Source organism: Mirounga angustirostris, unplaced genomic scaffold (assembly GCF_029215605.1).
Source record: "Mirounga angustirostris isolate CCGP_5_RB_7025 unplaced genomic scaffold, mMirAng1.0.hap1 SCAF_11, whole genome shotgun sequence".
Classification (NCBI taxonomy): Eukaryota; Metazoa; Chordata; class Mammalia; order Carnivora; family Phocidae; genus Mirounga; species Mirounga angustirostris.
In genome coordinates, this window is record NW_026991719.1 from 49506285 (window position 1) to 49578373 (window position 72089).

Here is a 72089-nt window from a genome sequence, read left to right on the forward strand (position 1 = left end):
TAAAACACAGGATGCTGTGTCGCCTGGCAGGTGGACAAAATGGACACAGGCAATGTGAAAGCAGGGATTTGACGGAGCCAGGGACACAGGAGGGGTGATGGTTTACTATGTTGTGAGGGCTTCCTGAATAGTGGGTGTGAGCTCACTTCTCAGGAGAAGAGTGGGATGAAGCCATTTTCCCTCCCTTCCCATCAATACTGACAAATTTCAGGGAGTAACACAGTGCCACCAAGTGGTGTCCAGAGCCATGTACACCAAGTGCTGCCATCTTGCACCATTCAGGTTCACCTCCATTAGGGCAAATCTTCCTAAGAAACAGTGCAATAGGCCTCACACCAGAAAACAAGCAAAAACCCCTCACATGTACCAAGTCTACTGATCATACACTGATGAAAAGCTTCAGCTCTAGAGGAAACAGTATCTAGATTCCCTTCATTTTTTTAATACAAAAAAGCAATTATTTATTTTTTATATTTTTAAATATTATTTTTAATATTATTTTAATTTTAATTTTATTTTTAATATGTTCAGTTAGTCAACATATAGTACAACATTAGTTTTTGATGTAGTGTTCAGCGATTCACTAGTTGTGTATAACACCCTGTGCTCATCACAACACATGCCGTCCTTAATGCCCATCACCCAGCTACCACAATCCCCCACCCCCCCACACACACTTTTGAAAACCTCAGTTTGTTTCCTAGAGTTCAGAGTCACTCATGGTTTGTCTCCCTCTCTGATGTCTTCCCCTCCCTTCCCTATGATCTTCCATGCTATTCCTTATGTTCCACGTATGAGTGAAATGATATGATAATTGTCTTTCTCTGCTTGACTTATTTCACTTAGCATAATCCCCTCCAGTTCCATTCACATTGATGCAAATGGTGGGTATTCATCCTTTCAAATGGCTGAGTAATGTTCCATTGTATATATGGACCACATCTTCTTTATCCATTTGTCTGTTGAAGGGCATCTTGCCTATTTCCACAGTTTGGCTATGGTGGACATTGCTGCTATGAACATTGGGGTGCATGTGTCTCTTTCCACTACATCTCTATCTTTGGGGTTAATACCTAGTAGTGCTAATTATGAGTCATAGGGTAGCTCTATTTTTATTGTCTTGAGGAACCCCCATACCATTTTCCAAAGTGGCTGTACCAACTTGCATTCCCACCAACAGTGTAAGAGGGTTCCCCTTTCTCCATATTCTTGCCAGCATTTGTTGTTTCCTGCCTTGTTAATTTTTGCCATTCTAACTGGTATAAGGTGATATCTCATTGTGGTTTTGATTTGACTTTCCCTGATAGCTAGTGATGTTGAACATTTTTTCATGTATCTGTTAGCCATTTGTATGTCTTCTTTGGAGAAGTGTCTGTTCATGAATTCTGCCTATTTCTTGACTGGATGAATTGGTTTTTGGGTGTTGAATTTGAGAAGTTCTTTATAGATCTTGGATACCAGCCTTTATCTGAAATGCCATTTGCAAATATCTTCTCCCATTCCGTGGGTGGACTCTGTTTTCTTGAATGTTTCCATTTCTGTGCAGGAACTTTTTGTCTTGATGAAGTCCCAAAAGTTCATTTTTGCTTTTGTTTCCATTGCCCTTGGAGATGTGTCTTGAAAGAAGTTGCTGTGGCCGATGTTGAAGAGGTTGCTTACCTATGTTCTCCTCTAGGATTTTGATGGATTCCTGTATAACATTAAGGTCATTCATCTATTTTGAGTTTGTCTTATTGTATGGCATAAGAGAATGGTCCAGCTTCATTCTTCTGCATGTGGCTGTCATATTTCCCAGCACCATTTATTGAAGAGACTGTCGTTTTTCCATTGCATATTTTTTCCTGATTTGTCGAAGATTAGTGGACCATAGAGTCGAGGGTCCATTTCTGGGGACTCTAGTCTGTTCCACTGACCTATGTGTCTGTTTTTGTACCAATACCATGCTGTCTTGATGATCACAGCTTTGTATATAACTTAAATTCAGACAACGTGATGCCCCCAGCATTGTTTTTCTTTTTCAACATTCCCCTCGCGATTCCGGGTCTTTTCTGATTCCATGCAAATTTTAGGATTGTTTCATCCAGCTCTTTGAAAAATGTCAATGCTATTTTAATAAGGATGATACTGAAAGTGTAGATTGCTCTGGGCAGCATAGACATTTTCAAAATGCTTATTCTTCCATTCCATGAGCATGGAATGTTTTTCCATCTCTCTGTGTCTTCTCCATTTTCCTTTCTAAGTGTTCTGTAGTTTGTAAGTTAGTTCATTTACCTCTTTGGCTAGGTTTATTCTTAGGTATCTTATGATTTTTGATGCTATTGTAAGTGGGATCGATTCCTTATTTTTTTTTTCTAGAGTTACATTGTTTATGTATAGAAATAAACTGATTTCTGTGCAGTGATTTTTTATCTTGCCACGTTGCTGAATTTCTGCATGAGTTCTAGAAATTTGGGGATGGAGTCCTTTGGGTTTTCCACATAAAGTATCATGTCATTTGCGAAAAGAGTTTGACTTCTATGCCAATTTGAATACGTTTTATTTCTTTTTGTTTTCTGATTGCTGTGGCTAGGACTTCTAGTAATATGTGTTTTGTTTGTTTGTTTGTTTGTTTGTTTGTTTGTTTTATATGTTATGTTAGTCACCATACAATACATCATTAGTTTTTGATGTGGTGATCCACGATTAATTGTTTTGGTGTAACACCCTGTGCTCCATGCACTACATGCCCTCCTAAATACCCATCATGGGGCTAACCTATTCCCCCACACACCTCCCCTCTAAAACCTTGCTTGTTTATCAGAGTCCGTAGTCTCTCATGGTTCATCTCTCCCTCGGATTTCCCCACCTTCATTTTTCCCTTCTTCTCCTAATGTCCTCCATGATATTCCTTATGTTCCACAAATAAGTGAAACCATATGATAATTGACTTTCTCTGCTTGACTTATTTCACTTAGCATAGTCTCCTCCAGTCCCATCCATGTTGATGTAAAAGTAGGGTATTCATCCTTTCTGATGGCAGAGTAATATTCCACTGTATATATGGACCACATCTTCTTTATCCATTCATCTGCTGAAGGGCATCTCGGCTCTTTCCACAGTTTGGCTATTGTGGACATTGCTGCTATGAACACAGGGGTGCATATGGCTCTTCTTTTCACTACATATGTGTCTTTGGGGTAAATACTCAGTAGTGCAATTGCTGGGTCATAGGGTAGCTCTATTTTTAATTTATTGAGGAACCTCCACACTGTTTTCCAAATTGGCTGTGCCAACTTGCATTCCCACCAACAGTGTAAGAGGGTTCCCCTTTCTCCACAACCTCTCCAACATTTGTTGTTTCTTGTCTTGTCCATTTTTGCCATTCTAAGTGGTGTAAGGTGGTATCTCCATGTGGTTTTGATTTGAATTTCCCTGATGGCTAATGATGATGAACATTTTTCATGTTTCTCTTAGGCATTTGTATGTCTTCTTCAGAGAAGTGTCTTTCATGTCTTCTGCCCATTTTTGACTTGATTATTTGTGGTTTTTTTTGGGGGGGGGGCGGAGTGTTGATCTTGAGAAGTTCTTTATAGATATCTTGGATACCAGCCCTTTATCTGTAGTGTCATTTGCAAATATCTTCTCCCATTCTGTGGGTTGCCTCTTTGTTTTGTTGACTGTTTCCTTTGCTGTGCAGAAGCTTTTTATCTTGATGAAGTCCCAAAAGTTCATTTTTGCTTTTGTTTCACTGGTTTTTGGAGATGTATCCTGAAAGAAGTTGCTGTGGCCGATGTCAAAGAGGTTACTGCCTATGTTCTCCTCTAGGATTTTGATGGATTCCTGTCTCACTTTGAGGTCTTTCATCCATTTGGAGTTTATCTTTGTGTATGGTGTTAGAGAATGGTCGAGTTTCATTCTTCTGCATGTGGCTATCCAATTTTCCCAGCACCATTTATTGAAGAGACTGTCTTTTTTCCATTGCATGTTTTTTCCTGCTTTGTCAAAGATTATTTGACCATAGACTTGAGGGTCCATATCTGGATTCTTTTTTCTGTTTGGTCTATATGTCTGCTTTTGTGCCAGTACCATGCTGTCTTGGTGATCACTGCTTTGTAATATAGCTTGAAATCAGGCAATGTGATGCCCCCAACTTTGTTTTTCTTTTTCAACATTTCCTTGGCGATTCAGGTTCTTTTTTGATTCCATACAAATTTTAGGATTGTTTTTCCAGCACTTTGAAAAATGTCATTGGAATTTTGATGGGGATGGCATTGAAGGTATAGATTGCTCTGGGTAGCATAGACATTTTAACAGTGTTTATTCTTCTCATCATTGAGCATGGAATGTTTTTCCATCTTTTTATGTCTTCTTCAATTTCTTTCATGAGTGTTCTGTAGATTCTAGAGTATAGATCCTTTACCTCTTTGGTTAGGTTTATTCTGAGTTATCTTATGGTTTTTGGTGCTATTGTAAATGGAATCAATTCTCTAATTTCTCTTTGTACAGTTGCGTTGTTAGTGTATAAGAAAGCAACTGATTTCTGTGCATTCATTTTGTATCCTGCCACATTACTGAATTGCTGTATGAGTTCTAGTAATTTGGGGGTGGAGTCTTTTGGGTTTTCCACATAAAGTATCATGTCATCTGTGAAGAGAGAGAGTTTGACTTCTTTGCCAGTTTGAATACTTTTCTTTCTTTTTGTTGTCTGATTGCTGTTGCTAGGACTTCTAGTACTATGTTGAACAATAGTGGCAAGAGTGGGCATCCTTGACGTGTTCCTGATCTTAAGAGAAAGGCTCTCAGCTTTTCCCCATTGAGGATGATATTTGCTGTGGGCTTTTCATAGATGGATTTTATGAACTTGAGGAATGTTCCCTCTATCCCAATACTCTGAAGAGTTTTAATCAGGAAAGAATGCTGTATTTTGTCAAATGCTTTTTCTGCATCAATTGAGAGGACTATATGTTTCTTCTCTCTCTTCTTATTAATTGATCTATCACATTGATTGATTTCCGAATGTTGAACCACCCTTGCATCCCAGGGATAAATCCCATTTAGTCGTGGTGCATGATCTTTTGATGTACTTTTGGATCTTATTGGCTAGGATCTTGAGTATTTTGGCATCCATGTTCACTAGGGAGATTGGTCAGTAATTCTCCTTTAATGGGGTCTTCGCCTGGATTTGGGATCAAGGTATTGCTGGCCTCATAGAACGTGTTTGGAAGTTTTCAATCTGTTTCTATTTTTTGAAACAGCTTCGGCAAAATAGGTATGACTTATTCTTTAAATTTTTGGTAGAATTCCCTGGGAAGCTATCTGGCCCTGGACTCTTGTTTTTTGGTAGGTTTTGATTATTGCTTCAATTTCATTACTGGTTATTTGTCTATTCAGATTATTTTTTCTTTGTATTTCAGTCTTGGTAGTTTATTAGTCTCCAGGAAAGCATCCATTTCTTTCAGGTTGCTTAATTGGTTGGCATATAGTTGCTGGTAATAATTCTTAATAATTTTTCTTTACCCTTGGTGTTAGTCATGATCTCTCTCCTTTCATTCATAATTTTATTAATTTGGTTCCTTTCCCTTTTCTTTTCAATACATCTGGCCAGAGGTTTATTGATCTTATTAATTCTTTCAACAATCCACCTTCTAGTTTTGTTGAACTGTTCTACTATTTTTCTGGTTTCTATTTCATAGAACTCAAAGAACTAATCTTTAATATTTATCTCCCTCTGCTTGGTTTATGTTTTATTTGCTGTTCTTTCTCCAGTTCCTTTAGGTGTAAGGTTAGCTTGTACATTTGGGATTTTTCCAATTTTTTGACTGAGGCGTGGATGGCTATGTATTTCCCTCTTAGGACTGTCTTGCGGTATCCCATAGGTTTGGAATGATGTGTTTTCATTCTCATTAGTTTCCATGAATTGTTTAAGTTCATCTTTAATTTAATGGTTGACCCAATCATTCTTTAGCAGGATGCTCTTTAACTTCCAAGTGTTTGAATTCCTTCCAAGTTTTTTCTTGTGATTGAGTTGCAGTTTAAAAGCTTTGTGCTCTAATAACATGCAGGGAAATATCTCAATATTTTGGTATCAGTTGAGCTCTGATTTGTGACCTAGTATGTGGTCTATTCTGCAGAAATTTCTGAGTGCACTCAAAAAAAAATGTGTTTTCTGTTGTTTAATGGTGGAATATTTTGTATATATCTACAAAGTCCATCTGGTCCAATATATCATTCAAAGCTCTTTTTTCCTTGTTGATCTTCTACTTAGATGATCTTTCCATTGTTGAGAGTGGAGTGTTGAGGTCTCCTACTATTAATGTATTATTATCGATATGATTCTTTATTTTGCTTAATAGTTGGTTTATGTAATTGCCTGCTCCTATGTTGGAGGCATAGATATTTACAATTATTAGATTTTCTTGTTTGATAGACCCTTTAAGTATGATATAGTGTAGCTCTACATCTTTTACTACAGTCATGGGATTAAAATCTAATTTGTCTGATATGAGAATTGCTACCCCAGCTTTCTTTTGTGGTCCTTTGGTGTGGTAAATTGTTCTCCATCCCCTCACTTTCAATCTGCAGGTGTTTTTAGGTCCAACATGAGTCTCTTGTAGACAGCATATAGATGGGTCCTGCTTTTTTATCCAATCTGAAACCCAGTGTCTCTTGATGGGAACAATCAGCCTATTTACATTCAGAGTAACTATTAAAAGATGAATTTAGTATCATTGTATAGCTTGTAACACCCGTTTCTGTAGATCTTCTCTGATCCTTTCTGGTCTATATTACTCTTGGGGTCTTTCTTCTTTTATACAATGCCTCTTAATATTTCTTGCAGGGCTGGCTCAGTGGTCACATATTTTTTCAGGCCCTTCCATTCCTGGAAGCTCTTTGTCTCTCTGTCCATTCTGAAAGACAGTCTTGCTGGATAAAGTATTCTTGGCTGCTTGTTCTTCTCACTTAGTACCCTGAATATGTCTTGCTAGCCCTTTCTGTCTTGCTATGTCTCTGTGGACCAGTCTGATGTTATTCTGATGTTCCTCCCTCCATACGTAGGAAATCTCTTCCACCTACCTGCTCCCAGGTTAGATTCATTGGCTGTAAGATGTGCAAGTTTTGCTATTATATGCTGGGGTGTAGTCTATTTTTATTGATCTTGGGAGGAGTCTTCTCTGCCTCTTGGACACGAATGCTTGTTTCCTTCCCCAGATTAGGGAAGTTCTCAGCTATGATTTGCTCAAATATACCTTCTAGTCCTCTCTCTCTCTCCACCCCCTCAAGGATCCCAGTAATTCTGATATTGGAACATTTCATGACATCATTGATCTCTGTAAGTCTGTTTTCATGGGCTTCTAGCTGCCTATACTAACCCTTCTTGGTTTCCTTCATTCATCTCCGCTTAATTCTACATCACTAATTTGTTCTTCTGACTCATTTACTCTGGCTGTTACAGTATTCAGTGTAGACTTCACCTCATTCATAGCATTTTTAAGTTTGGCCTGATTAGATCTCATTTTGCCCTTAGAGTTTCTATATTGTCACTAATGCTTTTCTCATTCCTAGCTATTGACTTTATAATTGCTACCCTGAAGTCTATGTCTAACATCTTGCTTATATCCATATCCATTTGACCTGTGGCAGAGAACATTATCTCTGGTTCTTTTCTTGTTGGGAGTTCCTCCTTCTAGTCATTCTTTTGAGGGATGGTTGAGGGAATGTAAAGAGTCCAAATTCTCAACCATGACCCAAGCAAGTCATACCCTAGAAAAATCTGGAGTAGTCTGAAGCCACCTCCAAAAAACCAAAGCCAAAATGAAATACAAGAATGAAATTTATAAAATTAATAAATTAAAAAAATTAAAAAGGGTGGTGAGAAGAAGGGGGGCTATAATCTCTCAGTGTGGAAAAAGTAGTCTGTTTCAGTGTTCCTGGGTGTATTTTGGTTTGTTTGTTAGAGGACACTATTTTCCAAAATTCCTGGGAAAGTAAAACATATATATATGTGTGTGTGTGTGTGTGTGTGTGTGTGTGTGTGTGTGTGTAAAATTGAACAGGGAAAAAATGACTACTATGAAGTATGCATCTATAAAAAATATAGGTGTGAAAAATGCTCCTATGAAATATTTGTTGTTATATTAAACCTCTAGCTGAAATGAGAAACAGGTAAAAAGATAAAACTGAAAGGAAGCATAAGACAATGAATAAAAAGAAAAAGATAATTGTATCTGAAAAATAAACAAGGCTTGAGGTAATGCCTCTAGCTCAATATTCTATTTTCCCTTGGTACTGGGATTTTAGAGTCTTATGGTTTCCCCAGGGTTGTTGTCCACTTGTACTTCCAGGCTGTCTTCTGGGGGTAGGGCCTGCCATGATGTTTCTCAAGCAAACCTGCTTGGGTAAAGTTGCCCTGTCTGCTGTATGGGGCTGCACTCAATGGAAACCAGTCTTTTGAGCTTTTGTTCTCTGGCATGTTTCAAAGCCTCTTCGGAGGGTCAGAGCAAAAATGGTCGAGGCCAAACCTTGACCCAGAACAGAGAAATTGCAGTCTGCTCTCTTCTCTAAAACCTCCAGTACAGTCTTTGTTTCTGCATGTACCACCCGAAAACCACAGCATGCTGAGGTGCACTCTCAGAAGTCGTCCAGGTGCCCAGGAGTGTCCCTGCTCTTTATACTTCTAAAACCATGAGCAGATGCAGGCACGCACTCCTGGATACTGGCTGGGTGCTGCTCAGAGCCCTTTCCTGCTGACTACCTCTCTGTGAGTTTTTGCCTGGTCCCTGGCCCTGGCAATGGATATTTTCAGGCTGCCTAAGAGAAGAGAGGTTCTCAACTGGCCTGGCTTGCTGTTTATGGCTATTGGAGCTGAGGGACCCTACATGGGCTCGGTGTCCATAACCAGTTCCCTAGATCCACCTCTCAGGTACTCTGATGGTCCAGAAATCCCCTTTGGCTTTGAGGTTTCTAGTATCCTGAGACCACAATGTTCTACATAGTATTCTACCTTTTCATTTCCAGAGCCCCTTTCATAAAGGGATATCGCTCCCTAGAGCAGATTTCTAAGGGTTAAGCTTTTGTGCTCTGGTGTTGTATCACTTTCCAGGAACCAGCTTATGGAGGCAACCTCCCCCTTCTTTTTATCTGCTGATATCTCCCCACAAATTCATGACTCCATCCTTCCTACCTGCTAGGGACAGTGCTTTTCTGCTTGTAGATATCCAGATATATATTCTTACATCTCAGGCTGATTTCATGGGTGTTTAGAATGGTTTGGTAGATATCCAAGATAAATTCAGGGGGCCAGTTGATACGGAGTCCCTTATTCCTTTACCATCTTGCTTCTCTCCTCCTTAGTATTAGTTTTATTTATTTTTTTAAATTTTAATTGTTTTTAATTCTGTATTTTTTTTTCCATTTTCTATTTAAACCTCCATAATTTCAAGATAGAAGAATTCACCCCATCAGAGAGGGAGACAAACCATGAGAGACTCTTGACTCTGAAAAACAAAATGAGGGTTGTGGAAAGGGAAGTAGGTGGAGGGATGGGGTAACTGGGTTATGGGCATTAAGCAGGGCACGTGATGTGATGAGCACTGAGTGTTATACACAACTAATGAATCACTGAACACTACATAAAAAACTAAAGATGTATTATACAGAGGCTAACGGAACATAATACAAAAATAAATAAATAAAAATAAAACAACAATTTTAAGGATACTAGCTAGGCTTAAAAAAATACATAGAAGACACTAAAGAATCCCTTACTGCAGAGACAAAAAGAACTAAAGATTACTTAGGCTGATATAAAAAATGCTATAACTGAGATGCAAACCCAAGTGCATGCCATGACAAGAATAGGTGAAGCAGAGGAAGTAATGGTATAGAAGATAAAATTATGGAAAACAGTGAAGCTGAAAAGAAGAGGTGAAGAAATATATCGGATCATAATTGTAGATTTAAGGAACTCAGTGACGCATTAAAGTGTAACATTCATGTCATAGGAATCCCAGAAGATGGGGAGAGAGAGAACGGGGCAGAAGATTCATTGGAAAAGTTATAGGTGAAAACGTCTCTAATTTTTGGAAGGACACAGACATTGAAATCCAAGAAAGTACAGAGAACGCCCAATAAATTAAAAAAAGCTGGCCATCACCAAGATATATCATAAACAAATTCACAAAATACACAGCAGAGTAAAGAATCCTGACACCAGCAAGGGAAAAAAAAAAAGTACATAGCCTATAATGGAAGAAAGATCAGGTTTGCAACAGATCTGACCAAGGAAACTTGGCAGGCCAGAGAAAAGTGGCAGGATATATTCAAACTGCTGGATGGGAAAAATATGAAGCAAAAATACTTTATCCAGTAAGGCTGTCATTCAGAATAGAAGGAGAGACAGTTTCCTAAACAAGCAAAAACTACAAGAGTTTGTGACCAATAAACCAGCCGTGCAAGAAATATTAAAGGGAACTCATCAAGTGGGGGAAAAAAGACCAAAAGCAACAAAGACTACAAAGGAACAGAGAACATAACCAGAAACATCAGCTTTAAAGGTAACACAATTGCACTAAACTGTTTTCTATCAATAGTGGCTGTAAATGTAAATGGACTATATGCTCCAAACAAAAGGCATAGGGCATGAGAATGGATACGAAAGCAATCCCATCTATACGCTGTCTAGAAGAGACTCATTTTAGGACTAAAGACACCTGCATATTGAATGTGAGATGATGGAGAACCATCTTTCATGCTAATGGACATCAAACAAAAGGTGGAGTAGCTATACTTACATCACACAAATGAGATTTCAAATCAAGGACTGTAAAAAGAGATGAAGCAATGAATTACATAATACTTAAAGGGTCTATTCATCAAGAAGATCTAACAATGGTAAATATTTTTGCTCCCTAACATGAGAGCACCCAAAAATATAAGTTGCTTAATAAGAAACATGAAGAAACGCATTGATAATAATATAATAATAGTAGGGGACTTGAACACCCCACTTACATCAATGGACAGATCATCAAACCAGAAAATCAACAAGGAAACAATCTCTTTGAATGACTCACTGTACCAGATGGACGTAACAGATATATTCAGAGCATTTCATGATAAAGCAGCACAAAGCACATTGTTTCGAGTGCACATGGAACCCTCTCCAGAAAAGATCACATACTGGATCACAAAGCAACCCTTAACAAGTACAAAAAGATTGATGTCAGTACCATGCATATTTTCAGACAAAAAAGTGCTATAAAACATGAAGTCAACCACAAGAAAAAAATTTGGAAAGATCACAAATACATTGAGGTTAAGGAACATCTTATTAAAGAATGAATGGGTTAACCAGGAAACTGAAGACAAAGTAAAAAATACATGGAAACAAGTGAAAATGAAAACACGACAATACAGAACCCTTGGGATGTGGCAAAGGCAGTCTTAAGAGGGGAGTATATTGCAATACAGGCCTACATCAAGAAGCAAGTCTCAAATATACAATTTAACCTTACACCTATAGCAACTAGAAAAGGAACTGCAATTAAAGCCTAAACCAAGAAGGGTAAAAATAAAGATTAGAGCAAAAATGAACAGTATAGAAACAAAAGAAAAAAAACAGTAGAAGAGGTCAACGAAACTAAGAGCTGGTTTATCCAAAGAATTAATAAAATTGATAAATCCCTAGCAGGGTTTAACTAAAATAAAAGAACACAAATAAACAAAATCACGAATGAAAGAGGAGAGATCATAAACAACACCACAGAAATACAAATAAGCATAAGGGAATGTTGAGAAAAGTATTATGCCAGCAAACTGGGCAATTTGGAAGAAATGGACAAATGCCTAGAAGCTTACAAAGTACCAAACTGAAAGAGGAAGTGGAAAATTTGAATAGACCCGTAACCAGCATAGAAATCGAATCATTAATCAAAAATCTCCCAACAAACAAAATTGCAAGGCCAAATGGCTTCCCAGAGGAATTCTAGCAGACATTTGAAGCAGAGTTAATACCTATTCTTCTCAAACTATTTCAAAAAATAGAAAAGGAAGAAAAATTTCCAAACTCCTTCTACAGGGCTAGCATTGCATTGATTACAAAACCATACAAAGACCCCACTGAAAAGGAGAATTACAGACAAAAATTCCTGCTGAACATAGATGCAAAAATTCTCCACAAGGTACTGGGAAACAGAATCAAGCAATACATGAAAAAAAAAAAATACATACACTATAATCAAGTGGGGTTTATTCCTGGGTTGCAAGGATGGTTCAACATTCACAAATCAACCAAGGTGATACATCACTTTAATACAAGAAAGAATAAGAACCATATGATTCTCTCAATAGATGCCAAAAAAGCATTTGACAAAATACAGCATCCATTCTGGATAAAAACCTACAACAAAGTATGGATAGAATATACCTTAACATCATAAAGGACATATATGAAAAACACACAGGTAATATCATCCTCAATGGGGAAAAACTGAGAGCATATCCTCTATGTTCAGGAACAAGACAAAGATATCCACTGTCACCATTACTATTTACATATTACTGGAAGTCTTAGCCTCAATAATCAGACAACAACAAGAAACAAATGGTATCCAAATGGCAAGGAAGAAGTCAAACTTTCACTATTTGCAGAAGACATGGTTCTCTAGGTAGAAAACATGAAAGATTCCTACAAAAAAAAATCGCTAGAACTAGTACATGAATTCATTAAAATTGCAGGATATAAAATCAGTGTACAGAAATCTGTTGCATTTCTATACACCAATAATGCAGCAGCAGTAAAAGAAATCAAGGAATCAGTCCCGTTTACAGTTGCACCAAAAAAACATAAGATACCTAGGAATAAACCTAACCAAAGAGGAAAAATATCTGTACTCTGAAAACTACAGAAAACTTATGAAGGACATTGAAGAGGACACAAATTAATGGAAAACTTCCCATGCTCATGGATTGGAAGAACAACTATTGTTAAAATGTCTATAGTACCAAAGGCATCTACTACACATTTAATGCAATCCCTATCAAAATACCACCAGCAGTTTTTGCAGAGCTAGAACAAACAGTCCTCAAATATGTATGGAATCACTAAACCCCAAATAGCCAAAGCAATACTGAAAAAGAAAAGCAAAGCTGGAGGCATCAAGATTCCACATTAAACTTTACAACAAAAACTGTAGTCATCAAGACAGTATGGTCCTGGCACAAAAACAGACACACAGATCAAGGGAACAGAATAGAAATCCCAGAAATGGAACCACATCTATATGGTCAACTAATCTTCCACAAAGCAGGAAAGAATATCCAATGAAAAAAGGCACTCTTCAACAAATGGTGTTCATAAAACTGGACAGCAAATTGCAGAAGAATGAAACTGAACCACTGTCTTCACCACACAAAAAATAAATTAGAAATGGATGAAATACCTAAGTGTGAGACAGGAAACCATCAAAATCCTAGAGAACACAGTCAGAAACCTCTTGGACCTTGTTCATAGCAACTTCTTACTAGACATGTCACCGGAGGCAGGGGAAACAAAAGCAAAAATGAACACGGGACTTCATTAAGATAAGAAGTTTCTACACAGTGGAAGAAACAATCAAGAAAACTGAGAGGCAGCATACAAAATGGGAGAAGATATTCACAAGTGACGTATCTAATAAAGGGTTAGTATACACAACCTATAAAGAACTTATCAAACTCAATACCCAAAAAACAAGTAATGCAGTTACAAAATGGGAGAAGGAGGACTTGAGATGGCAGAGGAGTAGGGGGACCCTAGGTTTGTCTCCTCCCTCAAATAAAACTAGATAGTTATCAAATCATTCTGAACACCTGAGAAATCAATCCGACATCTTGGAAAACAAATGCTGCAAATCTACAAGTAGAAAAGCAACCACCATTTGGAAGGTAGGAAATGACGAGACTTGAATCCAGTGTGATATAGCTGCGGATACGGCGGCAGGGAGGGAGCCTGCTTAAAGAGGCTACCACAAAGTATTATAAGCAGCAAAGCACGAAATCAGAACTTATAGAAGTCAGCTACAGTGGGGGAGGTTCCTGGCTTAAAGGTGCTCAGGTGGTGAAGTGAGGTAGAATCCCAGGTGTGACAGTGTGGCCTTAGGATCCCCGGGGTCACAAGAAGGAAGGGTGGTGCATGAGTGCAGTCATGTTCCCAGCGTACGAGTAGGGAAGCTGGCTGAGAACAGGGAGTCTAGATGCCGGCTTTCTGCTCTCTGTTGCCATAAACTACGAACCACTGCACGGTCATGCAACTGCATTCCTGTGAGGGGTCCAGCAAAAGGCAGAAGTGTGGCAAGAAACCCACCCCCCTTCCACAAGGAGGAACAGGGCGGGTCCCTGCCTCAGGAGTCCATAAATTTGGAGTTTTGAAACTTAGTCACATGCCGGAAATAAAAATGCTTGGTCACAGGCTGGGTGAACACAAAGTTCTGATGGAAACCAGGGAGACAAGAGTGACTGCTTTTCTGTGAGGGCTCACAGAAGACTGGGGACATGAATTTGCAGCCCAGGCGTCTAGAGAGTGGGGTGCCACTGTATTCATCCCACCCATTAGTGCTGATAGCATTCAGGGAGCAAAACAGTGCCACCTAGTGGAGTCTGGAGCTGCATACACCAACCCCTGCCTCTTCGTGCACTGGAGAAGCATTTCCACTAGGGCAAGTCCACCTGAGAATCAGCACAACAGGCCTCTTCCTCAGAAGACCAGAACAAACAACTCCCTGGCATCAAGTTTATTGACCATAGAGGGCTGCAAAACTTCAGCTATGGGGGAAAACAATGTATAGCACTTCTTGTAGTTTTGTTTTTTAGTCTTTTAGTATTATTTTTTCAGTTATTTTCTTATTAGCCCAATTATTCTTTAATTTTTATTTCTATATATTCGTTATACATTTTTACACATTTTTGTTTTCTTTCACTGTAATTTCTTTCTTTCTTCTTTCTTCTTTCTTTCTTTTTCTTTCAATTTGGGATCTAGTTTCTTTTAATAAGCAAACCAAAACACACCCAGAATCTAGTTTTTTTTTTTTTTTCTGTTGTTATCGTTATATTTGCATTTGTGGGTTATTTTCTCCTTCTTTCTTCTTCTCCTTTCTAGACAAAATGATGGGATGGAGAAATCCACCCCAAAAGAAAACACAGGAGGTAGTACTCACTACTACAGATGTAATCAATACAGATAAAAGTAAGCTATCTGAAATAGAATTTAAAACAACAATTATAAAGATACTAGCTGGGCTTGAGAAAAGCATAATAGACACAAGAGAATCCCTTACTGTAGAGATCAAAGAACTAAAATTCAGTTAGGCTGAAATTAAAAATGCTATTACTGAGATGGCATCCCAAGTGGAGGCCATAAAAATGAGGATGAAGATAGCAGAAGAACAAATCGGTGATAGAGAAGATAAAATGATGGAAAATAAGGAAACTGAAAAGAAGAGGTAAAGAAAACTATTAGATCATGAAGGTAAACGTAAAAACTCAGTGATTCTATAAAGGGAAATGCTAATGACTCCATATTATATGACTCCATATTATAGGAGTCACAGAATATGAGGAGTGGAAAAGAGCATCAGAAGGTTAAACTGAATAAATTATAGCTCAGAACTTCCCTAATCTGGTGAAGGAAACAGGCATTCAAGTCCAGGAGGCACAGAGAACACAGCCCTCAAAATCAACAAAAATAAGTCAACACCTTGACCTATTACAGTGAGGCCTGAAAATTACAAAGAGAAAGAGAAATTCCTGAAAGCTGTTCAGGGGGAAAAGAGGTCCTTAACCTACAAGGGTAGAAACACAAGGTGAGCAGCAGACCTGTCCACAAAGACCTGGCAGGCCAGAAAGGACTGACATGATATATTCAATGTGCTAAATGAGAAAAATATGCAGCCAGGAATATTTTAACCAGCAAGGCTGTCATTCAGAATAGAAAGAGAGTTAGAGTTTCCAGAATGAACAAAAACTAAAGGAATTTATGAACGCTAACCCAGCCTTGTAAGAAATGTTGAAGAGATCCTTTGAACAGAGAGAGAGCCCAAAATTAATAAGACCAGAAAGAAACAATCTACAGGAACAGTGACTTTACAGGTAATACAATGGCACTAAATTCATTGTTTAATAATTACTCTGAATGTAAATGGACTAAATGCTCCAATCAAGAGACACGGGGTATCAAAAGGGGGAAAAAAAAAAAAAAGACCCCATCAATATGCTGCTTAGAAGAGATGCATTTTAGGCCCAAAGTCACCACCAGATTGAAAGTGAAGGGGTGAAAAACCATTTATCATGCTAATAGACATCAAAAGAAAGCTGGAGTAGCCATCCTTACATCAGACAAACTAGATTTTAAAGCAAAGAGTGTAATAAGAGATGAAGGACACTATATCATAATAAAGCGTTCTATCCAACAAGAAGATCTAACAATTGTAAATATTTATGTCTCTAAATTCAGAGCAGCCAAATATATAAAACAATTAATAACAAAATTAATGAAACACAGTGATAATAATACAATAATAGTAGGGGAATTTAACAACCCACTCACAGCAATGGCCAGAGCATCTAAACAGAAGATCAACAAGGAAACAGGAGCTTTGAATGACACACTGGGCCAGATGGACTTCACAGATATATTCAGAGCATTTCATCCTAAAGCAGTAGCATACACATTCGTTTTGAGTGGCATGGGACATTCTCCAGAACAGATAACATATTGGGTCACAAATCAGGTCTCAACTGGTACAAAAATATTGAGATCATTATCATGCATATTTTCAGACCACAATGCTATGAAACTTGAAGTCAACCACAAGAAGAAATTTGAAAGAATCACAAATACATTGAAGTTAAAGAGCATCCTACTAAAGAAAGAATGAGTCAACCAGAAAATTAAAGAATTAAAAAATATATATGTAAGAAAGTGAAAATTAAAACACAGCAGTTCAAAACCTTAGGGATTCAGCAAAGGTGGTCCTAAGAGAGAAGTACATAGCAATACAGGCCTTCCTCATGAAGCAAGAAAATTCTCAAATACACAACCTAACTTTGCACCTAAAGGAGCTGCAGAAAGAACAACAAATAAAGCCTAAATCCAGCAGGGGAAGAGAACTAATAAAAGATTAGAGCAGAAATCAATGATATACTACTACTACTACTACTACTACTACTACTACTACTACTACTACTACTACAAAACAGTAGAACAGATCAATGAAACTAGGAGCAGGTTGTCTGAAAGCATTAATGAGATTGAAAGACCCCTAACCAGACTTATCAAAAAGAAAAGAGAAAGGATCCCAATAAATAAAATCATGAATGAAAGGAGAGACCACAACCAACACCAAAGAATTAAAATTATATGAAAATATTATGAGGAATTATATGCCAACAAATTAGGCAATCTGGAAGAAATGGATAAATTCCTAGAAACATATAAACAACCAAAACTGAAACAAGAAATAGAATACCTGAACAGACCCATAACCACCAAAGAAATTGAATCATTAATCACAAATCTCCCAGCAAACTAGAGTCTAGGGATGGATGGGTTCCCAGGGAAATTCTACCAAACGTGTATAGTATAATTAATACCTATAATTCTGAAACTGTTTCAAGAAATAGAAATGGAAGGAAAACATCCAAACTCATTCCATGAGGCCAGCATTACCTTGATCCCAAAAGCAGAAGACAGAGAAATCAAGGAATCGATCCCATTTACAATGCCCCCAAAACCATAAGATACCTAGGAATAAACCTAACCAAGAGGTAAAGGATCTGTAATCTGAATACTATAGAACACTTATGAAAGAAATTGAGAAAGACACACACACACACAAAATGGAAAAACATCCCATGCTTATATTTGGAATGTTTCAATATTTGGAAGAAAAAAATATTGTTAAAATGTCTGTGTGACACAAAGTATCTACACATTCAATGCAAACCCTGTTAAAATACTACCAGCAATTTTCACAGAGCTGGAACAAACAACTCTAAAATTTGTGTGGAGGGGCACCTGGGTGGCTCAGTTGTTAAGCGTCTGCCTTCGGCTCAGGTCATGACCTCAGGGTCCTGGGATAGAGCCTGGCATTGGGCTCCCTGCTCCACGGGAAGCCTGCTTCTCCATCTCCCACTCCCCCTGCTTATGTTCCCTCCCTCGCTGTGTCTCTCTCTGTCAAATAAATAAATAAAATCTTTTAAAAAAATAAAATAACTAAATAAAATTTGCGTGGAACCAGAAAAGACACTGAATAACCAAAAGAATGTTGAAAAAGAAAAGGAAAGCTAGAAGGATGACAATTCCAGACTTCAAGCTGTATTACAAAGCTGTAATCATCAAGAGAGTACACTACTGGTACAAAACAGACACACAGATCAATGGCACAGAATAGAGAACCCAGAAATGGACCCTTAACTCTATGGTCCACGAATCTTAGACAAAGCAGGAATGAATATCCAATGGAAAAAAAGAAAGTCTCTTCAAGAAATGGTGTTGGGAAAATTGGACAGCCACATGCACAAGAATGAAACTGGATCACTTTCTTACACCACACACAAAAATAGACTCAAAGTGAATGAAAGATGCAAATGTGACAGGAGTCCATCAGAATCCTAGAGGAAGACGCAGGCAATAACCTCTTTGACCTTGGCCACAGCAAGTTCTTGCTAGACACGTCTCCAAAGGCAAGGGACACAAAAACAAAATGAACTTTTGGGACCTCATCAAGATTAAAAGCTTCTGCACAGCAAAGGAAACAGTCAACTAAACTAAGAGGCAACCCTCAGAATGGGAGAAGTATTTGCAAATGACGTTACAGGTAAAGGGCTGGTATCCGAGATCTATAAAGAACTTCTCAAACTCAACACCCAAAAAACAAATAATCCAGTCAAAAATCGGGCAGAAAACATGAACAGGCACTTCTCCAAAGAAGACATACAAATGACTAACAGACGAATGAAATAATGTTCAACATCATTAGCCATCAGGGAAATTCAAACCAAAACCCCATTGAGATACCAACTTACACTAGTCAGAATGGCAAAATTTAACAGGACACAAAAAAAGAAATATTGGCAAGGGTGTGGGAGAAAGGGGAACCTCTTACACTTTTAGTGGGAATGCTATCTGGTACAGCCACTTCAGAAAACAGTATGGTGGTTGCTCTAAAAAGTTAAAAATAGAGCTACCCTATGACCCAGCAATGGCACTACTGGGTATTTACCCCAACGATACAAATGTAATGAAAAGAAGGGTCACATGCATGCTAATGTTCATAGCAGCTATGTCCACAATAGCCAAACTGTGGAAGGAGCTGAGATTCCCTTCAACAGATGAGTGGATAAAGAAGATGTTGTCCATATATACATTGGACTATTACTCAGCCATCAGAAAGGATGAATACCCACCATTTGCACTGACATGAATGGAAATGGAGGGTATTATGCTATGCAAAATAAGTCAAGCAGAGAAAGACAATTATCATACGGTTTCACTCATATGTGGAATATAAGGATTAGCATGGAGGACATTAGGAGAAGGAAGGGAAAGCTGAAGGGTGGGGAATCAGAGGGGGAGACCAACCATGAGAGACTATGGACTCCTGGAAACAACCTGAGGGTTTCATTGGGAATGAGTGTGGCGGGGAATGGGGTAGCCAGGTGGTGGGTATTAAGGCGGGCACGTGATGTAATGAGCACTGGGCGTTATATGCAAATAATGAATCATTGAACACTACATCAAAAATGAATGATGTACTGAATGGTGACTAACATAACATAATAAAAAATTTGTAAAAAGAGAGAGAAAGGAGAAAGGACCCAAAATAATAAAATCATGAATGAAAGTGGACATATCCTTACGAACACCAAGGAAATACAAACAATTTTAAGAACATATTATGAGCACTTATATGCCAAAATATTAGGCAATATAGAAGAAATGGATGCATTCCTAAAAACATAAAGACTACCAAAAGTGAAACAGGAAGAAATAGAAAACCTGAAGAGACCCATAACTAGCAAGGAAATTGAAGCAATAATCAAAAATATCCCAACAAACAATAGTCCAGGACCAGATGGCTTCCCAGGGGAATTCTAACAAACATTTAAAGAACTAATACCTATTGTTCTGAAGCTGTTTCAAAAAAAAATGGAAATGGAAGGAAAACTACCAAACTCGTTCTATGAGGCCAGCATTACCTTGGTCCCAAAACCAGAATACCCCACCAAAAATGAGAATTACAACCCAATATGCCTGATGAATATGACTAACAGATACAGGAAAAACTGTTCAATTTCACTCAGCATCAGGGAAGTATAAATCAAAACCATAATGAGATACTACTTCACACCAGTCAGAATGGCTAAATCTAGTAACTGAGGAAACAACAGATGTTGGCAAGGATGTAGATAAAGGGGAACCCTGTCACACTGTTGGTGGGAGTGGAAACAGGTGCAGCCACTTTGGAAAGCAGTATGGAGGTTCCTCAAAAAGTTAAAAATAGAACTACCCCATGACCCAGCAATTGCATTACTAGGTATTTATTAATAGGATACAAATATAGTGATTCAAAGAGGCACATGCACCCCAATATTTATAGCAGCAATGTCCACAGTAGCCAAAATATGGGATAAGCCCAGATGTCCTTTGGCAGAATGAATGGATAGAGAAGATGTGGAATATATACAATGGAATATTACCCAGCCATCAAAAAGAACGAGGTCTTGCTATTTGCCACTATGTGGATGGCAGTAGAGGGTATTATAAGCGAAATAAGTCAATCAGAGAACAACAAATATCTTATGATTTCACTCATATATGGAATTTATGAAACAATACAGATGAACGCATGGGAAGGGAAGTAAAAATGAAATAAGATGAAAACGGAGAGGGAAGCTAACCATAGGAGACTCTACTCTAGGAAAGAAAATGAGGGTTGTTGGAGGGGAGGTGGGTAGAGGGATGGATAACTGGGTGATGGGCATTAAGGAGGGCACTTGATGTAGTAAGCACTGGGTGTTATATGCAACTGATGAATCAGTAATTTCTACCCCTGAAACTGATAATAAACTATATGTTAATTAAATTGAATTTAAATAAAAAAATAAAATAAATAAAAACAGAAATAATCAAATAAAAAAAAGAAATGGGTAGAAGACATGAATAGACACTTTTCCAAAGAAGACATCCAGATGGCTAACAGACATGTGAAGAAATATTCAATAATCACTCACATCAGGGAAATATGAATCAACACCACAGTGAGATACCACCTCACGCCTGTCACAATGACTAACATTAACAACACCAGGAACAACAGGTGTTTGTGTGGATGCAGAGAAATGGGAACCTTCTTGAACTGTTGGTGGGAATGAAAACTTGGATAGCCACTGTGGAGAACGCTATGGAGGTTTCTCAAAAAGTTCACAATAGAACTACTCTAAAACCCAGTAATTGCACTACTAGGTATTTATCCAAAGGATACAAAAGTACAGTTTCAAACGGATACATGCTCCTCGATGTTTATAGCAACATTATCAACAATAACCAAACAATAGAAAGAGCCTAAATGCCCACTGGCTGATGAGTGGATAAAGAAGGTGTGGTATACATATACAATGGAATTTTACTCAGCCATCAAAAAGGATGAAATTTCGCCATTTGCAACAATATGGATGGAACTGGAGTCCATTATGCTGAGTGAAATAAGTCAGTCAAAGACAAATACCATATGATTTCACTCATATGTGGAATTTAAGAAACAAAATAGATGAACATATGGGAGGGAGAAAAAACAATAAAAAAGAGAGAGGGAAACAAAGTATAAGACGCTTATTTTTTTTTGAAGATTTTATTTATTTATTTATTTGAGAGAGAGAGAGAGACAGCATGAGAGGGGATAGGGTCAGAGGGAGAAGCAGGCTCCCCGCCGAGCCGGGAGCCCGATGTGGGACTCGATCCCAGGACTCCAGGATCATGACCTGAGCTGAAGGCAGTCGCTTAACCAACTGAGCCACCCAGGCACCCCAAGACGCTTATATTTTTTATCTTTAAAAGATTTTATTTATTTATTTATTTATTTATTTATTTATTTATTTATTTATGTATGTATGTATGTATGTATATATGTATGTATGTATGTATGTACTTATTTATCAGAGAGAGAGAGAGAGTGAGAGAGCACAAGCAGGGGGAGTGGCAGGCAGAGGAAGAAGCAGGCTCCCCGCTGAGCCAGGAGCTCAATGAGGGACTCAAATCCAGGACCCTGGCATCATGACCCAAGCCAAAGGCAGATGCTTAACTGACTGAGCCACCCAGACATCCCAAGACACTTTTAAAGATAGAGAACAAACAGGGTTGATGGAGGGAGTTGGTTGGGGGATGGGCTAAATGTGTGATCAGTATTAAGGAGGGCACTTATTATGATGAGCACTCAGTGTTATATGTAATGACAAATCACCAAATTCTACTCCTGAAACCAATATTACTCTATACATTAACTAACTAGAATATAAGTAAAAATTTGAAAAATAAAATAAAACAAAAAGCTTCTGCATAGTGAAAGAAATAGTCAATAAAATTAAAATGCAACCTACCGAATGGGAGAAATTATTTGCAATGACATATCTGATAAAAGTTTCGTATCTAAAACACATAAAGAACCAGTAAAACTCAACAGCTAAGAAACAAATAATCCAATTGCAAAATGAGCACGTGACCTGAATAGCCATTTCTCCAAAGAAGATGGCCAGTGGACGCATGAAAAGATGCTTAATATAAGTCATCATCAGGGAAATGCAAATCAATATCACAATAAGATGTCACCTCACATCTGTCAGAATTGCTAAAATGAAAAACAAGTTTTGTCAAGGATGTGGAGAAAAAGGAATACTTGTGTACTCTCAGTGGGAATGTAAACTGGTGCAGTCATTGTGAAAACCAGTATGGAGGTTCTTCAAAAATTTGAATATAGAACTACCATATTATCCACTAATTACACTACTGGGTATTTACCCAAAGGATGCAAAAATATAGATTCGGAGTGGTACATGCACCCTGATGTTTATAGCAGTATTATCAATAATAGCTAAACTATGGAGAGAGCCCAGATGTCCATCAACTGATGAATGAATATATATATAATATTATTCAGTCATCAAAAACCAAAATCTTGCCATTTATAATGAGCTGGATGGAACTAGAGTGTATTAGGCTAAGTGAAATAAGTCAGTCGGAGAAAGATAAATACCATATGATCTCACTCATATGTGGAATTTAAGAAACAAAACAGTTGAAATATGGGAAGGGGGAAGGAGAGAGGGAAATGAAGCATAAGACATTCTTAAAGATAGAGAACAAACTGAGGGTTGATGGAGGGAGGTGGGTGGGGGATGGGCTAGATGGGTGATGGCTATTAAAGAGGACACTTATTGCGATGAGCACTGGGTGTTGTATGTAAGTGATGAATCACTGAATTCTATTCCTGAAACCAACATTGCACTGTATTTTAACTAACTAGAATTTAAATACAAAATTAGGGGAAAAAAGGTGCTAGGTACAAATGCTCTCATGTGAGAATTATTTAAAATCCTCAGTAAACTAATATTTTTTTTTAAAGATTTATTTTAGAGAGAGAGCGCAAGCAGGGTGAGGGGCAGAGGAAGAGGGAGAGTACCTCAAGCAGACTCCCACTGAGTGTGGAGCCTGATGTGGGGCTAGATCCCATGACCCTGAAATCCTGACCTGAGCTGAAATCAAGAGTCAGAGGCTTAATCAACTAAGCCACCCAGGCACCCCATAAACTAATAACTTTTTTTTTAAAGATTTTATTTATTTATCTGACAGAGAGAGACACAGTGAGAGAGGGAACACAAGCAGGGGGAGTGGGAGAGGGAGAAGCAGGCTTCCCGCCCAGCAGGGAGCCTGATGCGGGGCTCGATCCCAGGACCCTGGGACCATGACCTGAGCTGAAGGCAGACACTTAACCAACTGAGCCACCCAGGCACCCCAAACTAATAACTTTTATACTATTTAAACATTTAGTGTTACTGAAAGATTTACCAAATTATTTTTATAAACTCACTATAACATTGATATCAGAAACTAAATATAATGACAAAAACAAAAAGAAAGCTATAGACCAATTTCACTCATGAGAATCAATGATTACTCTCAAAGTAAAATATTAGCAAATAGTATTCAGTGGAATTTCAAAATTACTACTCTCTGAACAAGTGAGATGTATTCTAGGAAAGCAAGGATAGTTAAAATTATTTTAATAGCTATTAATTCAATAGTTATTGCTGAGTTACATAAGCCCAAAATGGCAGGTTGGTAACTTTAGCTCTTGCGCCAAAAAGAAACATTGAAAAACAAGCAGAAACTATGAGAAACAAAGTTGTCAGAACTCTGGGGAATTGTTATAGATTTGCAGCAATGAAAAGAATTGAAAAGAGATGTTCAATCAGAAACTTGTACATGAATATTCAGAGCAACATTGTTAACACCCAAATATCCAACAACCAAAGGTGGAAAAAATCCAAATGTCCACCACCGGATAAATTAATAAACAAAATGTGGCATATCAATACATTGGAAAATTATTAACATATGCAAAGTAATAAATAGTGATGCAAGCTACAATGTAGGTAAACTCTGAAAATACTACAAGTGAAAGAAATCAGATACAAAGGCCCCAGAATGTATGATTCCATTCATATGAAAAGTCCAAAATAGGAAAACCCATGGAGAGAGAAAGTAGATTAGTGGTTGCCAGGGGCTGTGGGAGAAGAAAAGGAGTGACTGCTCAATGGGTAAAAGGTTCTCTTTTATGCTCACCAAAATGTTCTGGATCAAGACAGTTGAAATGGTTGCAGAACAAATTTAATGTACTAAGTACCACTATATTGTACACTTTAAAATGATTAAAATGGTGAATTTTATGTTATGTATGTTTCCCCTCAATTAAAAAAAAGATTACATGATACAAAATGTTAAAAAATAAATGTTTCATGGCATCTTGCTTGCTGTAAATTGAAGAACAAATTAGAATAAAAAGCATTAGGATCAGGCAATCAGCTTCCTTGTGACAGGAATGTGATGTAACAAAGAGGCTGAAATATCTGACTCTAGTCTAAAATTAAAAAAATGATACCCATTGATATTGAAGAGGGATACAGATAAATATATTGGGAAAGCATATATATGTTCAAATTAGACAAAAAAGAGAGTATGTTATAAATATTTTTAAAAATATATGTATGCAATCCAACCGATAGTGTAAAATTGTTTAAATGAGTGGAAGAGTTGGCATTATCATTTAGTTCCATAGACAAGGCATATAGCAGAAAGCAAAGGAAAAAAATGGGTAAGATTGAAATATTGAGTATAAGTTTTGAACAAAATGGGGTTGTTTGTATATAATTCAGTATTTTAAAATTCATTTTATTTTCTTAAGCAAATAAACTTATATTACAAAGGAAAAGCTAAAATATAAGATTATTCCTTTGCTATGCTTATGTAAACATATTTGAAATTAAAATATCAAAGGAACTTGATGGTTCCAAATCATTTATTAACACTCCAGTCACGAAATGCTTTGGAAACAGCATGGGCCAAGAAAACTAAAGAAATTTCGATATGTTTGAAGGAGAAGAGCCTAGGAGGCTTCTGTGATCAGAAAAAAAAAAAGAAGAACAATTAATGCAGTGAGGTTAGAAAAGCAAGCAAGAATAAATCAGATAGGTAAAATTTGAAGAACTCTTGATGGAGATAAGTGGATAAATATGATAAAGCCAAACACCAAGTAATTAATAGCCATAATAGAAAAAAATTAGTAAGTTAAGAATCATAGTTGAACTCACATGTATTTCCAACATATAAGAGTCTCATTTCATACTAAGGCAATGTTATACCTTGATGGAATTTATTGGTAAAAGAAAATATGCATCCCTTTATGAAATTCAAAGTGTAAAAGTTTTTAAAAATATTTTCAGTTATTCCTAGGAATTAATGGCTATAATGACGTAAGAATATTCTTTAAACAAAGTTTTGGTAACTGATGCAATCAAGACTTAATATTATGAATGTGCTTGTTCTCTCTTATGCTTTTTTTTTTTCTCCTAGTTAAGTTAGCATTTAGTACTTCACAGAAGTGTTAAACATAATATTTCAATTAATGCACTCTAGGCACAAATATACAGTTGATTCTTGACCAACACGGGAGTTAGCGGTGCTGGGCCCCCACACAGTCAGAAACTGTTTATGGGGACGCCTGGGTGGCTCAGTCGTTAAGCATCTGCCTTCGGCTCAGGTCATGACCCCAGGGTCCTGGGATCGAGCCCCATATCGGGCTCTCTGCTCAGCCGGAAGCCTGCTTCCCCCTCTCCCACTCCCCCTGCTTGTGTTCCCTCTCACGCTGTCTCTCTCTCTGTCAAATAAATAAATAAAATCTTAAAAAAAAAAGCAACTGTTTATGTATAACTTTTGACTCCCCAAAAACTTAACTAATAGTCTACTGTTGACTGGGAAACCTTACCAATGACAAAAATAATCAATTAACAAATATTTTGTATGTTATATGTATTATATAGAGTATTCTTACACTAAAGCTAGAGAAAAGCAAATATTATTAAGAAAAACAAAAGAAAATACATTTACAACACCGCACTGCATTTATCAAAAGAAATCCACGTATAAGTGGACCTGCACAGTTCAAACATATTGTTTAAAGGTCAACTGTAATATTCAAAATATCTAGGGACAATTTTAACTGACAGGAAACAAAATAGGTATCTTATCTCAGTACAGTAAAAGGTACAGAAGGGTAAGAACACACCACCCTTTCGGGGAGCCTGGGTGGCTCAGTCGTTAAGCGTCTGCCTCCGGCTCAGGTCATGATCCCAGAGTCCTGGGATCGAGCCCCGCATCGGGCTCCCCGCTCTGCGGGAGGCCTGCTTCTCCCTCTCCTACTCCCCCTGCTTGTGTTCCCTCTCTCTCTGTCAAATAAATAAAATCTTAAAAAAAAAAAAAACACCCTTTCAGAGTTAATGGTTTTAAAATTTCTGTATTACTTTTTCAAATTACATAGGGCTACCTAAGCCAGATTAGTAGCACCAGCCAAAAAAATTAATTTTCTTTTTTTTGTAGTTTTTAATTTTATTATATTATGTTAGTCACCATACGATACATCATTAGTTTTTGATGAAAAATTAATTTTCTAAAAAAAAGAAACAAAAGCAAAAACCAGCCTATGCACACTTCTTTAGGTGCAGACTACATATTATCTTTTGTTAAATTGTTCTCAGTGTAAATGTATTCGATATCATCATAGACAAGACAAAATGAAAAAGCATTAAAAAAATAAAAATGAAAATTATATATATTTTATATATTTATAAAAATGTAATTTTCCAGTCAATAACATTTTGTTATACATCCTACCACACCTAAATATTCTTATCCTTAATCTTATATGAATTTATCTTGGGATATTTTTAGTACAGCCATACCTCAAAGATAATGTGTGGTCCATTCCAAGCCACCACAATAAAGCCAATATCACAATAAAGAAAGACAAATGCATTTTTTTGGTTTTATTTCCAAGTGAATATAAAAGTTATGTTTACACTATACTGTGGTCTATTAGGTTTGCAATAGCATTATGTGTATAAAAAACATATGTACCCTAATTAAAAATATTTTATGGCTAAAAAATTTCATTCATCACCTGAGCTTTCAGAAAGTCCATGTCGTTTTGCTGGTAGAGGAGGGTCTTGTCTTGATGCTGATGATTGCTGACTGGTCATGGTGGTGTGGTTGCTGAAGGTTGGGTGGTTGTGGAAATTTCTCAAAATAAGACAGCAATGAGGTTTGCCCCATTGATTGACTCTTGCTTTCATGAATGATTCCTCTCTAGCTTGTGATGTTGTTTGAAAGCATTATACCCACAGTAAACTTGGAGTCAGTCGTCTCAAACCTTGCTGCTGCTTATCAATTAAGTTTATGTAATATTCTAAATCATTTGTTTTCATTTCAACAATCTTCACAACATCTTCACCAGGTATATATTTTATCTCAGGAAACCACTTTCTTTGCTCATTCATAAGAAGAAATACCTCATCTCTTAAAGTTTTATCATGAGATTGCAGCGATTCAGCCACATCTTCAGGCTCCACTTTTAATTTTGTTCTCTTGATATTTCCAAAACATCTGCAGTTACTTCCCCCACTGAAGTCTTGAGCCCCTCAAAGTCACCCATGAGGGTTGGAATCAACTTCTTCCAAACTCTTGTTAATGTTGATATTTTGACCTCTTCCCATGAATTACAAATGTTTTTTAATGTCAGGTACAATGGTGAATCCTTTCCAGAAGGTTTTCAATTTACTTTGCCCACATCCAGCAGAGGAATCAGTACCTATGACAGCTATAGCCTTACACAATGTATTTATTAAATAATAAAAGGTGAGAATAAAAATATATGGGCTAGAAAATGGATGTTGTGTTAGCAAGGATGAAAACACTAATCTTGTACTTCTCCATCAGAGCTCTTGGGTGACCAGTTGCCATGTGAATGAGCAGTTATAGTATTTTGAAGGGATTTTTTTTTTTTTTTTCTGAGCAGTGGATCTCAACTGTGGATTAAGATATTCAGTAAACCAAGTTGTGAATAGATCTGCTGTCATTCAGGCATTTTTGTTCCATTATATAGCACAGGCAGAGTAGATTTAGCATAATTCCTTTTTTTTTTAATTAACATATACTGCATTATTAGTTTCAGAGGTAGACTTTAGTGATTCATCAGTTGCACACAACACTGAGTGCTCACTACTTCAAGTGCCCTCCTTAATGCCCATCACCCAGTTAACGCATCCTCCCACCCACCTGCCCTCCAGCAACCCTCAGTTTGTCTCCGATAGTTAAGAATCTCTTATGATTTGTCTTCCTCTCCGTTTTCATCTTGTTTTATTTTTCCTTCTCTTCCCCTATGTTCACCTGTTTTGTTTCTTAAATTCCACATGAGTGAAATCATTCCGTATTTGTCTTTCTCTGACTAACTTATTTTGCTTAGCAAAATAGCCTCTAGTCCCATCCATATCATTGCAAATGACAAGATTTCATTTTCTTTTTTTTACTCTTAAGGCATTTATTTATTAAAACGTTCTCTGCCAAGATTTCACATTAGCTTAAAATTCAAATCAGTCTTTACATTTCTCTACTGAGGTCTCCACCTCAGTGTATCACATAGAAACACTTTCTCCAGCAATCAGCGTTACCAGCGTCCACACGGTGAGCCCCATGGTCAGCCTCTTTGTTCCCTAGGTGACCCAACTAGATGTTAATACTGCTCTGCTACAGGGTAAAAGCTCCTAACTCAAAGTCATTGGAAAAGGGGTGAAACTTCTGCAAAGTGCACTTTAAGAAGAGGTACTGTTTGCTCATGAAAAGAAACCAGTGAGTCCTCTAAGAATAATAAAAGGGGGTATTTTACAGTTAAGCACATGATTTGGAGTGAAGAATTCGGATGTTGCTCTGCTGGTCCAGGCTGTTAATACTCTTCTTGCTCCTCCTGTGGGCCCCCTTCATCAGGTATCACAAAGCCTTCATCTGTGGCATACAGAATGTCCACGATCCTCTGCAATACCGGGTTGTTGTCCCCCTTGTTCTCCTGGCAAATCAATTCAATGTTCCTTAGCTTTCCAAAGTAGAAATCTCTTTCTTTCTCCAAGTCTTCGAAGGTGAGTTTCAATACGTTGACCTGCTGCATCAATTCAGCTGCTTCGTCATCCCCGTTGCCCACACCAGGATTCTTTTGCACCACACCCGGGCCAGCCTTACGGGTTGCAGTAGTTCTGTGTGTTGCAATGGGCCTCTGTGGAGCTGCACTGCTGGAGCTGGGAGGTTTCTTCTGTTTGTTCAGAGCTGGAGCAACAAGGGAGGGAGCTACTGCAGTTTCTTGACCTTGTCTGGCAGCTATGGGGTCATAGTCTTTTCCATTATAGTTTGCATCAAAAAACTTCTTGAACCACTGAACAAATTCAAAATTGTCCTGAAACTGTCCTTTTACTATTTGTCCACAGGAATTATTTTGTCAACACCCGTTCTCTTAAAACCTGCTTGTAGTATTTTGAAGTTCTGGATGTATTCATGTTCTAGCTTAGCCTGGAATTTCACTTTCTTCAAGGCAATGGAGCCAGGGAACAACATGTCCATAAACTGACAGTAGGCAGCCCCTGAGCACAACTGTTCAATCTTCGTCAGATGCAGCTCCAGAGACTCATTGATCCAGGTCAGCGTGTCATGTCGACTTAGGTTATCACTGGTGACTGATGTTGAATATACGTTCACTGCCATCGGCTCTTGGCAGGACCGCATCCACTGCCTGTGCCCGGCTTCGGTTCCGTCTTCGTCTTGTTCAAACCGCCCGACCAAGATTTCATTCTTTTTGACGGCTGAGTAATATTCCATTGTAAATACATACCACCTCTTCTTTATTCATTCATTTGTCCATGGATATCTGGGCTCTTTACATATTTTGGCTATTGTGAATATTACTGCTATAAATATTGGGGTGCATGTGCCCCTTTGAATGACTATGCTGGTATCCTTTAGATAAATACCTAGTAGTGTAATTGCTAGGTCATACAGTAGCTCTATTTTAAACTTTTTGAGGAACCTCCATACTGTTTTCCAGAGTGGCTGCTCCATTTTGCATTCCCACCAAGAGTGTAAGAGGGTTCTCCTTTCTCTGCATCCTTGCCAACATCTGTTGTTTCCTCAGTTGTTAAATTTAGCCATTCTGACTGGTGTGAGGTGGTATCTCATTGTGGTTTTGATTTGGATTTTCCTGATGCTGGTGATCTTGGGCATTTTTTTCATGTATCTGTTGGCCATTTGTACATCTTTGGAGAAATGTCTACTCATGTGTTCTGCCCATTTTTTAACTGATTTTTGTTTGTTTGTTTGTTTGCTTTATATGCATTGTGTTTGATAAGTTCTCTCTTTTTATTATTATTATGTTCAATTAGCCAACGTATAGTACAACATTGATTTTTGATGGAGTTTTCAATGATTCATTAGTTGCATATAACACCCAGGGCTCATCACAACACATGCCCTCCTTAATACCCATCACCCTGTTACCACACCCCCCCACCCCCCTCCCTTCTGTAACCCTCAGTTTGTTTCCCAGAGTCCAGAGTCTCTCATGGTTTATCTCCCTCTCTGGTTTCTTTCCATTCAGTTTTCCCTACCTTGCCCTATGATCCTCCATGCTATTGCTTATGGTCCACATGTGAGTGAAAACTTATAATAATTGTGTTTCTCTGATTGACTTATTTCACTTAGCATAATCCCCTCAAGTTCCATCCATGTCGATGCAAATGGTGGGTATTCATCCTTTCTGATGGCTGAGTAATATTCCACTGTATATATGAGCCACATCTTCTTTATCCATTCATCTGTTGAAGGGCATCTCGGCTCCTTCTACAGTTAGGTTATTGTGGACTTTACTGCTATGAACACTGGGGTGCATGTGCCCCTTCTTTTGCCTATATCTGTATCGTTGGGGTAAATACCTACAAGTGCAATTGCTGGGTCATAGGGTAGCTCTATTTTTAACGTCTTGAGGAAACTCCATACTGTTTTCCAGAGTGGCTGTACCAGCTTGCATTCCCACCAACAGTGTAAGAGCTTTCTCCTTTCTCTACATTCTCGCCAACATTTGTTGTTTCCTGCCTTGTTAATATTTGCCTTGTTAATATTTGCCATTTTAACTCGTTTTGTGGTTTTGATTTGAATTTTCCTGATAGCTAGTGATGTTGAACCTTTTTTCATGTGTCTGTTAGCCATTTGTCTGTCTTCTTTGGAGAAGTGTCTGTTCATGTCTTCTGCCCGTTTCTTGACTGGATTAATTGTTTTCTGGGTGTTGAATTTGGGAAGTTCTTTATAGACCTTGGATACAGGCCCTTTATCTGAAATATCATTTGCAAATATCTTCTCCTATTCCATGGGTTGCCTTTTATTTTTGTTGACTGCTTCCTTTGCTGTGCAGAAGCTTTCTATTTTGATGAAGTCCCAAAAGTTCACTGTTGCTTTAGTTTCCCTTGCCTTTAGAGACCTGTCTTGAAAGAAATGGCTGTAGCCGATGTCAAAGAGGTTACTGCCTATGTTCTCCTCTAGGATTTTGATGGATTCCTGTCTCGCATTGAGGTCTTTCATCCATTTGGAGTTTATCTTTGTGTATAGTGTAAGAGAGTGTTCCAGCTTCATTCTTCTGCATGTGGCTGTCCTATTTTTCCAGGACCATTAATTGAAGGGACTCTCTTTTTTTTTTTTTTCCCCATTGGATATTCTTTCCTGGTTTGTCAAAGATTAGTGGACCAAAGAGTTGAAGGGACATTTCTGGTCTCTCTATTCTGTTCCATTGATCTATCTGTTTGTTTTTGTGCCAGTACTGCTGCCTTGATGATCACAGTTTTGTAATATACCTTTAAGTCAGGCATCGTGATCACCCCAGGTTTGGTTTTCTTTTTCAACATTCCCTTGGCTGTTTAGGGTCTTTTCTGGTTCCATACAATTTTTAGGATTGTTTGTTCCAGCTTTGTGAAAAATGACAATGTTATTTTGATAAGGATTGCATTGAAAGGGTAGATTGCTCTGGGCAGCCTAGATATTTTAGCAATATTTATGCTTTCCATCCATTCGCATGGAATGTTTTTCCATCTCTGTGTGTCCTCCTCAATTTCTTTCATTAGTTTTCTGTAGTTTCTGGAGTATAGATCCTATACCTCTTTGGTTAGGTTTATGCTTAGGTATCTTCTGGTTTGGGGTGCTATTGTAAATGGAATCCATTCCTTAATTTCTCTTTCTTCAGTCATATGGCTAGTGTATAGAAATGCAGGTGATTACTGTGCACTGATTTTGTGTCCTACCACGTTGATGAATTACTGTATGAGTTCTAGCAATTTGAGGTTGGAGTATTTTGGGTTTTCCACATAAAGTATCATGCCATCTGGGAAGCGAGGTAGTTTGACTTCTTTGTTGCCAATTTGAATGCCTTTCCTTTTTTGTTGCTGTCTGATTGCTGAGGCTAGGTCTTCTAGTACTATGATGAACAACAGTGGTCATGTTCCTGACCTTAAGGGAAAAGCTCTCAGTTTTTCCCCAGTGAGAATGATATTCACTGTGGGCTTTTCATTGATGGCTTTTATGCTATTGAGATATGTTCCCTCTATCCCTATACTTTGAAGAGTTTTAATCAGGAAAGGATGCTGTATTTTGTCAAATGCTTTCTCTGAAGCAATTGAGAGGATCATATGGTTCTTGTCTCTTCTTTTGTTAATGTGATCTATCACGTTGATTGATTTGTAAATGTGGAATAACCCTTGCATCCCAGGAATAAACCACACTTGGTCCTGATGCATAATCCTTTTAATGTACTGTTGGATCCTCCTAGCTAGGATCTTGTTGAGTATTTTGGCAGCCATGTTCATCGGGGATATTGGTCTGTAATTCTCCTTATTGATGCGGTCTTTGTCTGATTTTGGGATCAAGGTAACGCTGGCATCATAGAAGGCGTTTGGAAGTTTTCCTTCCATTTCTATGTTTTGGAACAGCTGCAGTAGAATAGATATGATTTCTTCCTTAAATGATTGGTAGAATTCCCCTGGGAAGCCATCTGGCTCTGGACTCTTGTTTTTTTGGGAGGTTTTTGATTACTATTTCAATTTCCTTGCTGGTTATTGGTCCCTTCAGATTGTCTATTTCTTCCTCTTTCAGTCTTGGTAGTTTATAAGTTTCCAAGAATGCATCCATTTCTTCCAGTTTGCTACTTTGTTGGCTTATAACTGCTGGTAGCAAGCTCTAACAATTGTCTCTATTTCCTTGGTATTAGTCATGATTTCTACCCCTTTCATTCATGATTTTATGAATTCGGGTCCTTTCTCTCTCTCTCTCTCTCTCTCTCTCTCTCTTTTTTTTTTTTTTTTGGTTAATTCTGGTGAGATCGTATAAATCTTTTGCCTTATTAATTCTTTAAAAGAAACAGCTTCTAGTTTCATCGATCTCTTCTATTGTTCTTCTCGTTTCTATTTCATTGATTTCAGCTCTAATCTTTATCATTTCTCTTCTCCTGCTTGGTTTCGTCTTTATTTGATGTTCTTTTTCCAGATCCTTTAGGTGAAAGTTTAGGTTGTGCTTTTGGGATTTTTCCAATTTTTTGAGGTAGGCTTGGATGGCTATGTACTTCCATCTAAGGACTGCCTTTGCAGCATTCCATAGGTTTTCAACCAATGTGTTTTTATTTTCATTGGTTTGCGTGAATTGTTTGCGTTCAACTTTAGTTTCCTGGTTGACCCATTCATTCCTTAGCAGGATTCTCTTTAACTTCCAAGTGTTTGAATTCCTTCCATTTTTTCCCCTTGTGGTTGAGTTCCAGTTTCAAAGCATTGTGATCTGAAAATATGCAGGGAATAATCTCTGCTTTTTGGTATTGGTTGAGACCTGATTTGTGACCCAGTATGTGATATATTCCAGAGAAAGTTCTGTGTGCACTGGAGAAGAATGAGTATTCTTTTGTTTTAGGATGAATTGTTCTGTATATATCTATGAAGTCCATCTGGTTCAATGTGTCCTTCAAAGCTCTTGTTTCTTTGTTGATCTTCTGCTTAGATTATCTTTCCATTGCTGTGAGTTGAGTGTTGAAGTCTCCTACTGCTAATGTATTATGATCAGTAGGTTTTTTTTTTTTTTATTTTGGTTATTAGTTGGTTTAGGTAATTGGCTCCTCCCATGTTGGGGGCATAGATATTTACAGTTGTTAGGTTTTCTTGTTGGATAAACCCTTTAAGTATGATATTATGTCCCTCTACATCTTGTACTACAGTCTTTGCTTTAAAATCTAAATTGTCTGATATGAGAATTGCTACCCCAGCTTTCTTTTGAGGCCTATTGGTGTGGTAAATGGCTCTCCATCCCCTTACGTTCAATCTGGAGGTGACTTTAGGTTCAATATGAGTCTCTTGTAGACAACATATGGGATGGGTCCTGCTTCTTTGTCCATTCTGAAACCCTGTGTCTTTTCATGGGAGCAATCAGCCCATTTACATTCAGAGTAAGTCTTGAAAGGTATGACTTTTTTGCCATTGTATTGTCTGTAAAGTCCCTGTTTCTGTAGATCTTCTCTGATCATTTCTGGTCTATGTGACTCTTGAGGTCTCCCTTTGCTTAAGAATTCCCTTAATATTTCTTGCAGGGCTGGCTTGGTGGTCATGTATTCTTTCAGTTTCTGTCTGTCCTGGGAGCTCTTTATCTCTTCATCTGTTCTGAATGACAGCTTTGCTGGATCAAGTATTCTTGGTTTCATGTTCTTTTCATTTAGTACCCTGAATATGTCTTGCCAGCCTTTTCTGGCTTGCCAGGTTTCTGTGGACAGGTCTGATGTTATTCTGATGTTCCTCCCTACGTATGTCAGGAACCTCCTCTCCATAGCTATTCTCAGGATAGATTCTTTGGCAGTAAGATGTGCAAGCTTCACTATCATATGTCAGGGTGTTGATCTATTTTTACTGATTTTGGAAGGTATCCTCTCTGCCTCTTGGACATGAATGCTTGTTTCCTTCCCCAGATTAGGGAAGTTCTCAGCTATGATTTGCTCACATATACCTTCTAGTCCTCTGTCTCTCCAGCCCCTCAGGGATCCCAATAATTCTAACATTGGAACAATTCATGGCATTGTTAATCTCTCTAAGTCTCTTTTTGTGGGCTACTAGCTGCCTATCTCTGTTTCCCTCAACTTCCTTCCCTTCTGTCAGTTTATCTTCTAGATCACTGATTTGCTCTTCTGTCTCATTTCCCTGGCTTTTAGACCATCCAGTTTAGACTGAGTCTCATTCATAGCAGTTTTAATTTTGGCCTGATTAGATCTCTTTTCTGCCCTCAGAGATTCTATATCGTCACTAATGCCTTTTTCAAACCTAGCTATTGACTTCATGATGGCTATCCTGAAGTCTATCTCTGTTTGCTTATATCCATATCCATTAGTTCTCTGGCAGAAGACATTGTCTCAGGTTCTTTTCTTTGTTGCAAGTTCCTCCTTCTAGTCATTCTGTCGAGGGATGTTTGTGCAACTCTACAGAGTCCAAAATATCAACCATGACTCAAGCTAAATACACGCTAGAAAAAATCTGAAGTGGTTGGAAGCTCCCACAGATACACAAAGCCAAGATGATCCAAAACAATAAAAAAAAAATAGTGGCTGGAAGGGAGATTATAATCTCTCATGGTGGACAAAGCAGGGTGATCTTCCTGTTCCTGCTTGATTTTTGGTCTTTGTGTTGGAAGACACTATATCCCAAAATTGAAAGAAATCAGATATATCTGATATCTATCTATCTATCTATCTATCTATCTCAAGATAAAATTGAATAGATTGAAAAACGGACTAGTATGCGGCCTAAATCTATAAAAGCTAGATGTGAAAAAGATAAAAGTGAGGGGCGCCTGAGTGGCTCAGTTGGTTAAGTGGCTGCCTTTGTCTCAGGTCATGATCCTGGGGTCCTGGGATTGAGCCCCACATTGGGCTCCCTTCTCAGTGGGGAACCTGCTTCTCCCTCTCCCTCTGCCTGCCAGCTTGTGCTCTCCCTCTCTCTGTCAAATAAATAAATAAAATCTTAAAAAAATAAAGGTAAAATAAAAGTGAAAAAGCAACTTAATAACATAAGTTGGGAAATAAGAATCTATTTGAAATGGGAACAGGATAACAAATAAAAATTTAAAAAAAGAGAGAGAGAAAGAAAAGGAACAAAGAAGAAATGTAAAGTTTTAGCCTGAAGTATAAATGAGTCATGAGGGAACACCTCAAGCTCCCTATATTATTTTCCCCTGGTGCTGAAGTTTTAGAGTCCTGTGGGAAATAAACATATCATTCACCTGTTCTTGCAGTCTGTCTTCTGGGAGAGGGGCCTGCTGCTCAGCTTCCCAGGTGTCTTTGACCTGGTAGAGGTCCCCCACCCCTGTATTGTTCCCTGGCGGCTTTCTGCTTCTCTTTAGTGGGTCAGAGCAAACATGGCCCTGCGGGAATCTCTGGCCCAGAGTCGCAAGGTCAAGGTCCCCTTTCTTCAATAAATCCTCCAGGTCAAACCGTCTCCACTTCTGTGTGTACCAAACTCCACAGACTCGTGCTATTCACACCCGCTCCAACACTCCCTGGGGAGTTCCAGGGATTCTCAAGCTTCTCTGCACTTTGTCACTTTGCAATTGCGATTGCGATCCACCATGGGCTGACATGTACACCCTCTCCCACGGCTCCCACTTCATGGCTGGGTGCCACCCCAGTGTCCTTTCATGGGCCACAGTGCCCTGAGAGCTATTGTCCTGCTATGGGCACAAGCCATTTTATATCTCCCCTAGGATGTTAAATAGCCAACACCTTCTAGGCTTTTCAGGGTGGTCAGGCAGAGATCAGTCTCCCTACCCATCCAGCTTGTGGTTTATGGTGACTGGAACTGGGAGTCCCTTCTGGGCTCACTGACCATAACCAGTCTCCTCGCTCCACTGCTTGGGCACTCTATCGGTTCAGCCCCCACCCCCATACATTCTGCGTCTCCTGGTTTCTTGAGACCACAATGATTCACCCAGAATTCTGCCCTATTCATACCCTGTTCCCTTTTCAGAAAGGGATGTCTCTCACTGGAGGAGATTACTAAGGGTCCCGATTTTTTGCTCCGGTGTTGTATCACTTTCCAGTGGCGGGTTTATGGAGGCTCCCACCCCTCTCCATTTATCTTCTGATATTTCCCCCGAAGATTCAAGATTCTGCACCTCCCACCTTGCACAAAGTAGTCACTTTTCTGCTTGTAAACATCCAGATAAATCTTCTTATATCTCAGGTTGAATTTGTGTGTGTTCAGAATCATTTGTTAGATATCCAGCTAAATTTGAGGGACCAGATGAAATGAGGTCCCCTTCTCTGCCGCCATCTTGCCCCTGGATAAGTTCTTTATAGATTTTGGACACTAGCTCTTTATCTGATAAGATATTTGCAAATATCTTCTCCCATTCTGTAGGTTGCTTTCTAGTTCTGTCGACTGTTTCCTTTAGCATAATTCTTAAGGATTTTCAGAATGGTAAATAAGCATTGGCTTCATCTGAAAGTTACCAACTTTCTTAGCCCCTAACAAGAGAGTTAGCTTGTCCTTTGAGGTTTTGAAGTTAGGCATTGGCTTTTCCTCTCTAGTTATGAAAGTCCTAGATGGTGTCTTCTTCCAATATAAGGCTGTTTCATCTACACTGAATATCTGTTGTTTAGTGTAGCCAATTTGATTAATTATCTTAGCTAGATCTGCTGGATAACTTGTTGCAGCTTCTGTATCACCACTGGATACTTCAACTTGTAGTTTTTTGTTCTGGAGATGCATTCTTTCCTTAAATCTTATGAACCAACCTCTGCTACCGTCAACTTTTCTTCTGCAGCTTCTTCACTTTTCTCAGGCTTCACAGAATTGAGGAGACTTCAGGCATTTTTCTGGATTAGCCCTTGGCTTAAGGGACTGTTCTAGGTGGTTTGATTTCCTAACCTGATCACTAAAATATTCTTCCATATCAGCAAAGTCTGTTTTGTTTTCTTATCATTCATGTGTTCACTTGAGTAACACTTAATTTCCTTCAAAAACATTTACTTTGCATTCATAACTTGAATTGCTATTTGGCACAAGAGGCCTTGCTTTTGGTATATCTTCACTTTTAACATGTCTTCCTTATTAAGTTTAATAATTTCTAGGTTTTAATTTAAAGTAAGAGATGTATGACTCTTTCATTCACTTAGAAAATGTAGAGAACATTGTAGGGTTATAATCTGGCCTAATTTCAATATTGTGTCTTATGGAATAAGGAAACCCAATGATAGGAAGAAAAAATTGGGAACGTGGTCAGTGGAGCAGTTAGAACACACACACTTTTTATTAAATTTACCATCTTGGGGCATCTGCGTGACTCAGTTGTTAAGCGTCTGCCCTCGGCTCAGGTCATGATCCCAGGGTCCTGGGATAAAGCCCCACATCAGGTTCCCTGCTTGGCGGGAAACCTGCTTCTCCCTCTCCCACTCCCCTTGCTTGTGTTCCCTCTCTCCCTGAGTCTCTCTCTGTCAAATAAATAAATAAAATCTTTAAAAATAAATAAATAAATTTACCATCTTATATGGGTGTGGTCCATCATGCCTCAAAACAATTATAATATAAACATCAAGGAACACTGATCGCCATAACAAATACAGTAATATTTATACTTATTATTATGTAATAATAATGACAAAGTTTGAAATTTTGTGAACATTACCAAAATGTGACACGGTGACACAAAGTGAGTAAATGTTGTTGGGAAAATGGTGCCAATATACTTGCTTAATGCAGGGTTGGCACAAACCTTCAATTTGTAAAAAGTAAAATATCTGCAAAAAAATAATGAAGTGAAGTAGAATTAAACAAGGTATTTTTGTATCTCAGGAATAATTTACTTTCCAGATTTGCACTGCAGCTCTTTAATATGATCAAAGGGAAATTAATAAAAACAAAATTTAAAATGTATACCATATATATGAGGTCATGTAGAAAGAATAATATCTTTCAACCCTAAAGTCACCAGTAAATCCTTCTGGTCCTGGGTTTTTCTTTGTTGGGACATTTTGGATTATTATTTTTTTTATTTTATTTTTGTTCTAGAGTTTTATTTTATTTTATTTTATTTATTTATTCATGAGAGACAGAGAGAGAGAAGCAGAGGGAGAAGCAGGCTCCCAAGGAGCAGGGAGCCCGATGTGGGACTTGATCCCAGGACCCCGGGATCGTGACCTGAGCCGAAGGCAGACGCTTAACCATCTGGGCCACCCAGGCACCCGACATTTTGGATTATTGAAAGCTATGTAGCTTTCCAGGTGCTCAGATCAGGCTCCTTTGTTGTTGTTGTTGGTTTTTTTTTTTTTTTTTTTTTTGAGGAGCCACACTTAGCAGAGGGTGGGGCTATGAATTAGCTCTTCTGCCCAGGTGGAGCAGGAGAGCCAGCTCTAAAGATGACAAAGCTGTTTGTTTCTGGTCTTGACCCATGATAACCTGCTCCCTAAATTCACTGGCCAAATGGGTCCGCTGGATTTGTTATGCAAACAATCAGCTCTGTCTGCTGGATTCTTTACTCAAACATTACAGGACTATACAGCTTCTCACATGTTCTGGAAAGGCTTTCTGTTTGTGGGGAGCCAGGAGCTACACTCAGGAGTGGATAGAGTTATATTATCTCCTCTGCCCAGGCAGAGCAGGAGGCCCAGATCCAAGCAGCCTTCCAGGTATTTCATTCAGGCTTTCTGGTCATATGGGAATAGGAACAACACTCAGCCATGGATAGGGCTATGAATTATCACCCCTGCCTATGGAGGGGTGCTGATCAGAGTCTAGGGCCTGCAAGGATCTTTGTTTGAGGTACCATATGATGCAGACCTGTGTTCTGACAAATTCCCTAATCAGACTGCACTGCTGCCTTGGCTCTGTGGATAAGAAGAGCCATTGGTTGAGACTACTGCTTGGATGCTGCAGCTATGACCTTGGTCTGCCAAGATTCAACTGATGATGTTTCAGGCCCTTCCCCACTTCTCCATCATAATCTAATTCCCAGTGATCAAGCTCTGCAGATTCCCCCATATTCCCCAGTAGGCAAAACCAGAGTAGGACTCCCAGGAAGTAGCTCACAATGCTGGGAGAGACAGAAATCTGTCCTGGGCTCTCTTTTCTCACTAGAGGAATTTTAGACTCAGAGCGACCTTTCAGTGTGATGCTATACTGGCCTGGAGGAGGGGCCCAAGTGGCCATTGTGTAGCTGTTCCTATTACCCTTCTAATGTGATCCATCTCCATCTTTGTGGTACAGGGGTTTACTTCAGCCTCACCCCTATGTTCTGGGATTTTTCTCAGTGGTGTCTTGTTCATCAAAACTTGTTACCTTCCCACTATTTTAGTGACATCATGAGGCCCACAAATTCTTTATTTAGACTTGTAATGGTGTAAACCTAGGCAGACCATGTATATACAAAAGAATATTTGTACTTCCACGTCCAGGAAGAATATTAACTTTTTTCTATTCTTCCCACTAAGTATATTTACTTTTGTTATGAAGATAAATGAAGAATTAAGAAAATCTAAACTAAGCAAAATATGTTTGTCACTCGTAAAACTTCCTTATAAGATGTGCTAAAAGCAATCCTTCAGGATAAATTGAAAGGTCACTAAAGAGTGACTCAAATCTACACAAAGAAATAAAGAACACCAGAGAAGACATATATTTACATAGGTAAATATAAAAGTTGGTATATGAAGATTGGTATGAATAAAATTATCACTCATAACTCCACTTTATTCCAATCAGATTAAAAACACAAATGAATGAAACAATAATTTAAAATCTACATTAGTGTGTACAGATTGTATAAAGATGTAATTTGTGACCATAACAACATAAACAGGGTGATGAAGCAATATAGGAGCAAAGCTTCCATATCTACAGAAATTAAGTTGGTATTAATCTACAGGGTTATAAACTAAGATATTAGTTTTATTTCCAAAGAGAACAACAACAAAACAATTCAAAAATATAGAGCAAAAGTAAAGGAGAGGAAGATGTTGGTGTAGGAGGGCCTTAGGCTCTCCTGGACCCATGAACACAGATAACTATCAAATCTTCACCCAGGAATCAACGTGAAGATTGATAGAACACACTCCACAGTAAAGGGAGACCAAAAGCCACACTGACTAAGGTAGGAAATGCGGAGACATGCTTTAGGAGAGAAATAGATTTCAGATACTGTGGAGGGGAGGGAGCCATGGTCATAAAGAAGGGCAAGAGAGAATGAGGAACACACAGGGGAAGGCACAAGGAGAAGGTTTCTCCAAAGCCACTGGCTTGGAAAATGAGAGGGACTGAATTTTATAAGTTCATGCAACCAGCAGGGCTTTAGGTCTGGAGATTTAAAGGTCAGGGCACTTGGCTGGGATAGAGCCCAGAGAGCATGGCACTGCACCTGGAGAGAAGGCAGGCTAACAAACGGGGCAGAAAGCATGGGAGCAGTGATCTGAAGAACACTTGGGTCACACAGGAGGGGATAATTCACACTATTCAGAGAGTATGCCTGAGAGGCAGCGTTCACAGAGACACATCTATGGGAACAAAGAAGATGGCTGGAATAATTTCTGTTACCCACCAATCAGCACAAACACAGAGACACCTGTGGGAAACAGTGAAGTGCTGACCCTGGCTGCCTAGCATGCATGCACCAGGCATCACCACCACCACCCCTCACTCTGGTGGGACTGCCCTTCTCAGTCAAGCTTGCCTCAGTCCCAGTACAGCAGGCCCTTCCCCCAGAAAACCAGTATAAACACCTGCCCAATACATGTTGCTCAAACAGAGACATGCAGGGCCTCAGTTCTGCCGGAGGTGCTGTCAGGTCTCTTTTCACAAGCATACCAGCACACACTTACTTAAAGCTCACCATGTTCAGGCCAGGGACCAAACAATGCCCAGAGCAGGAAAGGAGAGCCTCTGCAGACAACTGACCCAAAGGATAGAGCAGAAAAACAAAACAAAACAAGAACAAACAAAAAGCAAAACAAAATAACAGCCGAGCACATGCAGCACACCCAGAGATAATCCCTAAAGCTCCAGACCCTGGTCACTACATGACCTCTTCTTCATAAGAACATTACTTTCAAGGGCAGAAGATCTAATGGGCTTGTCTAACACAAAGAAGAAGGCGAAGACCTAGACAAAATCCCAAGACAGAGGAATTCCTCCCAAAAGAAAGAACAAGAAAAGGTCACAGTGGGGATCTAATAGAATCAGTTATAAGTAATATGCCCATCTAGAATTTAAAGCAACAATCATAAGGATACTAGCTTGGTCTGAGAAAAGCATAGAAGACTACAGGGAGTCCCTTACTGCAGAGCTAAAAGACCAAAAACTACTCAAGCTGAAATGAAAATGCAATAACCAAGATTCAAAACGACTGGATGTAATGACCACAAGGATGGAAGTAGCAGAGGAACAAGTAAGTGATATAGAACATATAATAATGGAAAATAATAATGAAGCTGAAAAGAAACAGAAAGAAAAAAAATATTAGATCACAAATATACATACAGGGAACTCAATGACTCCATACAGCATAATTACATTCATGTCATAAGAGTGGGGCAGAATAAGAGGAAAAAGTGGGCAGAAGGTTTATTTGAGGAAATTATACCTGAAAACTTCCCTAATCTGGGGAAAGAAACAGATTTCCAAATACAGGAGGCACAGAAAACTCCCCTCAAAATGAACAAAAGCAGACCAACAGCAAGACATATCATAGATAAATTTGTAAAATATAGAGATAAAGGAAAAAATCCTAAAAGCTGCAAGACAAAAGAAGTCCCTAACTTACAAGGGAAGACAAATAAAATTAACAACAGATCTTTCCACAGAAACATGGCAGGCCAGAAAGAAGTGACATGAAATACTTAAGGTGCTGAATAGGAAAAATATGCAGCCAAGAATACTTTATCCAGGAAGACTACCACTCAGAATGGGAGAGATAAAGAGTTCCCCAGACAAAAACTAAAGGAGTTTGTGACCACTAAACCAGCCTTGCAAGATATATGAAAGGGGACTCTTTAAAAGGGAAGGAAAGACCAAAACCGACAGACTAGAGAGGAACATAGAATATCTCCATAAACAATGACCAAAAAAGTAATAAGATGGCACAAAATTCATATCTATCAATAATTACACTAAATGTAAATGGACTAAATACTCCAATCAAAAGACATAGGGTGTCAGAATGGATTAAAAAAAAAAAAAGACCCATCTATATGCTGCCTACAAGAGAATTATTTTAGACCTAAAATCACATGTACATTGAAAATTAGGGATGGAGAAATATTTACCATTCAAATGAATGTCAAAAGAAAGCTCAAGTAACAATGCTGAATATCAGACAAACTAGATTTTAAGCCAAAGACATAAGAAGAGATGAAGAAGGACACTACATCATAATAAAAGGGAAGATCTAACAGTTGTAAATATGTATGCTGACAACTTGGGAGCACCCAAATGTATAAAACAATTAACAACAAACATAAAGTCATTGATAATAATACAATAAGAGTAGGGAACTTTAACATCTCACTCACAGCAATGGGCAGATCATCTAAGCAGAAAATCAATAAGGAAATAATGGCTTTGAATTACACACTGGGCCAGATGGACTTAACAGATATATTCAGAACATTCCATCATATAGCAACAGAGTACACATTCTTTTCAAGTGCACATGGGAAATTTTCCAGAACAGATAACATACCAGGTCACAAATCAGCCCTCAACAACTACAAAAAGATTGATATCATACCATGCATATTTTCTCATCACAACACAATGAACTTGAATTCAATTTAAAAAAAAAAAGAAAGAAATTGGAAAGACCACAAATATACAGAGGCTAAAGAATATCCTCCTAAATCATGAATTGGTCAATAAGAAATTAAAGAAGAAATTTTAAAAAATACATGGAAACAGGTGAAAATGAAAACATGATGGTCTGAAACCTTTGGGAAGCAGGAAAGGCAGTCCTAAGAGGCAGTTATGTACCAATAAACGCCTACCTCAAGAAGCAAGAAAAATCTCAAATAAACAACCTAACCCGACACCTAAAGGAGCTAGAAAAAGAACAATGAAACCTAATTCCAGCAGAAGGGAAATAATAAAGATTAGACCAGAATTAAATGACATAGAAAACACACACACACACACACACACAAGTAGGACAGATCAATGAAGAGAGGGACAGAAGATGGCAGAAGAATAGGGAACCAACATTTCATCTGGTTCCTTGGATTCAACTAGTTATATATCAAGTCATTCTGAACACCTTTGAATTCAACCTGAGATATAAGAAAAGAACTGCTGCATTTCTACAAATAGAGAAGCAACCACTTTTTGCAAGGTAGGAGGTGTGGAGTCGTGAATCTGAGGGGATATATTGGAAGATAACCACAGGGGGAGGGAGCCTCTATAAGCCAGCTACCAGAAAGTGATATAGCAGTGGAGTGCAAAATCGAAATTTTAGAAATCTGCTCCTGTGAGGGACATCCCTGCCTAAGACATGCTCAGGTGGCATAGTGGGGCAGAATCCCAGGTGGGACAGTGTGGTCTCAGGATCCCCAGGGTCACAGAAAGAATGTGGGTGCCTGAGTGTGGCAGAGTTCCCAAGCATTGGAGTGGGGAAAGCCAGCTACAATAAGCGAGCCCTGGAGTGGCCTCTCAGCTATGTGTTGCCATAGACGTTGAACCACGGCAGGACCGGGTGACCACTCTCCAAACGGAACGAGCAAGCGACAACTGCTCTGAGACCCTGCTCCTTCCGCTGGGAGAAGGGGCATGTGTGTGCAAACAATCAGGCAACCACTCCCCAAGAAGGGGCACAGCAAGCCACAGGGCTGTGGTGAGACGCCCCCTTAACCCAGGAGGATTTGTGTGGGTGTGCACCCCAGGAATCTGCAGAATTTGGCCCACACAAAAGGGATTGGCTGCTTTTCCCTGAGGGTGCACTGAAGAGTAGGGACAGTGATCAGGTCATTTGGCTCCGGGATGAATAGAGGGTCATCACTATTCCCTCCCCCCCCCCTTTTTTTTCATCCTCTAAAGTGGCACAAAAAGCCTTGAGGGAACAAAAGCCATATAGAGCAACCCGAAGCAGCTTACACTGAGCCTGATCTTCTGGCAAGGGGTGGTGCAACTCCTCCCAGGCAAAGACAGCAGAGAATCTGTGCAACAGGCCCCTGCCCCAGAAGACCAACAGGAGCATCAGGTGAATACCAGGTTTATGGATCACTCAAAACTGGAAAACCTCAGTGCAGGGGGAAAATAGTATATAGAATTTGAGGTTTTGTCCTCATGAGACTATAGTCTTTCAGTGTAAAATTTATTTTTCCTTCTCATTTTTCTTCTTTTCAAAAAGTTTCTCATTTTATCAACTCTTTGTTTTTAAGTCTTTTTTCAATTTTCATTTTTACATTTACATTCTATAGATATATCCTTCATTTCTGGCTTCCTTTAACTGTATTCAATTTTTTCATATATATGTTTTTATTTCTTTTCAATTTTGGGATTTAGTGTCTCATAACAAATAAACCAAAATACACCCTGGACCTAGTGGATCATCCTGCATTGTCCACCAGTGAGATGATATTCTCTCTTTATTCCCTTTTTTTTATTTTACTTTTTGGTTTCTGACCTCTTCAGATTTGTCTAGTGTGTCTTCTGCTGGGTTCATGTTTGATACTTTTGATTTTTGTTTTCTCATTCATCTATTCATCTCTGGACAAAATGACCAGAAGGAAAAATTCACAGCAAAAGAAAGAATCAGAGGTAATACTCTGTGCCATAGATCTAATCAATATGGATACGAGTAAAATCTTAGAACTAGAATTCAGAATAACGATTATAAAATTACTAGCTGGGATTGAAAAAAGCCTACGACTAGAGAATCTCTTAGTACAGAATTAAAACCTAATTAGGCTGAAATTAAAAATGTGATAACTGAGATGCAGTCTATAATGGATGCTCTAAGAACGAGGGTATATGAGGCAGAAGAGAGAGTCAGTGACATAGAAGACAAGGTGATGGAAAGGAAGGAAGCTGAGGAAAAGTGAGAAAAACAACTAATGGACCATGAGGGGAGACTTCGAGAAATCACTGTTACCAGAAAGCAAAAGCAGTATTAGAATTATTGAGGTCCCAGAGGAAGAAGAAGGAGAGAGGGGGACAGAAGGTATATTTGAGCAAATCATAGCTGATAACTTCCCTTTAATCTGGGGAAGAAAACAGGCATTCATGTCCAGGGGGTACAGAGAACCCTCCTCAAAATCAATAAGAAGAGATCAACACCACAACATATAGTAGTGAAACTTGCAAATTTCAGAAATAAAGAGAAAATGCTGAAGGCAGCTCAAGACAAGAGGTCCTTAACATACAAGGGTAGCAAAATTAGGTTGGCAGCAGACCTATCCACAGTGACCTGGCAGGTCAGAAGGGAATGGTATGATATATAAAGGGCACTAAATGAGAAGAACACACAGCCAAGAATACTTTATCCAGCAAAGCTGTCATTCAGAATGGAAGGAGAGATAAAGAGCTTCCAGGCCAAACAGAACCTAAAAGAATTTCTGATCACTAAGCCAGCCCTACAAGAAATATTAAAGGGGATCCTGTGAATGAAGAGAGAGCCCAAAAGTAACATAGACCAGAAAGAAACAAAAATAATCTACAGAAACAGTGACTTCACAGGTAATGCAATGGCACTAAATTCATATTTTCAATAGTTACTCAGAATGTAAATGGATTAAATGCTCCAATCAAAAGACAAAGGGAATCAGATTGGATAAAATGCAAGACCCATCCATATGCTGTCTACAAGAGATTCTTTTAAGATCCAGAGACACCTCCAGATTGAAACTGAGGGGGTGGGAAACGTTTGTCATGCTAACGGACATCAAAAGAAAGCTGGGATAGCAATCCTTATATGAGAAAATTTAGATTTTAAACCAAAGACTGTAGTAAGGGATGAAGAGGGACACTATATCATACTTACAGTGTCTATCCAATAACAAGATCTAACAATTGTAAATATTTATGCTCCTTACTTAGGAGCAGCAAATTATATTAACCAATTAATAACAAAATTAAAGAAACACATTGATAAAGATACAATAATTGTAAGGAACTTTAACACCCCACTCACAACAATGGACAGATCCTGTAAGCAGAAGATCAAAAAAGGAAACAAGGGCATTGAATAACACACAGGACCAACTGGACTTCACAGATATATTCAGAGCATTCCATCCTAAAGCAGCAGAATACACATTCTTCTTGAGTACACATGGAACATTATCCCGAATAGATCACATACTGGGTCACAAGCCGGGTCACAACTGGTACCAAAAGATTGGGCTTATTCCCCACATATTTTCAGACCACAATGATGTGAAACCTGAAGTCAATCACAAGAGGACATTTGGAAGGAACTCAAATACTTGGAGTTTAAAGAGGATCCTGCTAAAGAATGAATGGGTCAACCAGGAAATTAAGGGAGAATTTTTTTTTTTAATTCATGGAAACAAATGAAAATAAAAATAAAACTGTTCAAAACCTTTAGGATGCAGCAAAGACAGTCCTAGGAGGGAAGTACATACAAGTAAAAGACTGTCTCAAAAATTTAGAAAAGTCTCAAATACACAAGCTAACCTTATACCTAAAACACCTGGATAAAGAAGAGCAAATAAAGCCTAAACCAAGTAGGAGAGGAAAAATAATAAAGGTTAGAGCAGAAATCAATGAAATAGAAACCAAAGGAACACTGGAACATATCAATGAAACAAGAAATTGGTTCCTTGAAAGAATTAATAAGGTTGATAAAACTCTGGCCAGACTTATCCAAAAGAAAAGGGAAAGGAGGCCAATCTGGGCAAGATGGCAGAGGAGTAGGGGACCCTATTTCAACCAGTCCCCTGAATTTAGATGGATATCTACCAAACCATTCTGGACACCCACAAAATCAGCCTGAGATGTAAGAATATATATCTGGATCTCTACAAGTAGAAAATCTCCAGTGGTCTCGAGGTATAAAGGGCAGAGCTGGGATTCAGCAGGCAGATATCGGAAGATAAAGAGAAGGGGGAGGGAGCCACCATAAGCTGGCACTGGGAAGGTGATATAACACTGGAGTGCAAAAGCATACCTCACTAGGGGACTGGGCACACACTTGCAGAGCAGTAGCGGAGGTGAAAGGGCTTTAGAAAAGCCCCCAGATAGGATCCAGGAACTGTGTGTGAACCCGGGGAGGCTCACGGTTTTAGAAACAAAAAGGGCAGAGACACGCCCTGGCAGCACAGACAGAAATGGAGACTGTGTGTCCTGGAGGGCTCAGTGAAGAGCAGACTATGATTTCTCTGCTCTGGGTCAGAGGTTTGGGTGTGATCATTTCTGCTCTGACTCTCGGAAGAGATGGAAGAGATGAAGAAAGCTGGAGAGAACAAAAGATTCAAAGAACCGGTTTCCATTGAGCCCACTCCCCAGACAGGGGGCAGGACAACTCTGCCCAAGCAGGGTTGCATGAGTAACAGTGCGGCCGGCCCCTCCCCCAGAAAACAGGCTGGAAGAACAAGAGGACGGCAATCCTAAGGTACCCATAAAATGGGTTCATCTTGCTTCAGTCAAAGTTAATACTTTGGACTCTGTACATTCCCTCAACCACCCTTCAACAGAATAACCGAATGGAGAAAGCCTCAGCAAAGAAAAGAACAAGAGACTATGGCCTCTGCCACAGACCTAATGGATATGGATATAAGCAAGATGTCAGAATAGACTTCTGAGTAGCAATTATGAAGTCAATATCTAAGCTTGAGAAAAATATTAATAACAATAAAGAATCTCTAAGAGCAGAAATGAGATCTAATCAGGCCAAAATTTAAAATGCTTTAAATGAGAAACAGTCTTAAATGGATATGCTGACATGCAGGGTAAATGAGGCAGAAGAACAAATTAGTGAGCTAGAAGATAAGATGATAGAAAGGAAGGAAGCTGAGAAGGCCTGGGATAAACAACTAAAAGCCCGTGAGATCAGACTGAGAGAGATTAATGATGTCATGAAACTTTCCAATATCAGAATCACTGGGATCCCTGAGGTGGTGGAGAGAGAGTGAGGACTAGAAGGTATATTTGAGCAAACCGTAGCTGAGAACTTCCCTAATCTGGGGAAGGAAATGAGCATTCATGTCCAAGAGGCAGAGAGGTCCCCTCCCAAGATCAATGAGAACAGACCAATGCCCTGGCATATAATAGCAAAACGTGCAAACCATAGAACCCAGGAAGCAATCCCAGAGCACCTAGGGGGAAGAGATTTCTTACGTATGGAGAGAGGAACATCAGAATAACATCAAACCGGGCGCCTGGGTGGCTCAGTCTTTAAGCGTCTGCCTTCAGCTCAGGTCATGATCCCAGGGTCCTGGGATCGAGTACCACATTGGGCTCCCTACTCGGCAGGAAGCCTGCTTCTCCCTCTCCCATTCCCCCTGCTTGTGTTCCTGCTCTCGCTATCTCTCTCTCTCTGTCAAATAAATAAATGAAATCTTAAAAAAAAAGAAGAATAACATCAAACCTGTGCACAGAGACCTTTCAAGCCAGAAAAGGCTGGCAAGACATATTCGGGGGATTAATGAGAAGAATATGCAGCCAAGAATACTTCATCCAGCAAGGCTGTCACTCAGAATGGATGGAGACGACAAAGAGCTTCCAGGATTGACAGAAACTGAAAGAAGATGTGACCACCAAGCCAGCCCTGCAAGAAATAATAAGCAGGATTCCACAAAAGAAAACAAAGAAACAAAAAAAAAACAAAAAAACGAGTACTATACACCAGAAATTTACAGAGACAATCTATAGAAACTGGGACTTCACAGGCAATATGATGGCACTTAAATCATATCTTTCAATAGTTACTCTCAATGTGAACAGCCTAAAGCTCCCATGACAAGTCATAGGGTTGCAGGTTGGATGAAAACGCATGACCTTTGCACATACGATCTTCAAGAGATACCTAAAGATACCTCCAGACTGAAAGTGAAGAGATGGAGAACCATTTTTCATTCGAATGGACCTCAAAAGAAAGCTGGGGTAGCAATTCTCATATCAGACAAATTAGATTTAAATCCCATACTGCAGTAAGAGATACAGAGGGACACTATATCATACTAAAGGGTCTATCCAACAAGAAATTCTAACGATTGTAAATACCTATGCCCCCAATATGGGAGCAGCCAACTACATAAGCAAACTGTAACTAAAATAAAGAATAATACTTTAATAGTAGGAGACTTCAACACTTCACTCTCAGCAATGGAAAGATCATCTATGCAGAAGGTCAACAAAGAAACAAGACCTTGAATGACCTATTAGAACAGATGGACTTTATAGATATATATAAAACATTCCACCCTAAACCAAGAGAATACACATTCTTCTCGAATGCACATGGAACTTTCTGCAGAATAGACCACATACTGGGTCACAAATCAGGTCTCAACTGTTACCAAAAGATTGAGATTATTCCCTGCATATTTTTAGACCATAATGCTTTGTAACTGGAACTCAATCACAAGAAAATTTTGGAAGGAATTCAAACACTTGGAAATTAAAGACTATCCTGCTAAAGAAACTTTGGGTCAACCAGGAATTTAAAGAAGAACTTAAAGAATTCATGGAAACCAATGAGAACGAAAACACATTGGTCCAAAATTTACGGGATACTGCAGAGGCCGTCCTAAGCGGGAAATACATAGTCATCCAAGCCTCACTTTAAAAAGTAGAACAATCCCAAATGCACAAGTAAACCTTACACCTAAAGGAGCTGGAGAAAGAACAACAAATAAAACATAAACCAAGCAAGAGATGAGAAATATTAGAGACTAGAGCAGAGATGAATGAAATAGAAACCAGAAACACAGTAGAGGAGATCAATGAAACCAGAAGCTGGTTCATGGAAAGACTTAAGATTGATAAACCTCTGGCCAGACTTACCTCAAAGAAAAGAGAAAGGACCCAAATTAATAAAGTTATGAATGAGAGGGGAGAGATCACTACTAACACCAAGGAAATTTAAACAATTATTAGAAATTATTATCAGCAAAGACCCCATCAAAAAGGAGAATTACAGACAAATATCCATGATGAACATGGATGCCAAAATACACAACAAAATCCTAGCCAATAGGATCCAACAGGATATTAAAAGGATTACCCATCACAACTAGGTGGGATTTATTCCTGGGATGCAATAGTGGTTCAACATTCCCAAATCAATCAACGTGATAGAACACATTAATAGAAGAAAAGACAAGAACCATACGAATGTCTCAATTGATACAGAAAGAGCATTTGACAAAATACAGCTCCTTTCCTGATTAAAACTCTTCAGAGTATAGGGATAGAAGGAACATTCCTCAATTTCATAAAATCCATCTATGAAAAACCCATAGTGAATGTCAACCTCAATGGGGAAAAGCTGAGAGCATTTCCCTTAAGATCAGGAACATGACAATGATGCCCATCTCGCCACTATTGTTTAATATAGTACAAGAAGTCCTAGCATCAGATATCAGACAACAAAAAGAAATAAAAGTTATTCAAATTGGCAAAGAAGGAGTCAAACTCTCTCTCTTTGCAGATGACATGATACTTTATGTGGAAAACCCAAAAGACTTCACCCCCAAATTACTAGAATTCATATAGCAATTAAGTAATGTGGCAGGATACAAAATCAATGCACAGAAATCAGTTGCTTTCTTATACACTAACAACGCAATTGTAGAAAGAGAAATTAGAGAAACGATTCCATTTACAATAGCACCAAAAACCATAAGATACCTCGGAATAAACCTAACCAGGTGGTAAATGTTCTATACTCTAGAAACTACAGAACACTTTTGAAAGAAATTGAGGAAGACACAAAAAGACGGAAAAACACTCCATCCTCATGGTTTGGAAGAATAAACATTGTTAACATGTTTATGTTACCCAGAGCAATCTACACTTTCAACACCATCCCTATTAAAATACCATTGACATTTTTCAAAAAGCTGGAACAACCAATCCTAAAATTTGTATGGAACCAGAAAAAAACACGAGTCCCCGTAGAAAAGTTGAAAAAGAAAAACAAACCTGGGGGCATCACTTTGCTTGATTTCATGGTATATTACAAAACTTAGATCACCAAAAATCATAGTATTGTCACAAAATCAGACACATCGATCAGTGGAACAAAACAGAGACTCTAGAAATGGACCCTCAAGGCCATGGTCAACTCATCTTCGATGAATCAGGAGAAAATATCCAAAAGACAGCCTCTTCAATAAATGGTGCTGTGAAAATTGGATGGTTATGTACAGAAGAATGAAACTCAACCCTTCTCTTACACCGTACACAAAGATAAACTAAAAATGGATGAAAGGCCTCAATGTGAAAAGATGGTGGAGGAGTACCGGACCCTATTCTAACCAGTCTCTGAAATTGAGCTGGATATCTACCAGACCACTCTGAACACCCATGAAATCAGCCTGAGATATAAGAAGATAGATCTGGATCTCTACAAACAGAATATCACAGGCAGTTGGTTTCAAGGTATGAAGCTGGGAACTGTGATTCCGTGGGCAGACATCAGAGGATAAACAGAAGGGAGAGGGAGTCGAGCCACCGGGATCCTATACCCCCGGTGAGCGACAGCCTCCCATGCTGGGGACAGGGCACAGACTCCCACCAGTAGTGACAGGGAAAGGACTTTAAGTCAGCTCCCCCAGATGGAAACCCAGAGCAACAGGGCCACACTTCTGAACTGGGGGCACTGGCGGTTTTAGAATCACAAAAGGCAGAGATGAGCCCCGACCTGGAGGTGAGGACTGGGAGAGGTGCTGAGGGGCACACAACCCAGGAAGCTGCAGTTTATAGCACCACAGACAGAAACGGAGTTAGTGTTGCCAGGAGAGCTCACTGAAGAAGAAACTGCAATCTCTCTGCTCTGAGGCAGAGGGTTGGAAATGATCTCTTCTACTCTGACTCTCAGAAGAGACGTGGAAAGCCACCAAGGAAAGCCAAAAGAGAACAAAAGCCCCCAAAAAACAGTTTCCACTGAGCCGATCCCCCGCCACCGGGGGAGGACATCTCTGCCCAAACAGGGTTGCCTGATAACAGCTCGGCAGGCCCCTACCCCAGAAGACAAGCTGGGAAAACAATAGGCCAGCAACCCTAAGGTCCCTAGAAAACAGGTGCATCTTGCTTGGGTTCTGGTCAATAATTTGGACTCTTTATATTCCCTCAACCACCCCTCAAAGAATGAATAGGAGAAGGAACCCCCAAAATAGGAAAGAATCAGAGAATATGACTTATGCCACTGATTTGAAAACGGATGCAGATATAACCAAAATGTTGGAGATGGAATTCAGGCTACCAATTGTGAAGATGATAGTTAGAATGGAGAAATCGATTAATGGCAACATTGAGTCTCTAAGGGCAGAAATGAAAGCTGAATTGGCAGAACTTAAAAATGTTTTCAATGAGAACCTATCTAATTAGATACTCTAACAGCTAGGGTAGGCAAGGAAGAAGAATGAATTGGTGATCTAGAAGACCAAGTGATAGAAAAGAAAGAAAGGAGGAAGGCAGGGAAAAACAACTCAAAATCCATGAAAATAGAATCAGAGAAATAAGTGACACCATGAAACTTTCCAATGTCAGAATTATTGGGATCCCTGAGTGGGGGGAGATGGAGAGAGGACTAGAAGATATATTTGAGCAAATCGTACCTGAGAACTTTCCCAATCTGGGGAATGAAACAAACATTCGTGTCATAGAGGAAGAGAGGAGCCCCCCATCCAAGATCAAGGAAAATAAGTCAACACTCCGGCATGTAATAGGAAAACTCGCAAATCTTAGAACCAAGGAAACCATCTTAAGGGCAGTTAGGTGGAAGAGATGCCTTACGTACAGAGGGAGGAATATCAGAATAACGTCAGACCTATCCACAGAGACCTGGCAAGCCAGAAAGGCCTGGCAAGACATATTCAGGGTACTAAACGAGAAGAACATGCAGCCAAGAATACTTTATCTGCTAAGGCTGTCATTTAGAATGCTTGGAGAGATGTAGAGCTTCCACGACCAGCAGAAACTGAAAAAATATGTGACCACTAAGCCGGCCCTGCAAGAAATATTAAGGGGGGTTCTATAAAAGGAGAAAGACCCCAAGAGTAATATACAACAGAAATTTACAGGGACAATCTATAAAAACAAGGTCTTCACAGGCAACATGATGACAATTAATTCATATCTTTGAAAAATCACTCTCAACATGACCAGCCTAAATGCTCCCATAAAACGGCACAGGGTTGGACATTGGATAAAAAGACAGGACCCATCCATATGCTGCCTACAAGAGACTCACTTTGAACCTAAAGACGCATCCAGACTGGAAGTGAAGGGATGGATATCCATCTTCCATGCCAGCAGACCACAAAAGAAAGCTGGGTAGCAATTCTTATATCAGACAAATTAGATTTTAAACTAAAAACTGTAGTTAGACACAGAAGGACACTATATCATTCTTAAAGGGTCTATCCAACAAAAAGATCTAACAATTGTAAATATCTATGCCCCCAACATGGGAGTAGCCATCTACATGAGCCAACTGTTAACCAAAATAGTCATATTGATAACAATACTTTAATTGTAGGAGACCTCAATACTCCACTCTCAGATCATCTAAGCAGAAAATCAACAAAGAAACAAGAGCTTTGAATGATAAACTGGACAAGTTGGACTTCATAGATATATACAGAACAGTCCACCCTAAAAGAACAGAATACTCATTCTTCTCGAGTGCACATGGAACTTTCTCCAGAATAGACCACATACTGGTCACAAATCAGGTCTCAACCGATACCAAAAGATTGAGATTATTCCCTGCATATTCTCAGACCACAATGCTCTAAAACTGGAACTCAGTCACAAGAAAAAAATTGGCAGAAATTGAAACACTTGGAAGCTAAAGACCACTCTGCTCAAGAACGTTTGAGTCAACCAAGAAATCAAAGAAGATCTTAAACAATTCATGGAAACCAATGAGAAAGAAAACTCATCAGTCCAAAACCTATGGCATACTGCATAGGGGTCCTAAGGGGGAAATACATAGCCATCCAAGCCTCACTCAAAAAAATAGAGAAATCCCGAATTCACCAGCTAACTTTACACCTTAAAGAACTAGAGAAAAAGCAACAAACGATGCCTAAGCCACGCATTAGAAGAGAAATAATTAAGATTAGAGCAGAGATCAATGAATTAGAAACCAGAAACCCAGTAGATCAGATCAATGAAACTAGAAGCTGGTTCTTTGAAAGAATTATTAAGATCGATAAACCACTGGACAGACTTATCTAAACGTCAAGAGGAAGTTCCCAAATTAATAAAATTATGACTGAAAGGGGAGAGATCATGACTAACACTAAGAAAGTAGGAAGAATTATTAGAAATTATTATCAACAATTATATGCCAATAAACAGCCACCTGGATGAAATGGATGCCTTCCTGGAAACCTATAAACTGCCAAGACTGAAACAGGAATATATTCACAACCTGAATAGGCCAATAACCAGTTATGAAATTGAAGCAGTGATCAAAAACCTCCCCAAAAACAAGAGTCCAGGGCCTGATGGATTCCCTGGGGAATTCTACCAAACATTCAAAGAAGAAATAATACCTACTCTCCCAAAGCTGTTTCAAAAAATAGAAACAGAACGAAAGCTTCCAGGCTCATTCTATGAGGCCAGCATTTCCTTAATCCCCAAACCAGGCAAAGACCCCATCAAAAAGGAGAATTGATGACTATGGATTCCAAAATACTCAACAAAATCCCAGGTAGTAGGATCCAACAATACACAAAAAGAATCAATCACCACGACCAAGTGGGTTTTATCCCCAGGATGCAAGGGTGTTTCAACATTTGCAAATCAATCAATGTGATAGAACACATTAATAAGAGGAGGGAGAAGAACCATATGGTCCTCTCAATTGATGCAGAAAAAGCAGTTGACAAAATACAGCATCCTTTCCTGATTGATTAAAACTCTTCGGAGTATAGGGATAGAGGGAACATTCCTCAAGTTCATAAAATTCATCTATAAAAAACCCACAGTGAATATCCTCCTCAATGGGGAAAAGCTGAGAGCCTTTCCCTTATGATCTGGAACATGTCAAGGATGCCCACTCTTGCCACTATTGTTCAACATGGTATTGGATGTCAGACAACAAAATGAAATACACGGTATTCAAATTGGCAAAGAAGAAGTCAAACTCTCTCTCTTCGCAGATGACATGATACTTTATGTGGAAAATTCAAAAGACTTCACCCCCAAATTACTAGAACTCATCCAGCAATTCAGTAACGTGGCAGGATACAAAATCAATGCACAGAAATCAGTTGTTTTCTTGTACACTAACAATGCAACTGTAGAAAGAGAAACTAGAGAAAGGATTCCACAGCAAAGGAAACAGTCAACAAAACAAAGAGGCAACCCACATAATGGGAGAAGATATTTGCAAATGTCATTACAGATGAAGGGCTGGTATCCAAGGTCTATAAAGAACTTATCAAACTCAACCCCCAAAAAACAGATGATCCAGCCAAACATCAGGCAGAAGACATGAACACACACTTCTCCAAAGAAGACATACAAATGGCTAACAGACACATGAAAAAATGTTGAACATTATTAGCCATCAGGGAAATTCAAATCAAAACCATATTGAGATACAACCTTACACTAGTTACAATGGCAAAATTTAACAGGACACGAAAAAACAAATATTGATGAAGGTGTGGAGAAAGGGGAACCCTCTTACATTGCTGGTGATATTGCTAGCTGCTACAGCCCCTTTAGAAAACAGTATGGTGGTTGCTCTAAAAGTTAAAAATAGAGCTACCGTATGACCCAGCAATGGCACTACTGGGAATTTACCCCAAAGTTGCATATGTAGTGAAAAGAGGGGTCACATGTACCCCAATGTTCATAGCAGCTATGCCCATAATATTCAAACTGTGGAAGGAGCTGAGATTCCCCTAAGCAGATGAATGGATAAAGACGATGTCATCCATATATACATTGGATTATTACTCAGCCAGCAGAAAGGATGAATACCCACCATTTGCATTGACATGAATGGAAATGGAGGGTATTATGCTATGTGAAATAAGTCAAGCAGAGAAAGACAATTATCATATGGTTTCATTCATATGTGGAACATAAGGAGTAGCATGGAGGACATTATGAGAAGGAAGGGAAATGGAAGGTCGGGAAATCAGAGGGGGAGACCAACCATGAGAGACTATGGACTCCAGGAAACAATCTGAGGGTTTCACTGGGGAGGGGTGTAGGGAGATGGGGTAACCAGGTGATGGGTATTAAGGAGGACATGTGTTGTAATGAGCACTGGGTGTTATATGCAAACAACGAATCATTGAACAGAACATCAAATAAGAATGATGTACTGTATGGTGACTAACATAACATAATAAAAAAAAATTAAAAAGAGTGAGAAAAAAGAAAGGATCTGAAATAATAAAATCATGAATGAAAGTGGACACATCCTCACCAACACCAAGGAAATACAAACAATTTTAAGAACTTGTTATGATCACCTATATGCCAAAATATTAGGCATTATAGAAGAAATAGATGCATTCCTAGAAACATAAAAACTACCAAAAGTGAAACAGGAAGAAATTGAAAACCTGAAGAGACCCATAACTAGCAATGAAATTGAAGCAATAATCAAAACTGTGCCAACAAACAAGAGTCCAGGACCAGATGGCTTCCCAGGGGAATTCTAACAAACATTCAAAGAAGAACTAATACCTATTCTTCTGAAGCTGATTCAAAAAATAGAAGTGGAAAGAAAACTACCAAACTCAGTTCTATGAGGCCAGCATTACCTTGATCCCAAAACCAGACTACCCCACCAAAAATGAGAATTACAAACGAATGTGTCCGATGAATATGGATGCCAAAATTCTCACCAAGATATGAGCCAATAGGATCCAACACTGCATTAGAAGGATTATTCACCAAAACCAAGGGGGACTTAATCCTGGGCTGCAAGGGTGGTTCAACACTCACAAATCAATAATCATCATACATCACATTAATAGAAGAAAGGATAAAAAAACATACAATCCTTTCAATTGATGCCAAAATAGTTTTTGAAAAAATACAGCATTTTTTGTGATTTAAATTCTCCACAGTGTAGGGATAGAGAGAACATAACTCAATATCATAAAAGCCATCAATGAAAAGTCCACAGCTTATATCACTCTCAATGGGGAAAAACTGAGAGCTTTTCCCTAGGTCAGGAATGTGACAAGAATGCCCACTCTCACCACTGTCATTCAACATAGTACTAGAACTCCTGGCATCAGAAATCAGACAACAAAAAGTAATAAAAGGTATTCAAATTGGCAAAGAAGAAGTCAATTTCTCACTCTTTGCAGATGACATGATACATTATGTGGAAAATCCAAAATCCACCAACACAAAATTGTTGGAACTCATACAGGAATTTAGCATAGTGACAGGATATAAAATCAATGCACAGTAATCAGTTGCATTTCTATACACTAACAATGAGACTGAAGAAAGAGAAATTAAGTAATTGATTTTATTAACAATTGCACTAATAAACATAAGTTACCTAGGAATAATCCTAACCAAAGAGGTAAAGGATCTATACTCTAAAAACTACAGAACACATATGAAAGAATTGAGGAAGACACAGAGAAATGGAAAAAGCATTCCATCCTCATGGATTGCAAGAATAAATATTAAAATTTCTATGCTACCCAGAACAAACTACACATTTAATGCAAGCCCTGTCGATATACATTTCCACAGTCTTTGAACAAATAACCCTAAATTTGTCTGGAACCCAAAAAGACCCGGAATAGCCAGAGGAGTGTTAAAAAAGATATCCAAAGCTGCTGGCATCACAATCCCGGACTTCAAGCTATATTATGAAGCTGTAATCATCAAGACAGTATGATACCAGCATAAAAACAGACACATAGATCAATGGAACAGAATAAAGACCACAGAAATGGGCCCTCAACTCTATGGTCAACTCATCTTCCACAAAGCAGGAAAAAATATGCAATGGAAAAGAGACTGTCTCTTCACCAACAAATGGTGCTGGGAAAATTGGACAGCCACATGTAGAAGAATGAAACTGGACTGTTTTCTTACACCATACAGAAACATAAATTCAAAACCGATGAAAGATCTAAATATGAGACAGGAATGCATCAAAATTCTAGAGGAGAACACAGTCAACAACTCTTCAACCTCGGCCACAGCAACTGCTTGCTATACACGTCTGCCAAGGCAAGGGAAACAAAGTAAAAAATGAGCTATTGGGACATCATCATGATAAAAACTTCTGCACAGCAAAGGAAAGTCGACAAAACCAAAAGACAACCAACAGAATGGGAGAAGATATTTTCAAATGACATATCAGATAAAGGGCTTTTACTCCAAGATCTATAAAGAACTTCTCAAACTCAACACCCCAAAACAATTAATCCACTCAAGAAATGGGTAGAAGACATGAACAGACATTTCTCCAAAGAACACATAAAAATGGCCAACAGACACTTGAGAAAAATGCTCCACATCACTTGTCATCAGGGAAATTCAAATCATAACCCTAATGAGATATCACCTTACACCAGTTAGAATGACTAAATTTAACAAGACAGGAAAAAACAAATGTTGGTGAGGGTGTGGAGAAAGGGGAACCCTCTTACACTCTTAGTGGGAATGCAAGCTGGTAGAGCTACTCTGGAAAACAGTATGGAGATTCCTCAAGAATTTAAAAATAGAGCTACCCTAAGGCCCAGCAATTTTACTACTAGGTATGTACACCAAAGATACAAATGTATTGAGCCTAAGGGGCACTTGTACTCCAATGTTTTGAATAGAAATATCCACAATAGACGAACTGTGGAGGTGCTGAGATTTCCTTCAACAGATGAATCATAAAGAAGATGTGGTATATACATACACAATGGAATATTGCACAGCCATCAGAAAGGATGAATACTTACCATTTACATCGATGTGGATAGAACTGGAGGGTTCTGCTGAGTGGAATAAGTCAATCAGAGAGAGCCATTATCATATGGTTTCACTCGTTTGTGAAATATAAGAAGCAGGGCAGAGGATCATAGGGGAAGGGAGGGAAAACTGAATGGGGAGTCATCAGAGAGGGAGAAAAAACATGAGACACTCTTAACTATAGGAAACAAATAGGGTTGCTGGAGGGGAGGTTGGCGTGGTGATAGGGTCATTGCATGATGGGCATTAAGGAAGGCATGTGATGTGATGAGCACTTGTGTGTTATACACAACTGATGAATTGTTGAACTCTACATCTGAAACTAATGGTGTACTCTATGTTGGCTAATTAAATTTAAATTTAAAATAAAAAGAAAAGATCAATGAAACCAGGAGGTGGGTCTTTGAAAAATATTAACAAAATTGATAAACCCCTAGCCAGACTTATCAAAAAGAAAAAAAAAGAAAGCAAATAAATAAAATAATTAATGAGAGAAGAGAAATCACAACCAACACCACAGAAATACAAACAAATATAAGAGAATATTATGAAAAATTATATGGTAACAAATTGGGCAATTTCAAGAAATGGATAAATTCCTCAAAACTTCTAAACTACCAAAGCTGAAACAAGAAGAAAACATAAGCCATAACCAACAAAAAAATAACTGAAACAGTAATCAAACATCGAGCAACAAACAGAAGTCCAGGGCCAGATGACCACAGCTGAATTCTACCAAACATTTCAAGAAAAGTTAAGGGGATCCGAACAATGGCTGCCCCAGTGCAGTAGGCAGCCCACGTTGGTGGCCCACTCATGCTGCCACAGGACTCTGCTGGGAGGTGGGACATCATGCTCACTTACTGGGGCACCCTGCACAGGGATGGCCAGCAAGAGTGGGGGCCAGTGCTTGTGTTTGCCATCTGGGCATTGGTACAGCCCTCTACTGCTTGCCTTCCTGTGCTGCCAAGAAGTGGCATTTGGGAGGGTGTGCCACAGAGTTGGCTCCAGGCAGAGCTGGGTGCCAGGTCCCATGTGAGTGTGCCCCCACCCGCACGCACCATGGCCTCCTGGAGCATGGCCTACTGCTTGCAACAGGAGACCACGTACCCCATGTTCCCACAGTACTTTGCCACCCTGTGATGCCCGACTGTGGAGACAAACTCTGTTGCTCATTCCTCATCCACTGCTGGGTGAGACGGAGACCAACATGTAGAACTCACAGTGCCAGGAGACTTTCTTGCAGCGGCACTTGAGACCCAACTGGCCCCCAGCCAGCGTGACACAGCTGGTGAAGCAGATGCCCACCTAGTGGTCATTGTTGCCTGGGGCTGAGATGGGTGTATGGGAGAAGCACCACAAGCCCCCGAAGGTGTACTGTGAGGTGGAACAGATGCCCATCTATGTGGTGTGCAGCTGCTTCTGCAAGCCCACCGGCCAAGCATGCTGCAGCTCAAGAAAGTGGTGGAGGGCTTAAAGGAGCAAGCAAATCCAAAACCAGCTGGACCACCTGAAAAGACTGGAAGACTTAAAGAAGAGGCGCTGGGCACATGGGGAGCAGACACAAGCTGAACTCTTGAACCTGAACCAGATGGAGAGGGAGATCATCTCGAAGTTTGAGCAGCTCTCTCACTCCTTGAAGCTTCATGAGTATCGCCTCCTGGCCCACCTTGAGGAGCTAGATTTGGCTATCTAAAACAGCATCAATGGTGCCAACACCAGATCTCCTGTAATGTCTCCCACCCGAGTAGCCTGATCACCCAGCTGGAAGTGAAGCAGCAGCAGCCTACCAGGGAGCTCTTACAGGACATCAGGGACACATTGAGCAGACCTGAAAGAATCAGGATCCCTGAACCCTGAATCACACCTCCAAAACTCAGTGTGCAGAAAAGGTGGAGTAATTTTGGCCCCCCAGGATGGATTCTGGGCAGTGTCCTTGTGGCATGGGAAAGAATACTGGCCTCTTACCTCAATGACTGCCCTCCCCCAGTGGACTCTTCTCCAGTGGGTAAGGAATTTCTTGGACTATGATGCTGGTGAGGTCTCCTACAACATGACAGGCAGGTGTCACAACTTTACTTTCTCTCAGGGTACTTTCTGTGGGCCTGTCCAGCCGTAATTCAGTCTGAGTTCCTTGGGAGGGAAGAGTACAGCCCCTCTCATCTGCCATATGAGTGGGACCTATGGGTTTTCTGGCCATGTAGGCAATCATGCTCATTCCATAGAGACCTCATGTTGACGAGGTGAACTCAGGCCAAAAGGGCTGTTGGCCATAATCTGACCTCAGGCATAAGGCACCTTATTGCCTCGCCACTCCCTGTTCATCACAGCTGGATATACTTACCACTTTCCATGCCCCTAAGGTGGGAGAAAAGAGGTCCACGTTCTCTATTATTCTTTCCCTTCCCATGCAAATTGTGAGATGTAATGAGATGTATCAAGATTGCCCAGAAATAAAAGCCGGATGACCAAAATACATACATACGTACATATGCACATACATAAAGAAGAGTTAATACCTATTCTTCTCAAACCATTTCAAAACATAGAAATGGAAGGAAAACTTCCAAACTCATTCTAAGAGGCCATCATTACCCTGATTCCTAAACCAGACAAAGACCCCACTAAAAAAGAGAACTACAGGCCAATATCTCTGCTGAACAAGGATGCAAAACTTCTCAAGATACTAGCTGATAGGATCCAACAGTACATTAAAAGAATCACTCATGACGATCAAGTAAGATTTATTCCTGGGTTGAAAGATGGGTTCAATATTCACTAATCAATCAGTGTGATGCACCACATTAATAAAAGAAAGAAGAAAGGTGATCTTCTCAATAGATGCAGAGAAAAGCATTTGGAAAAGTACAGCATCCATTCTTGGTAAAAACCCTCAACAAAGTAGGCATAGAGGGAAAGTACCTCAACGTCATAAAGTTTACATATGAAAAACCCACAGCTAATATCATCCTCAATGGGGACAAAATGAGAGCTTTTCTTCTATGGTCAGGAAGAAGACAGGGATGTCCACTTTCACCATTGTTATTTAATATAGTACTGAAAGTCTTATCTTCAGCAGTCAGCCAACAAAAGTAAATAAAAGTCATCCAAATCAGCGAGGAAGGAGTCAAATTTTCACTTTTTGCAAGCATGATATTCTATGTAGAAAACCCAACAGACCACCAAAAAATTGCCAGATCCGATAAGCAAATTCAATAAAGTTGCAGGATACAAAATCAATGTACAGAAATCTGTTGTATTTCTGTACACCAATAATGAACCAGCATTGTTCACAGAGCTATAGAAAATAATCATAAAACTTGTCTGGAACCACAAAAGACCCAAATAACTAAAGCAACCTTGAAAAAGAAAATCAAAGCTGGAGGCATCCTAATTATGGACTTCAAGTAATATATATATACTGTAGCAATCAAGACAGTATGGTATTTGCACAGAAATCGATGCCTATAGCAATAGAACAAAATAAAAAAAACTGAGCGATGAACCCACAACTATATAGTCAATTTTTGACAAAGCAAGAAAGTATATCCAATGGGAAAAAGACAATCTCTTCAACAAACGGTGTTGGGAAACCTGGAGAGCAACATGCAAAAGAATGAAACTGGAACCACTTTCTTACACCATACACAAAAATGAATTCAAATGTATTAAAGACTCAAATGTGACACCTGAAATCATAAAAATCCTAGAGCAGAACATAGGTAGTAATCTCTTTGACATTGGCCATAGCAAGTTCCTTCTACGTGTGTCTTTTGAGGCTAGGGAAACAAAAGGAAAAATTAACTGTTGGGACTTCATCAAAGTAAAAAGCTTCTGCACAGCAAAGGAAACAATCAAAACTAAAACACAACTTACAGAATAAGAGAAGACATTTGAAAATGACATATTTGATAAAGGGTCAGAATTCAAAATCTATAAAGATCATATAAAATTCAACTCCCCAAAAACAAATAATCTAATTTAAAAATGGACAGAAGACATGAATAGACATTTTTCCAAATAGACATACAGATAGCCAACAAACAATGAAAAGATGCTCAACAACACAGATAATCACAGAAATGCCAATCAAAATTACAATGAGATATCACTTCACAATGTCAGATTGGCTAAAATCAATAAGAGAAGAAACAACGGTTGTCAGCAAGGATGTGGAGAAAGGACTAGCCTCTTGCACTGTTGATGGGAATGCAACTCTGGAAAGAGTATGGAATTCCTCAAAAAGTTAAAAATAGATCTACCCTACCTTCCAGCAATTGCACTACTAGGTACCCAAATAATACAAAACTACTAATTCAAATGGATACATACACTCTAATGATTATAGCAGCATTATTTACAATAACCAAGTTAAGGAAACAGCCCAAGTGTCCATTGACTGATGAATGGATAAAGATATGGTCTATACATACAATGAAATACTACTTAGCCATAAAAAAGAATCAAATCTTGCCATTTGCAGCAACATGGATTGAGCTAGAGAGTATTAGGTTAAGTGAAATAAGTCAGAGAAAGACAAATACCATATTATTTCACTCGTATGTGGAATTTATGAAGCAAATCAAATAAGCAAAGGGGAAAAAAGGGAGAGTGAGAGAGAGGTAAACCAAGAAACAGACTCTTAACTATAGAGAACAAACTGATGGTTACCAGAATGGAGGTGGGGGCACAGATATTCTAAACAGGTGATGGGGATTAAGGAGTGCAGTTGAAGTGCTGAATTACTATATGAATCTAATACTACACTGTATTAACTAACTGGAATTTAAAGAAAAACTTATATATATATATATATAGTGTAAAGGAAGGGACAACAGAATTAAAAAGATACAATGGAAAATGTCTACTTACAAAATGATGGTAATAGAGGGGCATAGAACAAAAAGGATATACAGCATAAAGAGAACAAAAAGCAGAGTGGCAGGATTAAATTACTTCATAGCAGTAATAACATTAAACATAAATGGGTTTAAAAATCTCCATATTAAATGGGTGCCTGGGTGACTCAGTCGGTTAAGCGTCTGCCTTTGGCTCGGGTTGTGGGCCCAGGTCCTGGGATGGAGCCCCACCTTGTGCTCCCTGCTCAGTGGAGAGCCTGCTTCTCCCTCTCCCCGCCCCTCACTCATGCTCTCTCTTGCTATCTCTCTCAAATAAATAAAATCTTTAAAAAAATATCCAAATTAAAGACAGACATTGATGGAATGAAATTAAAAATATATGGCTCAACAGAAACTCACTTTACATTGAAAGACACAAACTGGTTGAAAGTATAAGAATGGAAATTATTCCATGCTAACAGCAAACTAAAGAGAGCTGGATTGGTTATACAGAGGCAAATAGAAAATAGGTTTAGGTAAAACTGGTAAAAGAGAGAAAATAATGTAATTCTATAATAATAAAAAGGGCAATCCCTCAAAAAATATAATAATTATAAACCATATAAGCACTTAACCACAGAGCTCCAAAATACATGAAGCCAAAACTAAAAGAACAAAAGGTTAAAATAGACATATACTTCATCAGTGCACATGATACAATCTGGAGGACAGGACACATGTTAAGGTGCAAGACAATTATCAATAAATTTAAAATTATTGAAATCATAGAGTGTGCTCTGACTACATAGGTTGTAGTTAGAGAGAAATCACCCATGTAGATTTGGAAAATCAGAAATGGATGAAAATTAAAAACATTTCTTTTTTTTTTTTTTTAAAGAATGTGATTAGGTAGTTAAAAGCAGCCATATATTAAAATAACAGCACACACACAAGACCAGAGAATTCACTACTCAGAAAAGATTTTAGGTCTCAGAACCTCTAGAAAGTCTGACTGGTGAAAGTCTCTTCTGCAAGAAAATTGCAGGACTGGGAGAAGTGCCTATTTTTCAAATGACTGAATTCTAAAAAGAAACAAAAAACAAACAAACAACAACAAAAAAAACCACAAGTAATTCAATGACACAGAGACATATGCTCCAATAAAAGGAACAAAATAGCCTCTAGAAGCCAACACCAAAGAAACACAAAACTCTGAACTAACTGGAAATGTATTGAAAACATCAGACTTAAAAGTTTGAATGAACTAAAAGAGACTGAAGATAGTCAACTAAAGAAAATCAGGAAAATGATGAATGAACAAAATGAGAACATTAACAAAAAAGACAGAAACTACATTCAAAAAATAATAATTCCAGAGCTTAAAAAATAGAGAAAATTATTTTATATTTTATTTTATTTGTTATGTTCAGTTAGCCACTGTATCATTAGTTTTTGATGTAGTGTTCAATGATTCATTAGTTATGTAAAAATCCAGTGCACATCACAGCACGTGCCCTCCTTAATACCCATCACCTATTACCCCCTCTCCCCACCCTCTTCCCTCTGAGACCCTCAGTTCATTTCCCAGGGTCCATAGTCTCTCATGGTTCATCTCCTCTCTGATTTCTCCCCCTTCAGACTTCCCTCTCTCCCTCCCCTGTGGTCCTCCGTGTATGTTCCACATATGAGTGAAACCATATGATAATTGTCTTTCTCTGCTTGATTTATTTCACTTAGCATAATCCTCTCCAGTTCCATCCACATCAGTGCAAATGGTGGGTATTCATCCTTTCTGATGGCTGAACAATATTCCATTGTATATATGTACCACATCTTCTTTATCCATTCATCTATTGAAGGGCATCTTGGCTCCTTCCACAGTTTGGCTACTGTGGACATTGCTGCTATGAACATTGGGGTGCATGTGCCCCTTTTTTCACTGCAGATGTATCTTTGGGGTAAATACCCTGTAGTGCAATTGCTAGGTCAGAGGGTAGCTCTATTTTTAAAGTCTTCAGGAACCTCCATACTGTTTTCCAGAGTGGCTCTACCACCTTGCATTCCCACCAACAGGGTAAGAGGGCTCCCCTTTCTCCACATCCTCACCAACATTTGTTGTTTCCTGTCTTGTTAATTTTTACCATTCGAACTGGTGTAAGGTGGTATCTCATTGTGGTTTTGATTTGTTGTTCCCTAATGGCTAATGATGTTGAGCTTTTTTTCATGTGCCTGTTTGCCATTTGTATGTCCTCTTTGGAGAAGTGTCTGTTCATGTCTTCTGCCCAAAAACAGACACATAGATCAATGGAACAGAATAGAGACTTCAGAAATAGACCTTCAACTCCATGGTCAACTAATCTTTGACAAATCAGGAAAAAAATATGCAATGGAAAAAAGACAGTCTCTTCAATAAATGGTGCTGGGAAAATTGGACAGCCACATGCAGAAGAATGAAACTCAACCATTCTATTACACCATACACAAAAATAAACTCAAAATGGATGAAAGACCTCAATGTGAGACAGGAATCTGTCAAAATCCTAGAGGAGAACATAAGCAGTAACTTCTTTGACATTGGCTACAGCAACTTCTTTCAAGACATGTCTCCAAAGACAAGGGAAACAAAAGCAAAAATGAACTTTTAGGAATTCATCAAGATGAAAAGCTTCTGCACAGCAAAGGAAATAGTCAACAAAACTAAGAGGCAACCCACCGAATGGGAGAAGATATTTGCAAATGACATTATAGTTAAAGGGCTGGTATCCAAGATCTATAAAGAACTTCTCAAACCTAACACTCAAAAAACAAGAGAAAATAAAATTTAAAACTCACTATAAATCTTGAACAGGAGACTTTTCCAATCAGAAGAAATAATCAATGAATATGAAGATAAGTTATTTGAAATTATCAAATCAGAGGAGTAGAAAAAATTGAATAAAAGTGGAAAAAAGCCCAGGAAGATTATGTTTCACCATCAAGACAGCACATTATAGGAGTGTTACCAGAAGATGTGAGATAGAGACAGAGAGAGAGAGATAGAGAGAGAGAGACCAAGGGGTGGGGCATGCACACTTTGTTAAAAAAATGGCTGAAAACTATGGAAAGAGCCTAGATGTCCATCGACAGATGAATGGATAAAGAAGAAGTGGTATATACATACAATGGAATATTATGCAGCTATCAAAAAGGAAATCTTGCCATTTGCAATGATGTGGATGGACCTAGATGGTATTATGCTAAACGAAATAAGTCAGTCAGAGAAATACTATTATTATATGATCTCACTGATATGTGGAATTTGAGAAACAAGGCAGAAGATCATATGGGAATAGAGGGGAAAAAATGAAACAAGACAAAACCAAAGAGGGAGACAAACCATAAGAGACTCTTAATCTCAGGAAACAAACTGAGGGCTGCTGGAGTGGAGTGGGGTGAGAGGGATGGGGTGGCTGGGTAATGGACACTGGGGAGGGTATGTGCTATGGTGAGTGCTGTGAATTGTGTAAAACTGATGAATCAGAGACCTGTACCCCTGAAACAAATAATACATTATATGTTAACTAAAAAAAGGCTGAAAACTTCACAAATTTGAGGAAGGAAATGGATAAACCAATTCAGAAACCTCAATGAATTTCACCTAGATGAAACCCGAAGAGATTCATATTGAGACATACTTCAATCATAGAAAGACAAATGCAAAGCAAAAGACTTGAAAACAGCAAGAGAAAAGTTACTTGTCATGTACAAAGGAGCTTCTATGAAATTATCAGGGATTTCTCAGCAAAAACCATGCAGGCCAGAGGCAGTGGGATGATACATTTAAAAGATGAAAGAACAAAATTTCAGCCAAGAATACAGATATAGGAAAAACTGTCCTTCAGAAATGAAGAAATTACAACCTTCCAAGATAAACAAATGATGAAAGAATTCATTAACTTTAGAGTTGCTCTATGAGAAATAATAAATTCAAATTCAAATAAAAGGACACAAGATAAAAACATGAAGCCATATGAAAATGTAAAATTTTCAGATAAAATTAAATATATGAACAAATATAGAATCTCGTATATACTAATTTTGCTGTGTGAACCCACTTTTAATTCTGGAATATAAAAGACAAAACCATAAAAACAACTGCAAATCTATGTAACGAGTACATAATATATAAAAAGGTAATTTGTGATATCAATAACATAAAATAAGTGGGGCAGCACTGTAAAGAAACAGTTTATATATGTGATTTAAATTGAGTTCCCATTAGTTTTAAATATATTGTTCTATCTTTAAGATGTTTTATATAATTCTCATAGTAATTGCAAAGAAAATATATATAGAAAACATGTAAGGGAAGTGAGAAGAGAATCAAAGCACACCACTAGAAAAATGTCAACCAAATATAAAGGAAGTCAATGAGAGGAAATGAGGGACACAAAACATACCAAGTATATAGAAAACAATTAAGATATTGACAGTAGTAATTATTTCCTCATCAATAATTAACTTTACATGTAAGTGGATTAAACTTCCCAATAGAAAACATAGATAGGAGTAATACATTTTTAAAAATGGATCTAAAAATATCCTGTCTACAAGACATTCACTTTAGATTTGAGGAAATACAGACTGAAAGTGAAAGGATGAAAAAAAAAAATCTTATGCCGATGGTAACCACAAGCAAGCAGGTGTCTGATAATATCAGACAACATAGATTTTAAGTTAAACATTATCAGAAAAGACAAAGAAGGACATTATATAATAAAAGAGTTAATTTACCAGAAATATATAACAATAAATGTATATGCACCAAATATCAGAACCCCAAAACAAATGAAGCAAACATTGCTAAAACTTAAGGGGAAAAAAGACAAGAGCACAACAATAAAACGAGACTTTAATAATCACATTGAATAATGGATGGAACAACCAAAGAAAAGATCGATAAGAAAGTAAAAGACAGAAAAAACACTATTGAACAATTGGACTTAACAAACATATAGAAAACAACCCACACAACAAAGGCAGAATACATAATCTACTCAAGTGCATATGCAATATTCTCCAACTTAAACCACGTATTAAGCCACAGAACAAAATTAATACGATTTAAATAACATGAAATACCTTTTCTTGACCTTAATAGAATGAACCAGAAATCAGTAGCAGAAAGAAAACTGAGAAATCCACAAATATGTAGAAAGGAATCAACACAATATTTAGCAAATGATAGACTGAAGAATTGAAAATAGAACTTATAAAACATCTTGAGAAAACAAAACAAAACCTACCAAATCTTATGGAATGCAGCAAAAGTAGTGCTAAGACAGAAATTGGTAACTGTGACCACTTATATTTAAAAAGAATCATCTCCAACCAATAACCAGAATTTATCTTCACAGAAGTAGAAAGAGAAATGTTAACACAAATCTACAGAAAGAAAGTAATAATATTAGAGCAGAATCAATAGAAGACAGAAGAAAAATAGAAAAAAAATCAACAAAATTGAGTAGGTTTTTTGAAAAGATCACTAAAACTGACATCAGCTAAATTAACTAAAAAAAAAAAAAAAAGACCCAAGTACTAAAATCAGAAATGGAAGAAGAGTTATTACCACTGAGGTCATAGGGAAGAAATAAAAGGAGTATAAGAATATACTATGGAGGAGATGCTGAAGATGGCAACAGAATAGGAGGACCCTAGGCTCGTCTCTTCCCTTAAACACAATTAGATAACTATCAAATTCTAAATATCCCAGAAATCGATCCAAAGGCTGACAGAAGAAACTCCACAAATAAAGGGAGAGAAGAAGCCACACTGAAAAAGGCAGAAAGAGCAGAGACATGGTTTAAGGGAGAAATAGATCTCAGGTGTTGTGGAGAGGGAGCTGTGGCGGTGGGGGGGGAGGAGAGAGAGAGAGAGAGAGAGAGAGAAAGCCCAGAACGGAAGCATTTCTCTGCCATTGACAGAGAAAATGAAAGGGGCTGATTTTCATCAGTTCTTCAAACTGCAGGGCTTAAAGACTAGAGTTTTAAAAGTCACCAGGCTTGGCTGAGACAGAGCCCTGGGGGGCACTGCCTTACTCCTGGAAAGAAGGTGGGCAAACAATACTGCGGCAGACACTGTGGAAACAGCAATCCGAAGAATGCTTGGGGGCACACCAAGGAGAGAGGCAGCATTCAGGGAGATGCCCTTCTAGAGACAAAGGAGTTGGATGGCACTATTTCCATCACCCACCCCTCAGCATAAACACAGAGCCATTAATTTGCTTACACCAAGTCACACATCCCTGCACTTTGGCAAGACTGCTCCTCTTGGTCAAGCTTGCCTCAGTCCCAGTGTGGCAGGCCCCTTCCCCCAAAAAACCAGCAGAAACCCCCATCCACAACACATCCCTGGAACAGAGTTCTATAAAGCTTCAATTCTAGTGGAATAACATCAGGTCTCATTTCACAAGCAGAACCAGAA

General features: G+C 38.7%; 2 pseudogenes; one reads left to right on the top strand and one right to left on the bottom strand.

The window, feature by feature from the left end:
* Positions 1 to 29056: 29056 nt before the first annotated feature.
* Positions 29057 to 30428, bottom strand: LOC123840829 (microtubule-associated protein RP/EB family member 1-like; annotated as a pseudogene).
* A 31423-nt stretch (positions 30429 to 61851) lies between these two features.
* On the top strand, positions 61852 to 62820 carry LOC135361863 (zinc finger protein RFP-like; annotated as a pseudogene).
* The last annotated feature ends 9269 nt before the right edge of the window (positions 62821 to 72089 follow it).